The sequence below is a fragment of the Camarhynchus parvulus genome, chromosome 1A (assembly GCF_901933205.1).
Source record: "Camarhynchus parvulus chromosome 1A, STF_HiC, whole genome shotgun sequence".
In the NCBI taxonomy this organism is placed as follows: Eukaryota; Metazoa; Chordata; class Aves; order Passeriformes; family Thraupidae; genus Camarhynchus; species Camarhynchus parvulus.
Window position 1 is genome coordinate 20,702,919 of NC_044586.1, and position 72,089 is coordinate 20,775,007.

Below are 72,089 nucleotides of genomic sequence, written 5' to 3' on the forward strand. Positions count from 1 at the left end.
AAAGGGTGTTCAGCCACCAGACATTACTCTGGGCTCTGGGAATTCCTGGGTCACCTGTGTTAATGCAGCTGGTTTGTTAACTGTGCCCAGTGGGGTAGGTTGTTCAGTGCTTCTGCATTGTCCATTCATGTTTGGAATGTATTTTGCATACCATGGATCCTACAGAAAGTACATTTTTAATCCAAATTAGTAAATTGTACCATATTTAAAATTTTTGAATCATAGAATGGGTTGAATTGGAAGGGCCTTAAAGATCACCTCATTCCAACCTTCCAGCTGGAATAAGGGACACCTTCCACTAGACCATGTTGCTCAGAGCCCCATTCAACCTGACCTTGAGGATTTCCAGTGATTGGAATCTTTACCTGTATTTTTAGATGGAAAAAAGTCTGGATTAATTGCATAAATAATTCTTACTCCTTCCAAATCATTGAGAGGAATTGGTCTCTCTACAGCAAAATCACCACTGACTCGACATCTAGTATTATTCCAATTTTGTTCTTACTATCATTTTCTTTACCCTTGTAGCTATGCAGCAGTTCATTTTTATCCCTTTAGATATTCCACAAAGGCAAGTCCTCTTGAAAATTCATGTCCCTACTTGTTTTGAAGAAAATGGGCTGTAATTAAGTGAAGTTGCATTACTTACAAAGTTGTCATTTGCAACACCAAATACATAAAAGCAAGGGAAATGCATCATTAAGGACATAAATCTTCTCTTCTACCCACCTAATAAATAAACAAACATATTATTCTTATCAGGTACAAAGTACAGCACACTTCATCAAACTCCAGAAATGTAAACCCCCACCTGTTCTTTCAACAGCAGCATTACAATGAAGTGCAGAGCTTTCCTTAAAAAAAAAAAAAGTCCTGGAACTCTGGATGCAGATTCTTACAATGGCATAAATCAGCATATTTCTTCTGGCTTCAGAGATTGAGTTGTTTAACATTTGTTGAAAATGTGACACATTATATGTGAAGTTCTTTGTTCTGCTCCATAATTCTCTTTCTCGTTTGGAGCTAATATTCTCCTTTGACTCCTATGTGTTGTGGGCTGGTAGGATCCTATTTCTACATCAAAACTGGTGTCTTCCTAAAGATGTATTCTACATCACACCTGCATTAATTCAGGGCAATTTAGATGGCTGATCTGACTCCAACACCTTACTTGTTCCTTTTCACCTTGCAGTGAGTGAAGGTTTTCGAAGAGCTCAATGTGATCAGAGGGACTGTGGTTAGAAGGCTGCAGGTTGAATCACACTGTCACAAGGTGTAAAGGAGCAGAGAGTTTTGTGGGATGTTTTGCAAGTGTGTCTTCTTTCCTACCTGCAGTCCCTAGGTTTTAGTGACATTCATCTACCACTTTTTGATTCCTCTGTCTTTGTACAAAGGGCCACATCTCTGCTAGAAATCCAGGGCTCATCTACTTTCTGGCCCTGGTGCCAGTAATAACCTGGCTGAAGTTTGACCTCAGAGTCACACTGTGCCTTAGAAACACAAACAACAGGTTGCAGAAATTTATTGTAAAATGGATTTGAGCAGATTTTTCTCTTGTGATCCCAAATTGCTCAGAGGCCATAGTTTTGAGGAGACACTGCTGAATTTGCCCCCACCTCAATATCTGTAGCTTGACCAGAGGACAGAGCAAGCTGGTAAACACGTTGTGGATGGTGGGTGACCTTGGGAAGAGCTTTGGGCTGCTGCTGGACTCACAGTGATGGCATGTCAAGAGGCACAAGAAGCAAAGCTAGTGCAAACAGCTGGTCGCTGTGGAACTTAGTGTGATGGCTGCTTAGGAAAGCAGAAAATGCCTCATTCTTTGCTTCCACAGCTGCAGTCAGGCAGACTGACCCAACAATTTGTTCTCATCACTGCTGCTTGCACTCTTTCCATCCTTCCTCTCTTTTGCCTCTGTGAAATCACTTCCCATGGTGCACTGTCAGCGCTGGACTCATAAGGATACATCTGCAAATTCAGGGATTTCTGCTTTAGGGGACGGACAGGTATTGTTGGTACTGGGACAATACTGGGCCCAGGCCTCTCTGGCTAGCTGACTGTCTTCAGAGACCTTTCCTGGTTGAGGACATGACCCTGGCCAGTTGAGTGAGAGATTTTATAACCACAAAAGAAACAACATTTCCAAAATAAAGTTGATATTCATGCTAAGTTCCTCAGAAATTTCATGGATGAATATCTCACCTTTCTTATGATGTATACAAATTGCTTGGTGGAGCAACATTTGCTATTTGTAAATAGCAAAATATATTCTCAGTCCAGCTCACAGCTAAAGAATTCACATAACAAATTAGAGCAAGTGAAAGAGCATGAAGACATAGTTAAAAAAACCCCACTGACTATGATTTTTAATCTCAGTAACAGACAATTACTATATTTCTTAAATTCACCATCATAAAGTTTAGTTACTGGCAAGACTGAGCTAAAACTCCCAATTAAGATAGAACTATAAAATTCAACAGTTAATCATAGAATATTAGAGGAAAGATACTGAGAGGAATAGTCCAAGATGTAAATGTCTTTACTTCTTCCACAGCAGGATGTGGGCTTGCGAACTGGTCAAAGTTCTGTTGGAAAGATTTTGGGGAGACACAGGGCAGCACAAGGCTCTTAATAGATCTCCTTGTAGACTCAAAGATTATTTGAGAGGCTGAGATTCAGCTAATGATTAACTTCTCCTCAAGAATGTGCTACAGGGCTTTGACTGGGATACTCCCAGCAAAATCTCACCGCTACAGCAAATAAATCAAAAGTGTAAGCTGTGCTCTGGACTTGTACACACTGACCATGTTTCAGCTGGTGGTCTCTAATCAAATCTGCATGCAGGCTGGAAATGGACCTAGCCCTTCACTCTTCTATTCCTCTTTGTTTTTCCTGCCTCCTGAAAGCTGTTTGCACACTTTACAAAGCAGGCTGACAGGGCTATTTTTAAATCTGTGTCATTTTGAGTTTCAGGTTTCAAGTGCATCAAAAAGCACAGAAATGGTGGCCTTGTGGTTACAAAAAGATTCTGACAGCTCCTGGGGATTAAATTTGTGGACATTCAGAGAGGTCTGGATGCTCATCATAATGGTGCCTTTTTAATTTTTATATTCATTATAAAAGTAAATTAAAACAAAACAATAGGACAACTGTGTTTGCTGAATGTTGTGGATTTTAATGAGATTTTGAGCAAACAAACTCCACTCCAAGACAGGTGTTAAAGAACAATAGCTGCAAAATCCTATAAAAGAAAGTAAACAACCAGTGTGACTTCAGGTTTCATTTACACATGGGAAAGACAGACTTGCAGAGTGTCATTTAATTGGAATTTTGATTATTAATACAATGTGACATTAACAGCATTATTAGAGGAGACCATGCAGGGTTGAGCTGATTAATAGAGTTGACTGGCCCATTGAGAGCTGAAGGTTGCCTGACAATTCTGCCCATTAATTAGCAAGATGCCACATTTCCTCCCACTGGGCTCTGCTCCATTGAACTCACAAAAGCTTGCAGCTCCTTCTGCAAGTGTTTTCAGATTTTCTTCTAGGAAGTTTTTCTTCTTCCTAAGAGCATCCATGTCAAGTTATATCAAGAGCTATATTGCCACTGCAAAGGCACCAGCAGCGGGACTCAAGGGAATATTGTAACAACCACTTAAGCACATATCCTCAGCGTGTTCTCAGTTCACAGGATCTCATTGTTTTCTCAGCCTGTGCAAACTCTGAGCATCCATTATTAACTCCCACAAAGAATCCCACTGCTGACTCATCCTTTCTTTAAAGAACCAGCTGCTGCACCCATGTCACTTGCAACTTTCTTTTTTTTTTACCCCACAGAAACAGAGGGCGGAAGGCTGCTGTGATTAGGTTGGTCATTTGGAGTTTTAACTTTCTAAGAAGAATATTCCCATCAACAGGATGTCCCAAGAATCAGGAAGCTGCTAAATTTACATAAAACTCCTTTTGATTCAGTTGCTAAATCAAAGATATAAACCCTTATTTATGAAAGTTGCTTGTCATCCAACAGACTAAATCTATCACAGAAAAGCAATGGTGCCTTAGCATCTTCTACAGGGTGATCCCAAGACATACAGGAAAATTATTATTTCCTCTTAGATTGCATAGGAAAGTTCTATAACGATATATAAATTAAAATTGAAACTGCCAGGCGTATTTTCAATGTCTCAACAGCGAAAACTGTCAAAAATAAACAAACAACACAAAGAGACTACAAGAGAAATTAGATTTTCTGGAAGAGGTTTGGAAACTGCTTACTTTATTTTCAAAACCAGCACAACACAAAGACTAGAAAATAATACAGAAAGAAAGAAAAATAATTGGGCTCATATACCTTTTTTGTACATGCACAGGATGAAGTTGTCTTGAAATCTTGCTCTACACATACAGAACAATAAGCAATCTTTTCTATTTTGCAAGGCTGATGCATGCTTACACAAGCTGCAAATCAAACCAAAATTCTCCATAAACATGCTCTGAATGGACATTGATTTCAGCTGCATAAAGCACTGGGATTTACAAAACACAGCTTTTCCTTTCTAGAAAGTTCTTAAATTCCACAAAGCAATCAGCAGAGCTGGTGAGGGGAAATGAAAACCAGTGGGAGGGTTGTGGAGAAGTGTAAGGGACAAGTCTGTCTGTGAAAAGGCAGCTGAAGAAAAGCCGCACAGTCCAAAGAGCATCCTGTATATGATGCCTTCAAAAGTGCCTAAGTGACAGCAGAGATCCAGTGAACCTCCACTGGAACATGTCCATGCAGAACTGGAGCAGGATAATTTCCAGCAGAATGGGTTTTTCCTATTTGTCTGGTCTTCTATCCTAGAGTGAGTACAGGTGTACAAAGCCCGTGCTCCATGTTCAGAGGTATTCAGACCCATGATTGCACTGTCAGGAGCAGCTGCTTTGTCAGCTGCAAACCCAACCTACTGCAAACCAAGTTTGCTGCTCCAAAGAGTGGCACTGATTGCACTGATAAGTGGGACAGTCCCAAACCATCCAGAGCTGCGAGATCCCTGGATGTGCTACAGGGACAGCTCCAGCTGCGATGTGAGAGCCCTACAATAAGAAGTCTGGGTGTAGCCCCTACCCTACTCCTGTGCTAAGCAAAGACTCAGAGTTGCAATCTCAAACCATCTTGAACCATTACTTTCTGAATAAGGAAACCACTCTGAATAAGGCTCCTATCCTCCAGAAAATCTGATGGCATTTCGACTCCTGACTCACTTAATGCTTCATTTCCTAAGGTGTTTTAGGTGCTCACAGGTGAAGGTAGGCACTTACTTAGAGTTTTGTAAAGCATCTAAAGAGACTAAGGGTGATCGCAGTGGGGTGTAAGCACTTCATTCGCACTTCATTTGAGAGCACCATTGGGCAACAGTGTGTATTTTTAGGTACATAAATACTGTGGGAATTTGAGTTTGGAGTGCAGTGGAGTACATGGTTGATGGGAGATCATGTCATCTGTAAGTAATTCACTGCATTTTCCTTTGTTCATAATCCTCATGCAACTGGGAAAGAAATGCTGGTAACTGGCCCCTACAACTTTCACAGACCAATCTACTGTATATGCCTGATTACTCCTTCATTTCTTTCTTTTACCATCTAGCAAATGAAATCCACAAAAATTGAAGGAATTTCAGCACATTTTAATTTTTCACAAGCCTTTAAACACAGGCCTCTCAATTTTAAAAGCTTGTTTGCCTTCAAAAATACGGAGCTTTTTTGTAGTAAGTTTCTTCACTAGTGCTTTCAAAGCTCTCTGTGAGTTTAACAGCTCGTTGCTATTTTATATATGGGGAAACTGAGGCAAAGGCTTGATAGGAATGTGTACATTTGTTCATCAGACCAAACTTGAGAAAGATGCTCAGGATTTCCAGTCCAGTGTCCTGGGCTAAATTTTACTTACCTTAATTTCAGTAAATTCATCACATAGTCTGACAGATGTAGTACATGACACAAATAAACAGGTTTTTAAAAGATTTTTTTAAGAATTTGTTGCTTAGGTTTCTACCTCAATAAGACACACTTGTGAGCATGCTAAAGACAAAGCCACAGTTAAAAAAAAAGTTAACCACAGTGAGGAAAGGCAACTTTACGAGAAAGAGAAGACCAGCAGCAGCTTCAACATATACAGACTGAAGTCCCTGATGAGGTGTCCTGCAGCTACTGGTGTCTTTATTCCAAGCCAGGTGGAATTTGAAAGCCAAAGGAATACCAAGACACACTGTGAAAGCAGCTCGTAGCTGCTGAGGATATTTTATAGGTAGACAGGTTATGTACTGCATAAGGAATGGATTGCAGAAAGGAATATATCAGAGAATTTCTTGTTTGTTTCTTTGTTTATGGCTGGGTGTTTTTAAGTTAAGACAACTTTTGAAAGTTAACTGATAACTGAAAAGCAGACTCTTGTAGGGAGCCATAAGGATAAATTTTCTTTATGGCAATGATAATTCTCTGGTAGAGCAGGGAAAACCCTCTTAGATTTTAATTGAAAGTGAATTCTAGAATATATCTCATGTCTTAGCTTCTCTAACCCTTCAAAGAGACAATATGAACTTCAAGCTGATGATCCCTTCCTCCTGTGTGAACAGAGAAATTAATGAGAAAACAAATGTGATTTCCATCATTTTTAGTGCACTACAAAGTAATGATTTATAGAGAAATGAAAGATGAGATGTCTATTGCCTAGATTACTGGAATCCTGAAATAGCTGAGATGAGAACAAGTGCAGCAATTTTCCACTGATAAGCTAGAGATGAAAACAAAGGTCTTGGGTTCAGGTCTCTTTGTGGGCTCCTGAGTTCCACCCAGCCAGTGGACAACATAAAACTGAAGAAGGTATTGTGAAGATGTACACCATACTCGGTGTAGATTGATTTGTGGAGTCATAAATGAGGGAACAAGCAACAACATGGAAGGTAGCAACTAAAGCCATATGGTTCTTCTCTTCTTTGGGTTGTTTTTACTCCTAGTTTGCTCTTGGGATAAGACTGAAGGCTCATATCAGGATATGCCTTCAAGTGTGTGCCTACACAATAATTCTGCATACATGTTTCCAGTTCTGACCAGCTTTAGTAAGTCTAGAGGTAATAAAGAACCAGTTCCATACCTGCTTTTGAAAGTACACTTGATTGCAGCAGACCTTGGAAGCTCTTTTCTGCAGGAAGACTTGGGGGTCAGGCATAACCTGGCTTCAGAAGTGCTGTAGGACAGATCTAAATGTCCCAAGAGCAAAACCTCAATTGCAGCGCATGGTTTTGTCACTATAAGTTATAAAAACAAAGGTAAAAAATAGGTGGCGATAAATTCTGTCCTTTCAGAATGATGGCTTTTCCCTTGTCCTTGCTAAAGAGGTTTTGCTGAAGAGGGTCCTGTCCAAAGAGGTCTCTTGTACTTCCCTGCCACTCTAATAAAGGCAGAGCTTGTCTGTCCTTCTCAGACCTCCTCTCTAGAATTCTTCAAAACCCACCTGAGCAAAGAGAAACCCTCCCTTATCAAAGTGAGTAGAAAATAACAAGATAGCAAAACAAATTGCTGATCCTAACTCGCTCCTCAGAATGTATGGAAGGCTACTCCTTATTTCTAGCTCCTGTCCCTTTCTTATAATGCTTGTGATCACTGATTTATTTGACAGCTTTTTTTACATGGATCACAATAGATGCTACAATGAAAGGTGTCTGTGGCTTGTTTAAGGATCTGGATATCACTGCTAAAGAGCCAGGAACTGTGGTAATAGTATCTTTAGAACAGACTTGGTCACCAAGCATTGTGCTTATTTGGATGGTATCAGCTAAATTGTGCTTGTGGCTATTACCAAGGGTGACTGAATCCGAAAGCCAGAAAGGCTTTATTCAATGTGGTATTTTCTGTTTTTGAAAAACTCATTTTTCACTATTCTGTATGAGACCACAATTTCCAACCCAGTACTTCACTGGTTTGGGCAGTGCAGGGGCCCTCTCTCCAGTCAACTGATGCCATCGAGGCAGATGGAGGAAGCAGTGGCAGTTTTCCTTAAAACTCTTCATGACCTTCTCCATGGAATACTAAGTGACGAAAAGTCTTCTCTTCTCACTCCCAGCTACCATAACTGCTCTTTCAAGGGGTGTTCATGAACTTTTCCTCTCCCTTCCTCTCCTGAGTCACTTTGGGCCTGCAGTTTAGTCTTCTATGGAGAAACATTGAGTATTTAAAAAAGAAAAAAAAAAAATATATATATATTTGCAAGGTGTGTTTGCTGCACAGTAAATTGTCTGTAACCTTGGCCCAGGAATTTATTACTTGATTGAATACCTTCACCAAGAGTAGTGGTGAAAACTGTGAGAGAGCTGCTTTGGTGGGTGGCTGGCATACAGCCAGGTTCAACCCACTACAGGACTGTTAAATCTCTTCTGAAAGGGAGGAGAAAGCTGTGCTGTATATTTGCAGATGAAGTACAAAGACTTGGACTGAATGACCTCCTGTGCAGGCAAAGCCCACAGTAAAAAACTACTGCAAGAAATCCTCCAGGAAATTCTGAACCACCTAATTAATTTGAACCTGGCACCAAGGATGTGTTGAGCATTTTCCCAGCTTTCCATTGTGTCAGTGGGGATTTGCCTTCCCCAGAACAGGGAGCACATTAGAGAGAGGATGGCTGAACCTGCATGGGTGCCCATCTTCTCAAAAAGCCCTGTAGATTTTAATTTGAGACAACATATCTCTTTCAATTCCTGTGCTAGGGGAAAAATACCTCATATGCACCTTGTCTTCCAAGATGACCATTCTCTTCACAGATCTTTCTCCTTTTTGATTGTGCTGTCACAAGGGACATAATATATTCTCACTTCATCACATTCTCTGCAACAGTAATACTGAAACTCAGGGATGGATTATTGTCTACCTCATGTTGATCCTGCTACTCCTGAGACACTAATCCTATGGATGAGCATCTCAGTTATCTTTTCTTTAATCAAATACTGCTATTTTTAGCATGGACACCTTATAACGAAGGCAATGATAGTAGCATTTTAAAATTTTTTGAAACAGCACTGGTGAAGGTTTAGAGATTTAAGCTTTACTGCTGATAAAGAATCAAGTGCAATTGTGATAAGGAAGAAACAAGGGAAAAAAATCAGGGAAGAGTTTATGACTGATTGTAGAGAAAAACAATACAGGCAGAAGAATCCTTAGGGGGTGTGGGGTTGAGTGGTTGTTTTTCTGGAGGGGATATTGCTATTTAGACCCTGTAAAATTTGTAATCTCTTTTAAGTATAGAACAATGTAATGGGTTGTGGGGAAGACTAGAAAGAAGGAAAGCAGATGGTTGTTGGAGAGACAGTCTGGGAAAAGAGGGAGAAATTAAAAGAGAAAAGTGATAATAAAAGTAATAAAGGGACAGTACTTTTTCCCTAAAATGCATGAAAACATGCATATTTTATACCTTTGTGTCTATGCATGGGCCTGTGTTTGGAGCAAAAAAGTGCATGTACGTTTTCTGACACATCTGGAATGCCTTCAATTATCTGTGCCAGTAGGCAAAATAGAGAGTATGAGGTTTATTTAAATTAAAGAAATATGAAGTTTGATGAATTAAATATGAAAATAAATAATACACATTGTGCAGTAGCCCTTGAATTTGCTTTGAAGTGAAATGCAACTTATTTTGCATCCATTTATTTTTTCCCGCTAGAGCTGCAGGTTTTTTATTCTTCATAACACAGAACCCATTGCAGAAATCGTCAGGAGATAGATATGAGGCCTTTAAGTGAGAAGAAAATTAGGAAACTGTAATCCTGCTATCTCAATCTGTGACTGATTGCTACTAGTACCTTAATTCCACATAAATTTTTCAGCAATCGAATAGACTGAAAGATAGCCATATCAGTGCCACAGTCAAGCTAAATGCTAAGAGGCAATTGATGTTTCTGGACTGTGACATTTGTATCAAAGTCAGCACTTCAGGATGACTGTTGATGGAAGAGGTGACACTGCATTTAGCAATGCATGTCTTTCTCCTCCTGTAGTCATCAGCTTGCTTTAGTTTTAGTTGTGTCTGTTATTGGTCTCGGAGCTGTGTTCTGCAAGGTGGACAGATTGCAAGGCAAGGGCAAGGAATTATAGCTGTCAGCAGCATCTAAATAAATGTCTGTTGGTAGAATTGTCCATTGGATTTCTGATGTCTGGTTTTCTACTGAAGTGCCTTAGCAAACTGGGGTTCTTATGAATGCACCTGTTTTTTCCCATGGCTCTGAAAATGGGCACATGAGCAGTGAATACTGAAGTGAAGCACTCCCTTACATTTTTAACCTGCTATGATCATTCTCTTTCACACAAATCCCAAGAAAAAGTTGCCTGTTAGCATCTTGATTTGACATCATCAAAGTGGTGCAGACAAAGATTTTGGTATTTGTTTTTTACTTCAATATTCCTTTGACTCAGACACAGGTCAAAGCTCTCCATTTTTTTTTTTGCAGTTCAGAATGTGTCGGTAAAAGAAAAGAAACCCACAGGCTGCAGGTTTTCTTCAAGTAAATCAAAAGCACTAGTAATTGCCTTTCATATTTTATTTCAGAAAAACAGTATATTCATGACTCAGTATGGTGCTGTAGACAAATTAATATTAAGGGAAACATAGAGGAAGCTACAAGAACACTGAGAGAAGAAAGCATCTGGGAAGAGCTTTTTCTTTCTCTAATGAAGAGAAAAAGATGGTAATGCCTTTAGATGAGGTTCCTAAACAGATGTGTGCAGAGCTGTACGCAAACTACTTCAAAGTAGGACACAGATGTTGTCTGAATAATTTTCCCAACACTTTTCAATATACGTGCATGGCGAGCGAGGAGTTGCTGTAGTTATCACTGCCAGGGGTGATGCCAGAAATGTTCAGTCTGGAAATTTCTGACTCCAAACTGAGACTGATATCCAGGAATTAGGGGAATACTACTACTCTTTAAGGTAACATTGTGCCTGTTACCTTTTGGTATATCTTATATTCATACAAGGTAACTGATTAAATACTGACCAAGCCAGAAACCTTGGAGGGACTGAGCTGTATCTCCACTCTTAACATGAAGGCTTATCAGAGCAAGTAATTCTACTCAAATTTGGATTAAATTTCTCTGCATCAGCATTTCAACTATGTATTTTTACAGACATGAACCATCTAGCTGAAAGTCATTTATTCTGTATAGTGTGTCTTCCAAAAGAAGACACTTGAAGCTTTAGTAATTGTTTCCCAGTTGCTCCAAGGGATATATTGTGTGGAGTCAGGATGCATGTGTATATAGTGATTACAAAGATGCTTTGAGCAGGATAAGCTGCACAGAACCACAACTAGATGCAAATATCAATTATGCTTTTTTCCTGCCCTCCCCCAATGTTTCTCTATACACTTCCATCTCATAACTGCAATATTTGCTATTCATATCTGCAAAAAAAGACATCCAAACAAATATTCTTACCTCAGCAAAGACTCACAGAGTACACTAAGTCCATGAAAAAATAAAGCAGTCTTGGGTATGGGAAGTCAAGTACAGTATGCCATTTTCTACATATGCAAAAAAAGTCTTTGTTCCACATTGTGCGTCTTTGTTCACGGGCATTTTAATTGTCCCCCAGTCACCCTGGCTTCTCTTGCAAGAGGTCCTCCTCCCTAAATCATTCAGTCTCCTGAGTGCTCAACATAGGTACTGTGTTACCTGAGCCATTGATTCTCTTTGCACTTAATATCTCTAATGAAGCGGGAAGTCAGTCTCTTGTCCCAAGTAACAAGTGGAAGGAAAAAAGGAGATGGTCTCAAGTTGCACCAGCGGAGGTTTAGATTGGCTATTAGGAAAAATTTCTTCAACAAAATGATTGTCTGTGGCATTCACATTCTCTGAACAGAGAGAGACATAATTTTCTCTCATAGGATTTTTCCTGGAGAAGTGGAGAGAGGAGAAGAAGAGAAAACAATTCTTATCTCTGCTTGCTGCTCCTGTTGTTTTTGCACATGTGGAATGTGTTAGGAAGATTGTTTACCTGAAATGATTTGTAAATTGGATTCTGCTGAGGATTGTTTTGATTCCTTGGCCAATTGGGTCAAAGTTGTGTCCTGGCTGTCTGGAGACAGTCACGGGTTTTTCTTTAGGATGTATCTTTTGTATAGTATAGTATAGTATCTCTTAAATATAGTATAGTATCGTGTAATATAATATCGTTTTAATAAGCAATTGTTCAGCCTTCTGAATCATGGAGTCAGATGTTAATAATTCCCTGCATCGGGGGCAGCCCTGAATACTTTAATTTTCAAGTGTTGGAACAGGTTGTCCAGGGAAGTGGTCAAGTCACCATCACTAGAGGTATTTAGAAGGCATGAAGATTCAGTTTAGTGATGGATTTAATAGTACTGGGATAACAGTTTGACTTAAAGATCTTACAGATCCTTTCCAATCTAAATGATTCTATGATTCTACCTAGAAACTTGTGCATCTGCATCATAGCTTCTGGATGACCAAACTCTTGTCTTCAAACCTACATCATCTTAACTACAATAGACAGATTATTCATACATCCTTCAGTAAATTGTTCCATTGATCACAGTGATCTGAAGGTATTCCTGATTTCCAATGTATATTTTTCTAGCTTTAGTCAGTATCATGGTTTTGATGCCTAGAGAGGCTACCTGGAACAGAGGCTAGACAGTGTTAAAGGAATAAAGAGGGTATTTATTAAAGGCCTTCAAAGGATACACCTTGGGCAGTACAAGAGCCCAGGCATGGCTCTACCCAAGATGTACTTCAGACAGATGCAAGATGGACAATTGGTCACGTGTTTTCACACTTTTATAAGTTTTGGTCTATTTTCATATTGGGGGTTAATTGTCCAATTACAGCTTCAGATTATAAAGTCCCATTCTCTCAGATTGCTTTCTTCAATACACTGTTTACACATATTGGGCTCAAAGCTGCAATGGCGTCCTTGGTTCTCAGGCTGGAAAAGGATTGTTTTGTCTAAATTGAGAAACAGTTTATAGGAAGTTCAGAGTTACACACTAAGACAGTACAGAATCTGAAAAATATGAAAGCTAAATATGAAAGCTAAAACTTAAGTTCAACCCCAGCCAGCAACCAAACCCCAAGCAGCTGGTCTCACACTCACCCCAGTGGAATGGTGGAGAGAATCAAAGAGAGAAAACTCATGGGTTGAGATAAAGACTATTTAATAGGTAAAGCAAAAGCTGCACATGCAAGTGAAGCAAAGCGAAGCAAAGCAAAGCAAAGCGAGGAATTCATTCACCACTTCCCATGGGCAGGCAGGTGTTCGGCCACTCCCAGGAAAGCAGGGCTCCAGAACACATAATGGTGACTTGTGAAGACAAACACAAAAATCACTCCAAATATCCCCTTCTTCCTTCTTCTTCCCTCAGGTCTACATGCTGACTATGATGCCACATGTATGGAATATCCCTTTGGTCAGTTGGGGTTAGCTGTTCTTGATGTGTTCCAGTTGTGTTCCAGTTCTTGTGCACCTTCAGCCTCCTCCTCACTGGTGGGGTGAAGCAGAAAAGGCCTTGACTCTGGTAAGCGCTGCTCAGCAGTAACTAAAACATCCCTGAATTATCATCACCATTTTCAGCACAAATCCAAAACACAGCACCATGAACAGCTAGTGTGAAGAAAATTAATTCTAAACCAGCACTAACAGGTATTTGGATATATGACTTAGTGTCAGAACTTTTCCCCATTCTCCCAGTAGGTAGTTTTAGGTCATGATATAGCAACTCTTCTGATGGCCCAGGTACAATGAACATATTTAAGTCTTTTACTAGAAGGCAACATATTCTCTCATTGAAAGAGACTCACATTTTTTCTTTGAATCTCTTTCAATTTGTCAACAGATAGTCACAGAGTGTTCTTGAATAGTGGAAGTGACAGGCTGTGATTGCTAACTCTTTGGTTGTGTTGCATGTGCCTGAAGCTTCAGTATGTCTGTTTTGGCAGACAAATTGTTTCATCCTTCCTTTTATCATGCTGATGACTGATAAGAAATAATGCATTTGGTTTAGTGGCAGCTGTTTGCTCTTTCGATGAGCAAGGCTACTAAATTTAGCACCTTTTGGCACAGTCTGGATTTGTCCTCATCCAGTCTAAGATAAATGAAATAGAACTGGTGATTTCAGTCTTGGATTTCTTTGACCTACAAACCTCCCACTATTGCAGTCATATCTCAAAAGAAGTTAATATCTTTTTGGTAAAATGGTAGTCTGACCTCTTTAAAAGAAGTGTTAAGGCTTAATTTTACCATTTCTTTATTGCATTCCACTTAGAAAATGCTAACTGAGAAGGGCAGAAATGAAATTGAGTAAGAATATATACCTTATTTGTTAGTGGAAAAAATAAGTGGTTTAAAGTGGTTTAAACTCTCAAACTTTTTCAACTCTGAAACAGCAATTGACTGCTTCTTTCCACACCCAAGGTTCCTGAACACACACATACACACACCCACGTGGATTGTGTGCCCAATTTGAAGCATCTCTACCACTTCAGCCAAGAGATGAGGTACTCAACCTTCCTAGGGGACTGCGTCCAGCATCCACAGCCCTTGCAAAGGATCTGGGTCTAGTCAGACCAACCATGCCTGGAAAATAACAGCACAGGCCAAGGCTTACCAGGGAATATCCTGCATTTATCCATTTATTTTCATAGCCATGCTCTAGATCTTGAATATTTCTGGGCATACTTAGAACACTAGATGTAGCCCTAATATAACAGCAAGTAGAATTTCTTAAACGAAGTTGAGGTTCAAGTAGAAAAAAAAAAAAAGAGGGAATGTTGACACCTCTTGCACTCTGAAGCATGCAATTTCTCCTTTGGGAAGTAGGGCATAAAAGCATTGAGTACTTTCATTCCACCTATGGAAGATTAAGGTATTAGGTGACTCAAAGCTGCGCTGGGGTAAGGTCCATGTGGCCCATGAAAGGCTTCAAGGTTCTTAGCACATTTTCTTTACCCTTTCTTACTCCTTCCATGCAAATGAAATTAATTTATTTGGAGAATGAAGAAACACAACTAATCATCAGCTATTAAAAATGGATTAACATAGGCATGCTCTCTTCTGAGGGTTAAAAACGGACATTTTATTTTCATGCTCTGAAGTCCTCCAGAGCATGAAAAGAAAATGTCAAGACTTGAAATTTTATCTCAGCTCCAGTTGCGGGAAGGAAGCACCAATATTTCAAGGTGCTTTGCAGAACTTCTAGGTAACAGGGAAACACCTGACACTTTAATTTTGATGCTTTAATATTATGCTCTTGAAAGAATCAACTCTACTCACAAATCTTCAGAAGGAGACTCCCTTTATCCTTGTGAGATCTTTGATCAATCATGAAATACTGAAGAGCAACACCATCAGAATAATTCTTGCTGGATGTCTAATTCCAGGCTCCATTGAAATTAATATAAATTCATGTCTCCCCTCTAAAGTGGCTTTCAAGTTCATTGGCAAAGACAGATGAAACTTGCATTGCTTATGTTTATATGGCATTGTATAGGATAAAGTTTCACACATCTGAACACGAGATCTTCATTTGGGAAAGAATGGGATGTGTTCCATTCCAAATTATTCCTCTTTAGTGCAAGTCTTGACTTTTATAGAAGACCACTTTGATTTGCTGAGTATATAAATCATTTTAAGTTGTTCTCTGAGCTGTTTTGGTTATCTCGTTCCATTTCCATTTAGTGTGAGATCAAGATAACGATCTTTTTATTTTGTGAAGGCCACTGAGCAATTGTTAAAGAGAAATGGTCTTTTGTTTGCCATCAGACTGACCAAGCTGACAATCAAAGCTTACACTATGAAAGCAAAAGACTTTATGGACACATTGCTATTCAGTCCTCTCCTCATGGTCCCAGGAAGCCTTTTAGCTGGATTTCAGAGTGACCAAGTGAGCTGATTTTTTGATTTTTTTTTTCCTTTCCCTGTGGGTAAGGAAAGACAATCATGTGTTTGGTAACCTGATAGTTTCATCAGAGTCCTGGGTTCAGATTAAATTGTATTTCAAATTTGTTACAACTTGAGTCAGGAGGTCTCCTCTTGCTTGTGTTGCAGTTCCTTCTTCTGTAAGTTGGGCAGGTAAGAGAGTGCTTATCAAACTAAACAGTATGTAGGGAGAATTAAAGTTAGCGAGTTAGTGTACATTGTTTTGGTATTTCACTTTTTGAGGCTACTGTTATTATTTTTACATATCCACAGCATATTGGGTGTGCAATGTGCCTCATAAAACTGTCACATTTCTGGGCAACAAAACTTCCAGAGAAAAATTAGAAGTGATGACTTTGTTTTCACTCGGTACAAAGAAGGAAAGCACTGTAAGACTTATTGAACAAAGACAATATGGGAGCTGTCTTCATGAATACAGAGCATTTTGAAAGTGCTTTCTTTTACCCTTTCCCTCTCAACTCAGTAAAGAACTTTAGGAAAAAGTGTAACATATTTTGAATATGTGACAGTAGTTGTTTTCAAGCTTACACCTTTAGGGGGGCTATTAGAAAGTATGTGGCTACACAGATTTATCTAACTTGTTCTGGGCTTTACATTCCTTACTTTGGTGGGTCATGTGTGCTGTCAATAACCTCAGTTGTGAAAATGGGCTTTTGTCTGGAAAGTGAAATAATTTCTTTGACCCAATACAGTTATTTTATGCTTGACCATCACTCAGTCAGTTCTACCAGCATGGAGTTACTGTGATTATGCTTGTCATTGAAGGTAAGTGGAATAGGGTGAATCATGCCAGAGGGAAAGTGGGGCTCTAAGAGGAGAGGGTACAGTCAGAAGATGACACATTTCCAATATTTAAAAACATCCCAGATTATCTGAAAGTTAAAACTAATTTCTCTGCTTGACATATTTGAACACCAAAACTTGGAAGAGATTTTTATCTCTGAAGTGCATTTTGGAATCACTGGATCATCACGATTAACTGACAAGGGGTGAAGAAGTGGGGGAGTTGATTAGGGAGGTTACCCAGTGAGAAGGAAGGGAAGCCAGAAAGAAGCTGGCTGTTTGGTGAGATGGAGGAGTGTTTCTTATACAGCCAATTTGCAACAATGGATGCCTGTGAGAGATGCAGTAAATGTGCTGTTGTTTTTCTACGCATATGAGACTTATTTCCCTCCTGCTGTCTTTGGAAACAGTTTTGTAGGCAGGAATAAGGCAAAAACACTCTGTACCTTACTTCAGCACATGAAGCTGATTTTCTCCTTGATGGCATTGAAAGTTCATTATGAATTCAGCTTTCTACTCTCAGAGCATGCATAAGTGAAATGACAAATTCACCACAACCACTGGATATGAATAAGGTCTGGATAATGCTATACAATCCCTCTGGTCCTGCAGTTGGCATAAGAGGGACTTCACTGCATGCTACCATTAGAGAAAATTAAACTTCTAAACCCAAGGTGGGCCAGCTAAGATTTTTACCATTTTATCAGCCTTCTTCTTGTTTCTTTTTGTAGCCTTGCATGTTGGAAGGTGTATAAGTAACTACTGGTAGAAGTATGGACCAGAAAACAAATTACTTAGGGTGGAAATAAAATAGAGAAGGCAGTTTTCAATACTTGCTAGCTACTTTGGGCATTTTTTTTGGGGGGGGGAGAAAACCATGAAAACAGAATGTAGCTGTAGATTTCAATTTTGGAGTGAATGTTTAGAACTTGTACCTCCTGGGGTTTTTTGTCTATTTTTGCCAAGGATCGCTTTTGTGATGTGTGGGCTATATTTTTAGTTTTAAACTCCCAAGTGATGAATTGAATGGTCACAGTCCTTGCCTCTGCCCTCAGCTCTCCAGGTGCCTGCTCCTTGAAATGCTGGAAGACTTGTTGTTAGCAGGCAGAGACAAATGCCCTACAAGGACCACAGCAAATGAGCACTGTAGCATATATGGATCATCTGTGTAGTTAACACTTGCTAGAGGAACAGATCAGAGATGAATGACTTAACAGGAGGTTGGAAAACCTACTGTTGAGTATAAAGTACAGTTCTTTCAGCTTCTTCTACACCTTTTAAGAAAAAAAGGCCAATGTTTTAAAGTTATTCTTTCAATTTGTGATCAGTTACAGAAGAAGCTGGGAGAGGCCAGCATACTGCGAGAGAAATTGCGGTGAAGATTTAAGCCTCGTCCTGTATTGAAAGATAAACAGTTAGAACTGATGTTCTAACTGATAGTGAGCGAGAGCCCTTATAAAGCAAAGCCCCCTTTCCATTTTACAGCCTCCTCTGAATTTAACCCTCTTTTGAATACTCTTTGTTCTGTAGCTATAGTTGCCTTGCTGAACTCTACAGTCCAACTCTGAAAATTTTGGGAGGTTTCTTGCATCCCCTGCTGAACTATAAATGAGCTGAAATGTAGGTCAGTCTAATTTAAAATTATGCCTGTATAAAAAGTTGTTGCCTGCTGGATGAAACAACTTAAATGACTGCTTTGGCACACTCCTGGATAGACTCTGAACTGTGCCTCTAATACCACATGTTGTTTGAGGTTTTATGTTAATCTTCATATATTTAGCATGATGGCTAATGCTTTCTCCAAGGGTCAGCACTAAAGAACTTTAATGCTTCCAAGTCCAATCTTATAGAAGAGCATTGTTATCTTGAAAGAAAACATTGCAGGACCATAATGAAATAACTTGTGGTGTAACATTCTTTTCTATTTAAGTTTAGATTTTTGTGGGAGAAGATACTTGAAAACACTACCTTCCACCAGCTTCCCATAGCCCCAACAGAATAAATCATTCAAACATGCAGCAAATAGGAAGAACTAAAAATCTATTATTTTATCAAAGTATCTTTTTTCCCATTTCTCTCAGACAATGGTGTTAGAAAGAGATGACAGAAAGGGAAGGCTGTATCTTAACCTGAGGCTGTATTTATGCTTATTCATGTGCTGTTTGCCACAAAAATGGTGCCCCAAATTTCAAACAGCTACATCCCCACTGAGAAAAACAGAATTTACTCCATCATTTGCTTCTATGAACAATTTATATTAGCAAAAGCATGCTCTTTTTTTTCTCTTGTTCATACCCTCTATTCTTTTCCTGTCTCTCCCAAACATAGCTTCTGAAATGCTAACTCATATTCCCCAGCATGAGTCTATCTTTCCTTTCTTACACTGCCTGGGAGTACTTTGAACTAGTCTGGGCAGGACCTGGAGCAACCTGATCAAAGATGGTCCTGCTTTAAGTACAGACTGGAACCAGATGACCTCTGGCAGTCTCTTTGAATGTAAGTTATTCTGTGATCCTAGTAACATAATTAATTAGACTGTGGTTTGGCATTTAGAGTAGCTCAAGTAACGGTCAGCTATGATCAGTGCAGGAAAACCCTGACCCTAGGTCTGCATGACACAGCCCAGCTTCCACCTTCAGACCTGGACCTCACATGTAAATCTTGTACCTTTTGAAAAATCAGCTCTTGAACTGTCTCAGTGAATTCACAAACAAAACCTAGCTCTCAAACACCAGTCCTTGCTGCAACTGGTACCAACCCAGAAAGAGTAACTCCACACTGATTTTCTTCATGTTCTCTTCATCATTGGGCATTGTCAGAAAGAAGACAGAAAGCTTGTGAAAAATGTCCACGCTTTTTGAACCTGCTTGTAAAAAGGTCCACACCAGAAAGGTGCTGCTTTATAATGTGTCATGTTTGTTCTAGCTCCTAACAGCCTTGGAAATAGGCAATCCATTCTATAGATTTCAAGTCTGCATGAGAAATCAGAGTGGGCTGTTGGCAGTGGGATCCAGACCTGCTTACACTGGTAAGCCACAGGCTGCTCATAAGATGAAAGACAAGTCTGATATGGAAGCATTGGTATTGACTTCCACTCCAGGGAGAGAAATCATTGCTGGCCCTCCTGCATCTTTCCCATGTGCCATGAAAAGGAGCAGCATGCTGGCAAACCACTGTTTCTCATACTTTGGAAGAAGAACACACTTCTAAGTCTGTGCTCTGCTTCACACCTTGTTTTCTTTTCCTTAACTTAGTCACATTCTGTTTTACTTCCTGCTGTTACCTAAAGGCCTTCCAGCTGTGGCTGGGACTCAGGTAGCTGCTCTGTGCATAGCAAGATGTACAAGGAGATGTGAAGCATGCAAGAAGTTTTCAGAGAAGGTGTCAGCATATAGGTCTGCCTGAAAGAAAAGCAAAGCTGTTCATTAACTGATGCACAAATCAGGTCTGAGGAGTTTTCTCCAGGAACTGATACTCTTCAGACCAGCAAAGAGAACACAAAACACTCTGGTTAAAAGTGGAGAAAGCTTCTACTCTAAAGCCATGCAAACTGTGACATGCACAGTGCCTTACAGGAAGAGAGGTGTCACTGAAGTGGTCCATTCCAGAAGGAACAAGCTGAAGCAGTGTTGCTCTGAACAGCCTACCTGGAAAAGCCTGCAGCTGGAGTCATCCTCTGAAATGTGACCGAGTTTTACGTTACAGTGCTGGCTGGCACAGGCCAAAATAATGTCAACATGTATTCTGAATTAAAGGACTAGTAATAATGTGCAAGAACTTGCATTTGTGCCCTGACGCAATCAAATAATAGAGCACACAACTTGCAATAAATAGAAATAAACATTCTACTGGGCGCTCTGGCCATATCCAAACAAAGAAACAAATCTGCTGCAGTTAAAATATAATGCTATTTCTAAAGACTTCTTTTGGCTAAGGTTTTTACCCTCAGAAGTCCAAAAAAGAAGGTTACTCCAGCCAGCTCTAATCTCTCCTGTTGCAGGCAGCTCAACCCTGCCTCATAGTTTTTTCCTGAATTACTAATCCTGACAAGATAGTTTTCCTAGGCCTGTTGTCCCCAGCATTTTCTGCATGAATAGCTCATTTGTGCTTGCTGATGTATTTGTTCTATGTTACAAGGGGGGCATTGTGAGAAAAGAGAATATCCATAGATAAAAACATGAACTATAGTGTTTTCTTGGCTTTAATCCAAATGGATAAGGCTATTGGAAACCTTCTCTGAATAATCAGTTACCAGATGACTGTCAGTGCCTGCAGCTAGGTCCCTGCTGGAAAAAATCACAGAGGCAAGTCTCCGGCTTGCTGTGTAAAAGGTATTGAAGACAGTTCGGGCCGAAATCTTCTACTCTCAATGTCTCTAAATACCAGGCACAGGAACTTCACTCTTGCAGTTAAGAAGTGACCAATCTTAGAGGAAAGACAGGATTTCAAGTACTTATTTGCAGCTCCAACCTTGATTCTACTCTTTGGATAGTAGGGAGTTAAATGACATCTTCTCAGACGTGTGAGGGGCAGCTTATCTTGACAGGGTATGTGTGTGATATCTAGGACATGCAGCGTAGTGATCTGAGTTTGCTTTTTAACAGGATGGAGAAAAAGAGAGACAATGGATCATCAAGCGTATCATTTGTTTTATTTTGTTTTCTTTCAAGAGAAAATCTTTGATCATAAAATGGTGATTCCTGCAAGGCAGAAACAGAAAAAAAAGTTGGGCTTTTTTGCCTTTCGATAGGCTGTATTGAACTGGAAAAGTCAAAAAGTTTTGGGATTTGGTCTGGGTTTTGGGTTTCTTTTCTTTTTGTTGAGAAATGTGTTCTGTCACCATTGTAGGAACTGAGCTGCTGAAAAGCAAGTATTAGAAATCAGGGTAATGGGGCATCACCATTTTTGCTGTGCTGGTTGAAGCTCTGAAGAAAGGCTAGAAATGAACACCAATTTATGGAGGAATTTCACTTGACCTCTTTGCTTGAGTACTTTGTGAATTGAGCTCAATTTCCTTCAGCCTTAAATATGTTTTATGACATGGATATTTTTCCCTTTTCCATGGCACAAAATAGTTCTTTCTTACAACAAGTTAATTGCCTAGGATGAGGTCAGTTGAAAAAAAATTCATCCTGAGAACAGGTTGCATTTTCTGTCTTCTTTTCATGTAAGTTTGGTGAATTTTAATTTGTAGCAAGTTGTTGCTGTTGCACAGCAACACTTTCACACACAAAACAGCCACATATTCTACATAAATATAATCCTAATAAACAAGGAGTGAAGCTAACTTATAGGTGACCAAGTTTACTTTGTAGTAGAAGTTGTCTTTCTGGTTGTATTTTGTTGCTGTCTAATTCTTTATTATGCCATGTCAATTACATTTTAAAATCCTTTTATTTAAGTATAGAATGTAACTGTAGACAAAACTTTGATACTCCCTCCTTAAAGGTGCACAGCAGCACCATCCTGGCACTCCAGCAATCATCTCAGAATGTGCTTTGAATCTTGATTAGCATCAGATAATTGGAAATACCAAGGGCAGCTTGTCTGTGACAGGGATGGGTGAGTGTCTTGTAGAGACATTGGGCCATGAGGTCAGTCCACACATGCCTCCAGTTATGTCCCTGATCACTGCAGAGTACTTGCACACTTGATAAAATTATAAGGAATGTCAGAAGCCATCAGGAGATACTTAAATCCTTTGTCTCTTTCTAGAGAACTCATGCATTTGGCTGCCTGACAGTGACCTGAAATCAGAACTGTCACAGTCCATCTGCAGTGCACCAGTGGGATCAAATAATTTCCTAGCCACTGACTCTTCACCAGTGACCTTGTATGGCTTCTACTCAGTAGCAGGAGAGCAGCAGTCCCACCCCTTCCCAAACATGCACTTCTCAGTTTCCTCCTGAGCCTAAGCATGAGATTAGGCTGCATGCCTGGCATCTGCTGTGCTTCTCTTGTTGGCATGGCCCAATGGCTAGAACCTTTATTTATCCTTCTCTTTTTTTCTTTTGTGATTTGTTTTCCTCTGATGCTATACTTATATCTTCCTCAGAGCAATTATGGTCGCTACAAAAGCAGTATCTGTCCCTGTAATATCACAATCCTGTAAAGAATCTGAGCCATGAGCTCCCAGCCTTGCTGTTCCATGGGACTGTCATGTTCCAAATGCAGAATGAAGCATTTTCCTTTACTAAACTTCAGGAAACTTCTGTCTAACCATTCCTCCAGTTTATCAAGAATGACAACTCTGCAGTCCAGTGTTTCAAGTGCTCTACACAATTCACCATCATCTGCAAACTCAGCAAAAATTTATTCTGACCCATTACTGAGGTCATTAATGAAAATACTACAAAGCATCTGCCCTGCTATTGACCCTCACAGCTGGTAACTGGCAGTCAACTAGTTTTCAACAGCTGACACCTAAACTGAACTCAGCAGTCTGGGTAGTTTCTCACACATTTTTTAAGTCATGCATTAAAACCATATTGCTTTATAAAGATGTTATTTCAAACTGTCAAATGTCTCACTAAAGTCAAGGTGAGCAACCAATAATTCACCTCCCTCATCCATAATCAAAAAAAGCAACCAGTTTTGTTGGGACAGTTTGTCCTTGGTAAATCTGTTCTGGCACTTCCCAGGGACCTTGCTGTTCCTATTTCTGGGCATTCCTTTCAGAATGGTTTTCCTCCATAATCTTTCTAGAGACTGAGGACAGACCTGCAGTTCCAGAGTTCCAGGTATCCAAGGTTTTCCTTGCTTAAAAAAAAAAATCTTCTTTCCTTTCTGTAATCTTAAGGGACTTCTTTGATCACTGTGATCTCTCAAAGAGAGAGAGAGTAGCCAGCTCAGCAACCTTGGAAGTACCCCATCAGGATCCACAGGCTGTATATGTTTACTTTGCTTCAGAGGTCCTTACCTCAGTCTTCTCTGCAGTGGATAATGTTATTTCCCCACCTTCCTCCCCAGTCTCCACCCTGGGCACAATTGTCTAGGAAGTCTCAGGGAAAAATCTGTCAGTTAAATGGGGCTCTCCAGATACAATGACCATTTCAATTTCAATTTTAGGCAAGATTTGACCTTCCCTATCCTCCATACATGCTGCTCTTCTGTATTCTTCCTGGATTGTTTGATCCTATTTTCACCTTCTGAATGCTTCCTTTTCTGGTTTGGGCTCAGTCAGAAATTCTCACTACAGCCAAGCCTCCCTCCTGACACACTTGCTCATTTTCCTGTGAATTGGAATGAACCAGTCTTGGGCTTCAAGAAGCTGTCTTGGAAGACCAGCCAACTGTGCCAGGCCTTTGCCTTGGAATGCTGCCTCCCAGGGAATCCTCGTGTCAGTTCCCAGAACAAGCTGAACTTTGCTTTCATGTAGAGCAGGTTGGTGATGTTGCTGCTGGCTCTCATTTATCGGGAACTTGCGTTCTACCATATTATAATCACTGCAGCTTTCATCATAAAACTGCTTTTTTTTCTGATAATTTTTGCTCTACCCATATTTTCTGTTGGCTTGTCCAACACGTCCATAAATGAATTATCCTTACTAGTTCTGGAAATTTCTGGATTGTTTGTGTCCAGCCACGTTCCTCTCCAAGCATGTGCTGGGTCGCTCCCCAACTGGGCAGCCCCTGCCTGCATTGTTCCAAGAGGTTTTTCCTTGCTGGGTGCAGGGCTTTGCAATGGTCCCCACTGGCTTATTCCTCCACCCTGCATTATCCCTTCTGAAAAGCAAATATTTTTGCTTCAGAGGTACATGGAATGCTCTATTAGCCGTGGCTACTGCCTTCCTTCACATGCACACATACCCTGCTGTCAGTCTCCCGGCAAAACAGTTGAAATGGAGATAAGAGTAAAGCAATTCCCTATGTTCTGATTACATATGACCTCATTAGCACATTTCTTCCTGCAAAAGAAAATTCTCTTCAGACAAAGAAATCTTGTTCTGGAACAAATAAGTCGTTATTTTATTTTTTAAAGCAGTGTAGGGAAGGGGATTTAATTTTAGGAATTTTTTACTATTCAGTTTTTTTCTGAGAGAGGAAAAGAAAAGAAAAACAGGAAAATGACAAGAAAAATAGAACAAGAAGAAAAATTGCTGTATTTCAAAGCCAGTGAAAATTAGACTAAGCCAAATGGAAATCATAATTCTTCTATTTCCCTGGTTGCTCAGACATGGGTAATAGGCTTGGCAAAGCATCAAGAAGAACAGGGGCCAAGCTGTGGTGTGTTTAGAAGAATCAAAAGGCTGTTCAGAAGGTTTCAGCGCACCTCAAAGGAGAAAAGTCTGCAGTTTATCTACAGCTTATTCCTTACGAGGAGGATAAAGGTGAGAAAAACACATACAATGCAAATACACTTTTTCAGCTTTGGAAGTGAAGCTAAGGCAATAGGGCAGTCTGGCTAGGTACAATTTGTTTCTTCTGAGATCACATAGTGCTTTAAGCCAGAAGTACATGGCAAAATTAAAAGCATGAGCAGGACAACGAGCTTTAAACACTGTAAAATGTGAGCTCAGGCAGGTGACGGTGAAACACAGAGCATGTAATAGCATGCAAAACAGAAGTCAGAAAACACACTGCGAGCACAGTTCTCTTCCAGAAGGTGCCTGCCAGAAATTATAGTGGCAGAAATTGCCAGGTCTTTCATAGTTCTTGCGTGCTTCCAGCAGAGGAGCTGACAGGTCCAGAAAGTTAACATATTTCACATTCTTTTTGAGAGAAACCCCAGGCTGAGAACTTTGCTGTCAAGAGGATCTGAGTCCCAGGGCCTCATTACTGATGTAGCTTTAGCCGCAGGAGTAGAGGGGGAGTATTTTAGTCATATACCATTCTTCCACTATTTCCAAGGTTATTTCACAATGGAATAGCATTGTATTTGTTCACACTTCTCATGAAAGTGTGCTGCAAATATGAAAGGGCGCAGAAAATATCCAGTGTCAGGAATAAACAAACTTACACGGTGGGAATCTTAAGGAGGTGAGCAACTGTTCACCAGAGAAAGCAAGGGTCTAGAAGTAGCTTTTGACTTGGGAAATCCCTGTATACCTTGCTGCACAAAACAAGCAATACACTGAAGAAGGATAATGGCTTACCCAGTTACTCCTTCCTTCCTTCACATGGCACAGGATGACAGTGAGTCCCTGTGGGTAAGTCAATGACATGTTCCTAGGATCATTGCATAAGGGCATTCATGCATGTAAAGAAGTTCTCATGATGGAGATAAGTAGAAAGTACCCTCTGAAACAGATTAGCTTTGGAGGTTGAAAGTAACCTTGCCATTTTCTAGCAATGAGGTCAGTTAAACATTAAAGTAGCTTACTGAGCAAAAAAGTTGGATTGCCTTTGCTTGGGCTCTTTCAAGTCAGATTTGATACATTTCAGAAAGATGTTCTATTTGTTCAGGGTTTTTTTTCCAAACTGACTTTGAGGGGAGAAAATTAATTTCTGAGTATTTCAGAGGTCAGAATAATTGGTCAAGGGAGTAGCACTTCAGTGCTTAAAGGATGGGAACTTAAGGTCCATGACTGCTCATTTATATTTTTTTTAAAAGCCAGTTTAGTATCATTACTATGGACATAGTCAGGAACTGGTACAGTACAGTTCACACAGTGAGACAGTGACTTCCAGCTGGCCCTGGGCAGAAGATAGAGTTTGGGACACCAGAGCCACACAGACCATATCTGTAATATCCTTTGTCATGCTCTATAACACCACATCCTGGACCCCTTTCTGATCTACTGTTCTCTAATGTCTTCGACCATTTCAGTTTTGAGTTCTCCTCCTCTTCTGACCCTGTATACCTGCGAGACTTTACACAAACTACTTTGTTTAATTCAGGTCCTCTATGGTATTTTAAGAAGGCAGTTCCTGACAACTGTTCTGTCAGAGGGAGGGGAAGCCTTCTGTTTCAAATGCATCACCATTTGAGTATGAAAAAAACCAGTTCTCTTGGTATAAGAAAAATTGCAGGAGTTTGCAAATGAGTTGCTGAAAATTTATGAGGAGGAGAAAAGAGGAGGAAAACATAGATACTGTCTTTCAATTTATGCCTTCCTTCCCTTTCTCTCTTTCCTCCTCTTCTTGCTTTTTCCCCTTTTGGATTATCTGATGTATAAACAGCTTTTACTGTGAACTTTGCTGAGAATATTAATATTATCCTTGGACTTTGCTCAACACATAGCAACCTTCCAAAGGAAAGACTGCAGAACTCGCAGGAAACTGTAGGGGTACTTGGGCTTGCCTTTACATTTGAAGTCCTGACCTTGGTTGTTGTAACATGTCACTTCTGAGTACTTTTATTTAATTAGCAGACAATTCATGTTTGGAAGTGACTTCAGAGGTGAAGTCCCATGCAGAGGGCATTATGCAAGTCTGTTATTACCGTGTGATAAGGGTACCAGAAACTGCAGCAAGGTCTGCAGTGGAGAGGAAAGGTCGCTTTTTCCTTACCAACAGCACAAGAAGCTGCTGCTACCTGGGAATCTGATGAGTCTGCTAAACTGCAAATTGAAGTATAAGAAAAGCCGGCTGAACACCCTGGAGCATTTTTCCTTGTAGCCCCTTCACAAAACTCCAGCAGCTAAAAAGAAGTTTAACTGAACCACATCCCTAAAGAAGTAGAGATTTGCCAGCACTGGAGGGTCTGCTGTGACCCAGCTGCTCCTGGCTATGCAATGGCCTCCAGAGGATCTGCCACTGAATCCTTGGCCATGTTCTTTAACCATAGGCCGAGCTTTTGTGAATTAGCATGAATACTGCTGAAATTCACATTTATTCCATTGCCTCTTCACAGTGTGAGCTCAGTTTGAGGTGAACAGGAAAACCAGCCTCTCAAATAGAAGAAATCTAAACAGAGAAATCCAGGGTCTGTTGTTCTACAGAAGGTACTATTTCTACCTTACCTGTCTCATTTCTTAAATTACACCCAGTCTCCTATGGCATCCACTGCAAAGAAGAATTGCTGGAGTGAAGCCAGGCAGTGCTGGGTTTGGTGCCACTGAGGGCTGGCTCCAGCTGCTGAGCGCTGCCTGCAGCCACACTGCAGAGCACCTGCCTGGAACCCTTCTGCCTGTGCTCCTGCCTGACTGCACTGCAGCATTTCAGACAAGACTCACATTGCACTTTGTCACCCCTGTGACAAGGCATTATCCACTCATACTGAACTTACTTTTGGTCCTTCTGACAATGTTCTATTTGCCTTTTGGACCAGGTAGACTTTCCTGTGTTTCTTCTTTGTCCTGGGGAAAAGCAAACCTCACTTGCCCAATACACCATAGTGTGTATCTGGATAATTTGTCTGCAGACCAGAACAAGACTGCTGTCAGAAATGGGCGACCAGATCAGTGAAATTGGATGACACACAGCCTCATTTCCCACCTCCCCCCATCCAGTTTATTCTGAGCAGATAACCTGCAAGAAAATAGACTTTTACAATTGTTCCTGAATTTCATCTCACTTTTTAATAAGCTGGACTGCAGCTCCATCTCCAGACATTCACCCAGACTTGTCAGCATGGAATACCTTGGCTCAGAGCAGATAATTCTGTGATGAAAGACGTGGTGGAAAAATGCAGAGTGAATCTGAAGGAGGAATAATTTTGGGGAACCAAACTATAATCCCCTTTCTGTATTTCTCACATCCAAATTCCAGATGTGCATAATTTGCGTCAAGAGAAGGAAACAGCCAGAGAAAGGAAGAAATAAATCATTTACAGTAATAAACAGCAATCACTGCACATCTTAAATATACTTCCTCATTCACACACTCACAGAGAGGATTTATTCAAAACCAATTCAAGGCCTAGGACAAATTCTTATTTATCACTCTGAGGGCTTTCCCTGCTTTACCCCCCTTCCCAGGCTGGAACAAAAGTCTGCTTGGTAGGGAACTGCTGTTTACATCCAACCTGTGCTAGGCACATCCTTTAAATCCATGGTTACACTAAGAACCTCCATAGTCTGAAACCCTGAACTCTGTGTTTATCCTAAACACACACATTCGACTATTTGCATGGAGAAATCCTTTGGAAGACAATAGCTGCAGGTAATGTTGAGCTTCAGAATGGATGGGCAAGGGAGAAGCTATACAGTTTAAATGCATGCTGTTTTCTCCTGTAGTTTCTGAGTGCTATAAAAATGTTTGGTGCATACTTGAATGGAAATGTGCAATGCTGTTCTGTAGTATACCTTGAGCTAGAAGAGCTAGAGGGCCATTAGATATGGTAACAGAGTGCTGTATCAGCTGTAGACTTCACTCCAGCTGAATTTCCTAGTACTCTTTGATAGAATCACCACTTCAGATACAATGTACAATTTTCATCTAGAGGTTTTCTTCCACTGCTTTTTTTTTTTTTTACTTTTTTTCTTTGCTTTTCTTCCTTCCCTCTCCCTCATGAAAAAAGACACATTTGTCTCTGTCTAAAATTAAGATATTTTCTGTGTGATTCCTTCCTCTCTCCCTGCTTAAAATCTGCATTCTCAAATTAGGACTGGCATGATTTAATTAAGACAGACATAAGAGAGAGAGAATGCTCCAGAGAAAGGCTAGAGTAGGACTAACTGGAGGAGAACTGTGATTTTTTTTCAATCCTGCTCAGGCATAATCTTAAAGATATGAAGCAGCACACATGCCTACTCAAACAAGTTGTTAGCAAACTAATTGTGCATTACAAGACAGCAGAGCCACACTGTGCTCATTATACTCTGTTTAAAGATGGGTTTAGTGCAGTCAGAAGGCAAATCAAACATGCCTAGACATAAGGTTGGATGGGGAAGATTGCCTCTTTCCTTTTAAGAGGCATAGGAGAAGTCATTTTCTTTAGCATAATCTGTCTTCATGAAAGACTGAATACAGAGCCTAAATGGCCTATCTGCTCAACTCAAAGGGGCCTTTGAATAAGAGACTCCTTTTCTGGGTTCTCAAGAAGAGAAGGTGAAGAGGGACTTGCTCAAGTGATCCATTCCTCTGCCTAGATAGAGTGGCAGGCAACAAATCGCTAAAGGCAGATGGTCATACTGGTAATGGATATTTGCAAAAAAAATACCCAACCCCAACAACTTTGAGGTGAACAGAAGAGTTTATTTGAAGAGTATATCCAGGGAGGTCTTCCATAGTTATTAAACATAGACTCAACATGTATGGGAACTGGAAAACTGGATTGCCCATGCATATGGTTAGAACACATGTATGAATATTTATCCTAAGAGACTCAAAGATAGGTATTTTATCTCAGAATACAAATAGGCCAAATTGATGGAAGACTCAAACCATTTTGTCCACGAACAGCAGACTTCATGTCCAGCCCTGGTGATATAGCTAGTCTGCTCATTTCAAAAGGATAAAATTAATTTTGTAGATTTGCATGACCTTATAGTAAAACTATGTCAGCCATTAACAGGTTTTAGAATTTCTTTGAGGAAAAAGAAAAATTAAAAGAAAAAGTTAATTTAATTTAAAAGTTAAATTTATCATAGCTGTTTTGCAAGCATTTGGTACATAAGATCCAATCTTCCCCATTCTAGGTAGCACAGTGATCCTACATGAGGATGTTCATACTCAAAGAGTTAAGCTTTAGTTTGTTAAATTCAGCCATGAAAGAACTAGGAATTTCAGCATAAACTATATCTAGTTATTTTAGATATCTTCCTTCTATACATTCTTTGGTATATGTGTACTACTTTTGCAGTATACTCTATGGAGGCTACAAAAATCCCAATGAGTATTAATGTAAACTGTATCATAAGGTGTGATTTGTCCCTTAAATGTAGGCATTTAATGCTGTTGTAGCCATTCTATGGCATGAAAAATTTTCTCATTTTTAATCAGAATTTTCTCTATCCTGCTATCTACATCCTCACAACATTGGAATATATGTAGGATTCTTTTACATAAGGTGCTCCATGCAAACACTTACAAAGGCATTTGCATTCTGCTTTCTTTATACTCGTGGACAGAGCATGTGCAACAACTAGACACCTTACACTGTGGTTTTTCTGTCTGTATATGCACTGCTAGGCAGTACAGGACCATGACCACTCCAGACAAACCTTGTCAGAGACAGTCTCTTAGGATAAATATTCATACATGTGTTCTAACCATATGCATGGGCAATCCAGTTTTCCAGTTCCCATACATGTTGAGTCTATGTTTAATAACTATGGAAGACCTCCCTGGATATACTCTTCTGCATTCTGCATTCTGCTCCACTGAACAGCATTCCCAGTCTCTGGTGCTGTCACAAAGGATTGAATAGAGTGCCATTAAAGTACTTTAATTACTTATATATTTCATTAGATAACAAGGAGAAACACGGCACCACTAAGTGTACTATTTGTTCCCTGAGAGCAGGAGGAAAAACCATTCCATAGCAGCCTCCAGAGGCAGAGGAGGCTGCTATGGAGGAGGAGGATTATAAAAACTTGAGAACAGAATTGCTGCCCTACCTGATTCCCAGCCCTCAGCACAAATCTGAGTGTGGATCAAGAGTCAGTCCATTACAATGCTGTTCCGTTGCACAGCCCCTCACAACTGATGGTGGATATCTTGTCAGTACAAATGCTCAGAGAGCCCACATGATTGATGCTCATGGCCTAAAAAGATTCAGTACATTCTTTTAGTCCATTACATCATTATCTTTCAGAAGTTCCCACCAGATTAAAAATTTCAGTCAGAAAATAGGCTATGTCCTGTTCTTTCCTCTTCCCCCCAGAAGATTCTGTGGCATAACCATCTAACAAAGCTGCACTAAACAAAAAGCCGAGGGAAAGAACCAACAAACAAACAAACAAACCAGCCCCCAAAAAGGGACCCAGTCTGTTGTTCATTCTTCTCTAGTCTCCTTGCTGGCAGAGAACCATAAGGCTTTCTTTACAGAACAGATTATAGACAAATGTGCAGTGTGAGTAAATATGGAAAGAGCTTGTCATCCTGGTTACCAGCCGTCCTAGAAGTCCTAGCACTTGTATACCAACACATGGTAAGACTATTTTCTTCACAAGACTTGGCTCATCATCACCATGATCCTGTCAACAGAAACCCCATCTGTGTAATTTCAACAAACTCCTGGAGACTGTCTCTGGCGCATGGCTGCTCGTCCAGCTAGAGATTTTATTTTTACTGATGATCTCTGGGACCTCCAAGGCCTAGATAAAACTGCAGTGGCAGCTCACTTTGAACATGCACATCTCCAGCTCCCTACAGCAGACTTGAGCCTGGAAGACAATGCCCCCAGTGTCAGATACCTTTATTGCAGTCCCAAGGTACAGTAAGCAAAGCCCAGTTTCTCTCCCCATCCCTTATTATGTTCTCTTTCCAGAGAGTGCTGCTCAAAACTTTCCAGCTGAGGTTCTTCACCTCTGTAGAAACAAGTGCCCCAGCTCACTTGAGAGAGTTAGCCTGTATCAGCTCAGGCTGGAAGGGCAGCTTTTAGTGGGCCCTAGAGATGCCAACAACCATATTCTGGGTACACCGCATACAGCATGATTAGAGCAATCTCTTTGATCTTCAAGAGACAGAAGAGCAGCTTGAGTTACTTTATCTGACATGGTATATCTGCTCCAGCAATTTGATAGTTAATCACTTTTCGGCAACATGAGTTTAAATAGTTTGCACTGAAACACAGTCTTTTCATGGGACTGTGACTCCTGGTTTGGTTTTGGTTTTTTTCATAAAGCATGGTAGTGAAAAAAAATATGTCAAAATAATAGGCTGTTGAAAAAGCTGAAAACCAGCCAATCTATATTTAGATTTCATATTACCTAAGGGCACTTTGTATTCTGAGTTATCATGTGCTAGTATCTGGTTTCTTAAAATCTAAGCATTACAATTTTGAGACATTGAGCAAACGTATCAAAGAATTCAGAGTCATTAGGTCCTGCAGATGTTTTTAATGAGAGACAGGGTTTATAGGACAAGAAGCTTAACACAGTATGGGAGTCTTGACATAAATATTTCTTTAAAATATTGTGTGTATCCAGTAAGGGAAAGATTTTTCCTGAATGGTTGTGAGGGAGATTGTGACTAGATGAGCTTTAAGGTCCCTTCCAATCCCAACCATTCTATGACACTATGATTAACTCAGTCAAACAGCCAGGACACAATGGCTTTGTGTTCTGTGCTAGACATGTGGGTGCAGTGGCACTATGCACAGATGGGACAAAAAGTGTTTGAAGAGGACATAGGGAAACTCAGCAGCAATTGAATGAGGAAACAGCCAAAATGCAAGTGCGAATTCTTCTTGGTGCCATTTCAAATGCTTCTTTCTTCTCAGGGAAGGAGGAGGCTGTGCAGAATCCTCCAAGCTCAGCAGATAAATTAATTTTTCCTCATGAAATTTGGGGGGAATGAGGCTGCCACTGACTCCCATCCTCAGCTATGGGGTGTAATTGTGCCCAAGGCCAGGCAGCTGCTGCCTCCTGCCTCTAAATGGAAAGGAAGCAGTGCTCGTATTTTTAAGGAGGATTTTGACTGAAGCAAATTAGAGCAGTTGCAAAATATACAAATAGAGTTAAATGAGAAGGCTCTTGATTCTCTTCTTCACATTGGAAGGAGAAGGAAACGCTGAGAGTCAGCCAGGCAGCTGCAGCTCAGTCTTGCTTTGAAAATACTTACTAAGGCAGGAGAAATTGGAATTAGCTGGAGACAGGAAGGTTAAAAGCCTTGAGAAGACCAGGCACTAATTACCTTTTGGGGAAAGGGAGGATCCATGTCCCATTTCTTCTCAGTTTCAGTCATCCACAGGGACTGACTGCCCATCCCTTTCTTCTGCTCCGAGGTTTAACCAAGTAGTGCCATTAGGGTACCGTGCTTGTCCTTACTGACCAGGTTAGCAGTCACCACGAACAAATGCCTATCCCTAAAAGTGCCACACAGCTCAGTAATGCTCTGTTTAAGCTATTTTTACAAAATGTGTATGTAAAAATACTAATATTTTGTAATCTTATAAAATTTCTTCACTATGTCGCCTTGTGCTGTGTGTCCATGCTAAAGAGACTTCAAAGCAGTCTGGGAATGGGATATTGGGATATCCAATATAATATATAATATATAATGGGATATCCAATGTTTTCTTCACTCCATGGCTCATTTGTCATGCCTGGTGGATCTGCCTTCCACTCAGGATGGACTCTGCCTCTTCCTGCTCTCTTCAATTCTTCACTAAGACAAACAGAGAAATGCATCCCTGAGGCCATGGTGAACCATTTTATAACACTGACCCTAAACCAGAAGTGTCCTCAGCTGGTGAAAGACTTCATTTAAGAGAATTGATAGGGAAACTATGTCTGCTATGGCTTAGTAAAAAGTAAACCAATAATCATTTAATATCCGGTGATATGTAAGTTTAACTGTACAACCTTTTCTTCTCTTATTTATCAGTACTGTTGAATGAGCAATCAGATTTATCATTGAAGTCCTATATTAAGTTAACACAATGCAAACTCTTTAGTAAATGGTTTTAAATAAAATATTAGTACCTTCCAGCAAAGAACCTGCCCTGATAATTACAGATATTGGCCTATTGGCACATAAGCTATTTGCACCAACAGATGCCATTTATTTATTCAAATCCAAGAAACACAGCCATTTCAAAATAGGAAAAGAGTAGAAAAAATAATTGGTTTTGAATTTTCTTGGTTATTACCCAACAACTCTGGAGACTGGTTTGTTATTTTAAGAAACAGTGAGGCGGATTTGGGGTACCTAAACTATTATGAAAATTTGTTCTAAATCCTAATATTGCTAGAAGTCCCTCTCTTTGTGAAAAAAAAAAGTGGAAGTCCTTCTGATAATCTTTTAATACAAGGTTGTTTCTCACTGCACTGAAAAATAAATAAATATGGAGGTCTACATAACTTCTTCCCTTTGTACATTGATATCCGATATTTCCTGAAGGTGAGGGCTATCTCATTTCTGTACTGGCAAATCAATATCTCTCCCTCCTTCACTCTTTAATTCTGTGGCTTTTTGGTTGACCTCTTATTTTTAGTCACAAAGGCTACAAATAGCAAAAGGTTGAGACAAAGTTCAAAAAGACACTGCAATGCCCCGTGTTTGGGACCAGAGCCTGCAGCTTCTCTGTAACTCCTCTCTCTCAGGCTCCTGGAGGGGCTGCTGGATCAATGCCCTTACTGCCAGGCCGTGACTTCCTTCTCTATTCTGGGCTTTGAAAGCTCTGAGGGGAATGTGAACAGACTGCCAAAATTCCCTGCAGAGGCTGGGGTTACGTATAAAGTGGCTTCACAGTTTTAGTTCTCTTTCCAGCATGTGCTACATCCTGGTGGATTTGTGACATCTCCTGCCAGATCAGCATTCACACTCCTTTCCATTTTCTGGGAAGCACCAACCTGTCAGCCTCATCACTGTGCCTGGGGAGATCACAGAGCACACCCACCTAGAAGCTCTGCTAAGGCACATGGGGAACAGGGAGGTGATTCAGGACAGCCAGCTGGTTTCTCCAAGAGCAAGCCTTGCCTGACCAGCCTAATGGCCTTCAGTGGCAGAGTGGCTCAGTCAGTGGGCAAGGGCTACAGATGTCACCCATCTGCACTGCTCTATGGCCCTTTATACAGTCCCCCTTCAATCTGGTCCTTCTGTCCAAGGTAAGGAGAGACACGGATTTGATGGATGGACTGTTGGGTGAATAAGGAATTGGCTAGATGCTCACATTCAAAGGGAATTGGTCAAGCATCCTGGTCGCCAGAGTTTCCTCCTGCAGCATTCCTCTGTTTTTCCATAGTAGTGTTAAAAAATATTTACCATGACTTCATGTTTTTCTACCCTGCAAACGGAAACAACTTCAGGTCACAGGAAGTAGTCCTTTGACTACCATAATCCACTATATATTTGGCAACACCTTGATTCCTTCTCATAACTTATTGGATAGAAAAAAATTCTTTTGCCTCCAGCCATCCTGAACACGCCAGTCTTTTTGCAGGCACAGCAGCTTTTCAAATTGTCATCACAACATTTACAGAGGAAGCTGCCACAGCCCCTCATTCATTTCTTTATTTGCCTTCGGACCTTTTCCCACTCCATTTCCATGAATTCCTCTTCCCTCTTCCTGTTTTTCCTCTCCAAATGACACTAGTCTCTCTCTGTGCCTTATTATGCTCAAGCTACAACTGTTGCAAAAGCTTTTTCCCCTTGTATCTCCTACCATCTGGAACAGTCCTCTTTTCCTGTTGTTTCTTTCTGCCTCACCACTTCTCCATTTATTTTCAAATCTCATCTGAAAACATCTCTGCTCCCATGCCTGTGCCTCCTAATTTCTCTCTCCCTCTGCTATTATGTATTATTTAACTTTGATAAGTACCTTGGGATACCATTTGTGAGAACCAAATTTTGCTAAATAAAGCTGTAGTCTACAATCAGCAGAGCTTACCCAAATTATTTGCTTTTCCACTTGGTCTTCAGTAAACAGTAGATCCCCCTATGATGATAACAAACAGCATTATGCTGATGACCACCCAGTAATTGAAAAGAGGAGAGATGCAGAGCTGTCTTCCAGGTTTGTGAGGAGCAGAGATGCTGCTCTCAGACAGAGCCCTTGGGTGGATCACAACTCAGCAGGAGGAGTAGGAGCAACCCCTGGGAATCCTGGGGAAAGGCAAGGGAGCAGTGCAAAATGTTGTGAGATTGCAAAGCTTATTAATTATCAAGAGTCACTGATTATCTCTGCTTTCCTCAGATCTCATGTACATGTGTAAACACCCAAGGCAGACACCTGGCACAAGGTGCAGATCTAAGACACAAATGGCTGCAACAAAATTATCTGAGCATTGCTGCAAATCAGTTCAAGGGAAGCCGACTGAGGGAAAAAAGCAGAGCTATAACCTGCTCAGCTCAGAATTGCAGAGCCTGGAGAGGTGCACAAAGGGCAGCTTGATGCAGTTATGTGGATGGTGGGGATCATTCCCTTCTGTGTATTGACTCTCCTTATCTGCTTTCCTTTAGCTATGAACTATTAAAACAACAACAAACATAATAATGATGATGATGATGATGGTGATGATGATGATGATAATAATAATAATAGTGATAATAATAATAATAGTAATAATAATAATATAACAACAACATATATTTTGGGATACTCGGACACTTCATAAGATAGATGTTATTTGTCAGTGGCTTTCTCTCACCTGTCCTGGATCCTGAAGGAATGTCTCCTGCATCCCTTGTGTTCTGCAGCCACTGTGGCTTACTGATTTAGTAAAAGATAGCCTACCCAGGGGATCTGCAGAGCGAGACATTCATATAAACTGATTAGAAACTACATCTAAATAATAACAACTCCTTTGAGAAAATAAAAAAAATGTTCCTGAAAAAAATGAAGAGTAAAAGTGGCTAAATTTATTGAATAAACAATTCACTATGAATTATTCACTCAGCTTTAGCACATACAGCTATCAAATCAAAATACTCCCCAATTTAACATATAATGCAAACCAATAACAAATAAAGTCAGCAGTGGAGGAATGTTCTCCAGCAGTGTAAGATTGCTATGTAGTTTAGCCACACAAGGATGGCCATGTACTAATACGCAAACATGTGAAGCCTAATTCATTTAAAGGTCAGAAATGAAATCTTGCAATTTCAATGAGTATCAGTTCAGAGAAGTTCTGGCCATTTCCTGCACTTCGTGTCACCACATTCCGATTTATTGCTTTGACTTTGTTTCAGAATTATTTTTTTAAATTGCATTTAATTTCTGCAATTTATTCTCCAGTCTCTTTGTTTCACTTGGTTTCCAGATTTCACTATTTCAATGAGTATAATTTTTGCAAGTTTCAGTCCTTGTCACTGCACCTGATGTCATCCCAGTCCATTTCGTTCTATTCACTCCACTTCCAAATTTCCTTTTTTTTTTAGATTGCATTTTTATTTTATCATAGCTCCTTTCTAGAATGTTTATTACACTTTGTTTTCTGATTTCAAGATTTCATTTCCTTTCCTGAAATGAAATCTTGCAATTTCAATGAGGATTAATTCAGCAAGGTTTGGTCCATCTCTCTGCGCTTCATGTAATCCCACTCCATTTCATTATTTTCACTTCTATTTGAATTTTTTTTCATTGCATTTCATTTAATTAATTTCTTCTCCTGTCCCTGCACTTTGTTTCCTGACCTCAAAATGTCAGTGAGTATAATTTTGGCAAATTTCAGTCCTTTTCACTGCACTCTATGTAATCCCAATCCATTCCCTCGTATTCACTCCATTTCTGAATTTTCTCTTTTTTTTTTCAATTGCATTTGATTTTATAATATCACCTTTCCAGAGTGTTTGTTACCACCTTTCCAGAGTGTTTGTTACTCTTTGTTCTCTGATTTCAAGATTTATTTTCCTTTCCTGAAATGAGGATCAATTGGGCAAGCTTTGCTCCATTCCCCTGCACTTCACATCATCCCATTCACTTTTATTGTTTTCACTTAGTTCCGAATTTTCACCTTTTTTTCGTAACATTTCATTTCTTCAATTTCTTCTCCTGTCTCTTTGTTTACCTTTCTTCCCTGATTTTGGGATTTCAATGGGAATCATTTTGTCAAAATTCAGTCCTTTTCACTGCACCTCATTTCATCTCAATACATTTTGTTGCAGTCACTCCATTTAGCAGATTTTATTTTCAACTGCATTTGATTTGATCATATCTCCTTTCAAGAGTGTGTCAGACTTCTTTCTCTTATTTCAGTATTTTATTTCCTGTCATGAAAGGAAATTCTGCCCAGACAGAACCCTAGCCCCTAACCCTAAAAAGGCATCATAAGTGGTGGTGCCCAGGTGTGGTTAGGGATGCCACTGGGGGCAGCGTGTGGAGTGACGTGAGGCGAGGGGACAGTCTGAGGAGGGGGTGGCAGTGTAAGGAGGTTGGTGCTCCTGGCCCATGACCCTCTATCCCTAAAACACCAGCTCTGTAACGCTGACCCTGTAACCCTGAAATGGCATCACTAGGGGTGGTGCTGAGGGTGGGCAGCCAGAGGGAGGGTCTGTGCCAGGGGGGATGGTGTGAGTGGAGGAGGCTCATTTCAGGAGTCTGAGGATGAGGGGCGGCAGCGTGAGGAGGGTGGTGGTGTTAACCTCTGACCCTTGAGCTTTAATCCTTGACACATGACCCTGACCCAGACCTTTGACCCCTGGCCTTTGACCACAGACCCTTGACCCCAATGTCTGATCTCTTGACCTTCAACCTTTGAACTGTGAGCCTTTGACCTTGTGAGCCAGTGACCTTGGACACAGGAACTTCACCTCTGTTGTCTGACCCTTTGACCTCTGACTTCTTGACATTTAACATAATGACCTTTGATCCCATGACCTCTGACCATGTGACCTTTGACCTTCTGACCCATGGCATGTGGGGTTTGACATCTGCCCTCTGTGACCTTTGACCTCCTGACCTCTTAAGCCTTTGACCTAATGGCCTTTATATTCAACCCTATGTCCCTTTGACCTTTGACCTTCAATCCCATAACCTTTGATCTCTGACCCCCATGACCTTTGGTCCCATGACCCTGGGCTTTGACCTCTGACCCTGTAACTTTTTACCTTTGTCTTTTGACCATGTGACCCTTGACCTTCGATCCACACACTTGGAACTCCCTGACCTTTGCTCTTTGGCCCAAATATCATTGACCTTTGACCTATGAGCACTGTGACCTAACCCTAAGCCTAACCCTAATCCTAAGCAGAGCAGTAAAATCAGCTTTTTGCTTAGATGGCCAGTACATGGATTGTGCCAAGAGGAAAGGTGGGGAGGAAGCAATAATTGGGCAGTGGGGTGTTCTTTTTTTCTAAATGAAACGGACTGAAACCTGCTAAAATGATACTTGCTGGAATCTCAAAATCAGGGAACAAAGTGAAATGAAGAGACAGGCAAAAAAAATTATTAACTGTAATTGCAAAAAAAAAAAAAAAAAAAAAAAAATTCTGAAACAAAGTGAAAACCATAAAATGGCACAGGATGACATGAAGTGCAGGGAAATGGACCAAAGCTTGCCAAATTGGTACTCATTGAAATCACAAGATTTCACTTCCATTCATGAAATGAAGAATTTGCTTTCATGAAAGTAAATGAAATCTTGAAATCAGAGAACAGTATCAGTTTGACAAGGTTTGGGCTATTTCCCTGCACTTCATATCATCCCATGCCATTTTATTGTTTTCACTTCATTTCAGAATGGGGGTTTTTTAGTGACATTTTATTTCATCAATTTCTTCTCCTATCTCTTCATTTTACTTCATTCCCTGATTCCAAGATTTCACTGAGTATAATTTTGGTCCTTTTAACTTCACCTCATTTCAACCCAATCCATGTCGTTGCATTCACTTCATTTCCAAAGTTTTTGGTTTTTTTCCCCCTGCATTTAATTTCATCATGTCTCCTTTCCAGAGTGTTTGTTAGACTTTTTTCTCCAATTTCAAGATTTCATTTCTTTTCATAAGAGGAACCTATTTACAAGCATCAGCCATTCAAAGTACTGCAATTTACATAGAGACAGTGCAGTTACTTTTCAGTGTATCGAAAATTCTATTTGTTTTGGTCAGGCATGTTGCCCACTGCCTGCCTTCAATTCACCCTGCCAGATACACAGAATCAACTCTCTCATCCATTTAATCAGCAACGAATCTCCTCCATACTACAGGGGAGCCTACATGTCACCCCAGGTTTCACCTTCAGTCTTAGATGACAGAAGCTGGTCTGACCAAAAAGGGCCATGAGATAAAGGGCCATGAGATAGATAAAATGTAGATGTTCTAGGCTGAGGCTTTGACATACTTTTATTGAACTCTTACAGTGGCATTGACTTGTTTCAAAGTAAATTCCCTTCAGCTAGCTTTAAATCTTGTTTAAAACAAGTCTCTCTTTGGGTAGTCAGTGGCCATCAGTCCCATCACCTTCTTGACCCCAAGCATGGCAGATGAGCAGTTGGGTGACCTGAGGGCTGCCCTCTTTTAGTCCGGTTCTACCAGATGAAAAGATAAAAAACATTATTGTTCAGAGGGAAAGCCAAAGCAGTTCCTAAATAAAACTAACTTGACCGTCTTTTTTTTTGTGTGTGCTGGAATCTGGAGATGATGTGAGAGAGAGCAGAGCTGTTCTGGAACAGCCAGGTTAGCAGATCTTTGTACTCAAACTGTGGTGTTTCTCACTTAGCCTGGTTTCACTGTATCCAGAGCTAACAAATGCCAATCCTGAAGAAATTTATTCCCTATAAAAATTTCAGCCTTCAGCTTCCAATTTTATTTAGCTCAAAATGTGGTAATTGCCAGCTCATAAACAGGAAGTATACCCTCCAGTACCAATCTACTTAATAGAAGTTTATTGGATAACATTGACCATAATGATAACTAAAACAAATATACAGCCCCATTAAATGAGGTTTAGTCTTCAACAGCCACGACTCTATCTAGCAGCTTTAGTCTAAGTTTTATCCCCCCTATTCAGTACTTTACAGTCTTTAGTTCTTTCCTGCTTTTTCTCCAGATTCTGGTGCTTCCTGTGTTGATGTTACAACAGCACTTCAGCTGTCTGGAAATACAGCACTAATAAAAAGTGCCTTGAATAAAGGGAACATAAGGTCTCACATCATCATTCTGGTTTCTTGCCTTGATCTCTCTGAGCACTTCATATTCCCCTTGCTGGGTTTGCTTTTGCTTAGCAATCATCCTTCTCTTCAGAAATAAAAAAAAACTTTTCTTGTTGATAGACACAAAAAGTTATAGCTATAAAATCCAGTTTGGACCACCTACTCTTAAAGAGAGCATCAAAGCAGTGACGAGGGAAAGAGACCTTGGGAACAAAGATCAATTCCTTGTTAGTGCAGCTTTGTGTGCAACCAGAGTAACTAGGTGCTTAAATACTTCTGAGGATCACAGCCTTAGCGGTTTTCTACTCAGTTCCTCATTTTTAAAACACAAATTATTTCCCCACTTCCATAAGAGAATTGTGAGGATAAATACATTGAGATCATGAGATATTCGGATATCACAGTTAAGAGGGTCAAGTGATTGTTATGTGTGTTTTCTTTGTTTTCTTATACTGTTTTGGGTTTTTTTCAGTGGTTAATACCATATCTTCAGCCAAGCTATGTTAAAGGAAAATATATTTCTATTTCTATGAAAGCTTCATCCTCATTTTTTCATTGCTGTTTCACAACTTAAAATATATTTTTGAATCCAATAGTGTTCTCATTATTGTACCTAGATGTTTTCATAAGTCATATGGGTAACCACTTCTGTCCTTAATTTCATCAGTTGTCATTAATATCTTGTGACAATGAGACCTGTCAATCACTTTGTTTTTTTGCAGAAAAAAGATCTAGCCGTTTTACATATTTTACCTTCCATATTTGCAAACTATCCTTTTATCTTTGTGCATAGACCTACCTTCATATCTTCTTTAATTGGCATCTTGGTATTTTCTTTAATCTAGTCCAATCCACTTTGAGAAAACGGCCTTTCCTTTGTTTAACTTACATTTGCTTGTCTAATTTTATTTACAAATATGATGTTACCGTGACTTCTGCGCAAAGCTCTATTCTTATTCTGTATGCTCTGAGGAGCTCTAGTCTTCCACTTGCTCATAAACACCATTAGTTTCTGAGACAAGAAATTCCTCAGGTCTCTATACATCATTTTATGCAGAGCTACTAGAACTAAACCACCTCCAGCCAGGATTCACCATTTGTGCAAAGAGCACTGTAATAGCTCCCATAACACTTCCTAGCCCATGCTTCACACCCCCTCATGTCCAGCTCATCTTTTATAAATCACTGCTCTGTGAGGAACAGAATTCTTCACTGGATCATCCACACATACACTTAAATGCTCTCAGTTAGGTGGTTCTACTTTATGTATCCAGCAACCTCTTCTGACTACCTGTGGGTTATCTGGCTCTAATGCTGAGTGAACATATCCTCTCCTCTGCAGTTTCCATCTGCATCAGGGAAGGGTGAGCAGGAGATCCTTGCTCAGAATGCACGTGTGCTCTTTTCTCCTTCTGCAGAATTTTGGCAAGAGGCAGTCACTGCTGGAGATTGTTGGCTGTATATTTTGGAGCCAGAAATTCAACTAGTTCCATTGTTTGCACTAAGACCACCAAAGCAAGAAAAAAAACAAAAAACAAAAAAAAAAAAAAACAAAACCACCCAACAACAAAAACCTGAACTTCTGCTCAACAAGAGCATTAACAGTCAAAAAATAGAGTTCATTAAAGTGAAGTAATATCCTAAATAAAGCTAATGTACTCTCTCCTGTTCCAATAAGCTTCATGAATAATGGATAAACAAAGCTTCATCTGCTTTAATTAATCTGGTTTCAACATTAATTTGACCCAACACAAAATTAGCAGTCAATTTAGAGCTTTGGTTAGTGAACAGGTTCAGGTTATATAAAGAGAGTGTGTTAGCAGAAAGCATGTGAACAGCAAAGGGCAGTATTTTATTCCCTGAAGTAAAAGGCCTGGTTAATTAATACACAGCTAAGGTGGGGAATGCATTTCCCTTGCCAAAAGCTACTTTACTCTGAGGTTTTATTTGCAAATTCAGACAGGCACAGAACTTCTTACCTGTTCCAGAAAATTCCTGAATTTCCTTTAATGGGTATCTATCCTCTTTTTGAGAGTCTTGCACAGATGCAGAAGTGATGCTGCTGCCTTTTTTTAACACAGTCTCTTCTTCTGCCATCAGAGAATGTGGCTTGGGTCAGCCTTGGAGCTCTGCTCAGTCTCCACACCGCTCAGCAAAATTCCTATGGCTGTCGTCCCCAGCAGCTGGGGGATTCTCTGGTAGAAAGATGGCTCAGCTTTTTCCCCAGCAGTGTCTATGGCATGGATGATTTAAGATTCTAAATCCCCTAATTTTTTTCATGTGTTTAAAGGATTCCCCAACCAAAGGGGACTCACAGTTCACATTTAGATTAGCTTTGCCCCACAACACATGTATAGAACTGCTTCTGTAGAATAAGATTCTGTAGAATTAGGAGTTAGAAAAATTAATTTCTAGCTGCTTGTGTCATGTTACAACTGTCAGGTGTGAAGTTATGTTTTGCTTTGTGGTTTTATGCAGAGTAGCAGTTACTATTTGAGCTGTTGCTGTAAGGTGTCCTTGAGGTAAAGGGACTGACTGCATTCTTTGCATGCCTTCTTCATGCAATCAATCTCAATCTTTGATGATAAGGTCTGGAGAAAAGCTGAAATTCACAGAAATTAATTGCTTTAGATTATTGGTGTCATAACTAATCACATATAAATTACTTGCTATTGCAGATCTAAAATAAATACTTGAAGGTGATGAGCGCTTGTTTACACTGATGCTTTTGAGAAAGAATTTAAATGAGTGAAATAGTATTATACTGGGACCAGAGGTCTGCAGTAATAAGTTCATGCTTCTTCAAAATTATTTTTCTGTAATAGCATATGATTGTCTTACAAGGAAACAAAAGATAAAATTTTCAATTTTTAAGAATAATTGTCACACAGTGTCATGTTTTGCACATGACCCTTCTTGGTTCAAGTGCAGCAGGCGATGACAGTGCAGAACAGAGCAATAGCATTGCAATCTGAAGAGGTGTCTAGCTCCAGTGCTCCTGAAAAGTCCCTCTATAATGGGCAATTCCATAGGCCTTACTGTCAACTCAGCTAAGCAGCCTTGAACCACTGTCTCACAGATGGGGAGGCTGAACTTATAATTAGATTTTGCTGAAAACAGATCATGAAGAAAAATAAATCACCTGCAAGAGACCTTGTGCTTGGTGGAAACATCCTGAATGCATTTGAAGCAGCATCCGAGCCTCGGATGGGCTTGCTGGATGAAGAAAAAAGCAATAGGACTGGAGGAAAGCTATTAAACTGTGCAAAGTGACAATGTTTAAGGGATCCATTTCCCTCTTGATTCATTGCTGCCACCAAAAAAAATGAGATTGAAAGAGAAAGAAAAACTGATGGTTTCTCCTCCATAGATTTATGGAGCAGAAGATTCGCAATTCTGATGTGCTACTCTACACAGACACGCGTGAGCGCGCGCACACACACACACACACACACACATTTTCTTCTAGTAGAAATGATACTCTACACTACATAATGCTTGCTTGCTAATTTGTGTGTTTTCAGATGGTCCCTGCAGACCTTCCTCCTGAAGAGCAAATCCAGCATGTACATGAGTATGGCTGAGGGGCACAGGGTATATTGGAAAGGAAAGAGGAGAAGTTAGAAAGGATTCTTTTCTGAACATCAGGTTGTATTTGGGGAGAGCCAGCTCCCAGTAAGTGTAAATTAAATGGGCTGCTCTGTCATACCACAGCAATCAGAAGGCTATTGCAATAGCCAATGATCAGCAAGGCACAGAGGAACAGTATTCCTGTATCTAATGGAAAGCAGCATCATGCCTCTTATCCCAGATCTGTCCCACAAAAACATCCCCCATCCCTGGAGAAGAACCAGCACAGCAAATGAAACAATGTAAGTGCTTGGAGGGGCTATTCTGCAAGGATGGCCTTATGCAAAATATCCTTCAGCCTTGCTTAGAAAATGTCCAAGATTCACAGGACACCAGTCAGACAGGATTTAACCCTATTGACAGAAATCATCCATGTCTACTCCTAAGAAGGAGAAGGCAATGGTACATCTAAGGATTCAGCTGATGTTTGCTAATGGTCTCACCAGACCTGGTCTAAAGAGATCTTCAGGGCCTGTTCATTCTACCACTGTTTAATAATGTAGGTTCTTTAGCCTTTTGTTAGAAAGCTGTGGGGCCAATGCCCCATCCTGGACTTCCTTGGAGCTCACAGAGTTCAGTAAACAATCACCTAGGAAACACTTTCAAAACTTCTACTTTTTCTTGGAGTGAGTGTCAAGGGTAAAGGAGGAGATTGTGTTGATATATTATTTGAGAGGTTTGGAGCTACCTGGAAAAATCAACAACCTCTTTCAAAGTCCAAAGTACTTTCAAATCTGCATACTTATGATGAGTTCCCTGTAAACACCTCACTTTCAAACAGGTAATTTTGATCCATTTTTGATGATGTATTCAAACTGTGGCTCACGTGAGTCTTTACTACTGTGACATTCGACTTCTTCACCTCGTCATTATCCCTGAAAAGTAGTCATTAATGATTATTGACACTAGTCAGATTGCCTTTCTTTTTAAGTGCCTCATTGGAAGCTTTCAGTCTCCTGAACAAGGTAATAACATCAGATGATCCCTTGCCACGGTCTGTGTGCTGGGTTAGCCTGCAGCTAATAAAAGATAAGCTGAGCTTTGCCTCAGTATGTGAAGGCTGAGAGATCAGACATTAATTCACATTTGCCACAGGGGCAGGACTATGCATGAACAATTCCCTTGACTCAACTAGTGAGCCCCACAGCCACATTTAAAAATTTAGAAAAGGACCACAGCACAGCACATTCAGAAAAGGCATTTGCTGTAAGCCTCCCCAGACAGAACCCCTTATCTTGTGTTTCAGACCTCGATCATGTATAACTGTCCTAAATCTTTGCTGTTCACTTACCTATGCCTAACTTGTACCTCTGTGTCACAATCTTCCTCTGGGTGCTTATGCTTTTTGCCAGTCTGTTTAGGGCACTCCCTCTAAAAGTATCTGAATGAATTGGAAGCAGTCTTTGGTGGGTTTTTTTCAGGATAATCCTTCTCCTAATGGCAAGTGCAGTTTCTCCTAGGCTTATCAAAGTTTTATTTGCAAATGTTAAATGGCACTGATATGAACTCTATACATTAGGTAAAACTCACAAGAAAGGGAGCAGTCTTAGGGTTTGAGGTTATATCTTTTTTTCCTGGGGAATATTGGGTAGATAAGGAAAAAGGGCTTGGGTAAAGGGCTAGGTTTGAAGAACTAGGCCAAGGCTTTTTGGTGCCAAGGGGGACATTCCACTTCATGTTCCACAAACAGAGAGGATTCTGCTGAGGGAGTCACTCAAACTGTTCAGAAACTCCACAATGGACTGTAGAAAAAAAAAATCCTGATGTTCTATCAACCAAAACTGATAACTTTTGTTGTGCTTTTTATTAGCCTATTTAAGAAAAATCCCATGAAAGTAAGGTGGCAAAGCAATAAAGATGCAGAAAAGCTAAGTAAATAGGAAACTGAAAACTAAAATGCACAAAAGGTTAGTGCATTAGATAAGGTATTATGCATCATTTTTCCTTTTACCACACTTAAGGACATGTCAAATGTTTATGCAGTTCTGCAGACAACTCCAGCTGAACAGTCTGGCAACTTCTCCTTGTCTAGGACAGACAGAGTTTCAAAAGTAGTACGTTCTTGGACTTATGCCACCTTACTCTGATTCCTCCTGGGAGAACAAAGCAGGTGACTGACAAGGATGATAAGACCTTGATATTAAATTCTTGCAATTTCCAGACTTTTCCTAATACAGCACTGGGTTTGTTCTCCTATTGAGCTTCTGTGTCAGTCTCTGGGTCTTAACACTGTTACAAATAATTTGCCAGGCTTTTTGAATTTTTTGATGCTATCACTGAGACAAAAGTCACAGGATATCATCTAGTCCTAACTGGTGAAGATGGGGGAAGAGCTGTACATGCTAATACATCAGCAGATCCAGTGCATTGTATCTCTGGGCAAGAACCTCCAGCAAATGAACAGCTCTTATGCTCTGCTGAATTACATCAGCAATGCTTTCTTGTTCATGACCTGAAAATTTCTCCCAGCATAGAAACAAGGACAAAATTAGAATGCCACATGCAGTTGTTGTTTAGGCATTCACTTATTGTAGTTAATGCAGTTGTTATTAATGGACATTTCCCAGGGTGTCCTAATATACATCTCCCATTCTGTAGCTTGTTATACTGGTTGGATGTGGTGTTGTTTCAGATCCAAGGCCTGAAGTCCATAACCTGCAATAAAGTATCACCCACTGTATTCCTCTGGGCCTAGCACTATAATTTTTGGTTTAGGACTGAAGATGCTAAGACTTTTCTCCTCACTAGCTCCTGTTGACTGCAATTTCTGTGATTCTCTCCTTATTTCTCCTGCTTGGTATTGTCTTATGAATCCATGTGTACTGAGTCTGGCTGGGATGGGGTAAAATTTCTTCATAGCAAGCTGTACAGTGCTGAATTTTGGATTTGTGATTAAAAACTTGCTGATAACACACCAGCCTTCATCTATTTTTGCAGTGTTTGCACAATGACAAGAATGCATCTTTTTCCCACTCTGCCTCCTTTGGAGAGTAGGCTAGCTAGTTAATAAATTGTGGGGGGACAGAGGCAGGACATCTGACCAAGACTGACTAAGGAGATACTCCATGCAACATCATGCCATACTCAGCAATCAAAACTCAAAGAGAGAAGTGAGAAAAGGAAAATACTTTTATGGCACTTGTCCTCCAAAATAACCACTGGCATTCAAAGTCCCTGCTTTCCAGGAGGCAGCTGAACATCTGGCTGCTGCTGAGAGAGAAGCAGAGGACAAATTCCTCCTTTGCTTTGCTAGCACGTGCAACTTTGCTTCACCTACTAAACTATTTTTATCTTGATCCACAAGTCTCCTCAGCTCCTTTCTGTCTTCTCTCCATCCCACAGAAGACAGGAGGGAGGGAGTGGCTGTAGGAGCTTGGCTGCTGCCCAGAGTCCACCCACACCCCATGCAAATACCAGGTATCCACAGGGAACAGCAAATTAGTTGCTCAAAGGCCACTGGCCATGGCTGTTGATTGCAGTGAGCTGTCATAAGTTCAAGCTGATATGGCCATCCCTTGACCCCCCTTTGTATTTTACACCTAAGATGATTTTTATTTCACATTTATGTGTCCTGTCAGGTACATGAGTCCATGACTAATGAACACAGGGAGGGAGTTCAAGCCCCTAGAATTATTTAAAATAAGAGTTTTACTTCTGTTAAACCAAATATCTATTCATGGGTACAACCTGATTCTGGTAGTCCAAACCATTTACTCCTAAATGTTTCTCATATTTAACTGACACTGACCATGTAAATTGCTTTTAGTCACTGCTGACACCAGGTTTTACTGATACTTGTTGTGAAACAGTTGATGTAGAACATGTGACAATTCTTCTTGTGGTTCTACTATGCTGATGTTTTTGATGCATTGTCCCAGGTGCTAAACATGGTCAAATGATCAGCAAAATTCAAATGCAGGGATTTCCCTTCTCTGAATAGGCAGTACCCACACAAAAATTCAAGTGAGGGAATGAATGAATGAATGAATGAATGAATGAATGAATGAATGAATGAATGAATGAATGAATGAATGAATGAATGAATGAGTGAAATACCATACTGAGGGCTTAGAAAAGCAGCTCTTTCCTTTTAATATCAAATCTGGAATTTAGCAAGTTGATTACATGCTTCTGCCTTTTCAATTTTGAGTATGCATTAACTAAGGCCATTTCCTTGGAGGGCCCTGGAAGTCAATACATGGGACACTGATTTTTTTTCTCTGTAAATGGCCATGAATCCCTCTCTTAGGGACATTATCTTTCCTGGTCTCCTCAATCAGCTGCACGTCCCCCAGGTTTTCTGCATAATTTGATGTTTTGACTAAACCAAAAAAGCATGTTTGCAGCTGCCTGTGATAAAAACTACACCACAGTAGACCCAACTACAAATTTCCTTGATCTACTGATGTCCCTCCATTTTTCTGGGGCCATTCTGGTTGCTTTTTAAGTGTGGGGTCAATCACCAGTCTTCAGTGCTATGTGAAAACACACTTTCCATGTGTGTTTGCAGATGGATGATTGCTTCTGTTCCAGTAGGTCCTAATGATTTCCACCATGGACAGTGTCTTTGTTATAGAGGTGCTACATGAAGCAGATGTATGTTGTGACCTGGAGAACTCCTCCAGCCTTTGAGGTCACAGTCCAAGAGAAGCTTTTGTTATTCTAGAGGCATTTCAGTCTCCTAATCATGAAAGGGTACCTAAGGCCTTCCTAGGCTATAAGCTTCAAAGTTCTCTTCCCAAGAGAGACCATGAGTATTTTCAGAACTGTTATCTTGGTGCTCACTTACCAAAATGGTTTCTTAGCTTATTTTCAAATACCTTGTTAGTTTGTTTTGTTTTGTTTTGTTTTGTTTTGGGGGTTTTCTTTGAACTAAGAGTAGGCAAGCTTATTATTCTTCTGTTCACCTGAGAACTTACCACGATTAAGGCTACCTCCTCTTCTGGTATCTCCCCATCATACATATGTGCTTACCTTCACAAGTTTGTTCCTGCCTGCCTGCCTGCCTTCAATGAGTTTAGCCCTGCAAACTGCTGGATGGGAAAGGCCAGTGCTTGTTTCAAGCTGCCTGGCACCAGCTTGGCAGGGCCAGGCTCCAGCTGGCTCTTGCAGTTCCCTCCACTCCGTGTTTTGGAACATGAGAGCATCTGACTCACACCAATTACACCGAAGACAAATAGCCAGAGGCAGTGCTTTCTTACATGGTTCTTTCAGAGCAGACATAATAGGCTATCAGCTGACAGCCTCTCTAGGAATTTTCCAAGGGGGCTTTACATTTTACTGGGATGACATTCAGGACACTTGAATGCAGGGATCTTCATTCATTTCATATCTCCTTGGGACACATATTATGCTGTTTGGTGATAGATGAGTGAAACTACAGTGGCTAAAAAGGGAAGATTTCCCCTACAACTCTCTTTCTAAAATATGTCATTCTAAATAAGTAATACAGACACATTGATCCTTTTGGAGCCTTGCTCCAGTACTAAAACTGTTTTTGATTGAATTTGTCTTCAGTGACTCATGGCTTGATCATTTCCTATTTTGCATATTTTCCAGACCTCATTGAGGAATTTCAAACAATATAACCCACTGGGTGTTGTGGACTTTCTCATAGGAGAGACAGAGAGTCATTTAGAAAAAGCTTTGGACAATATATCTCAAATGCAGAATTGTGACAAAGTTCCTAATTAGTCAAGTGTAATTTTGCCCAGAATGTATCTTTGTAAGAATCTATCCCAAAGAAGAGCAGAAATCTTTTAAATTCAAAGCAGATGGATTTTATTAGACTATTAGAGAGATGGAGCACCTCTCCTATGAGAAAAGGCTGAGAGAGTTGGGGTTGTTCAGCCTGGAGAAGAGAAAGTTTTGAGGAGACCTTATTATGACCTTCTAGTACTTGAAAGGGGCCTAAAAGAAAGATGGGGATAAACTTCTTAGGAAGCCTGTTGTGACAGGACAAGGGCTAACAGTTTTAAACTGAAGGAGAGTTATTTAGATTAGATATAAGAAAGAAATGTTTTTAAAATGAGGGTGGTAAAGCCCTGTCACAAGTTTCCCAGAGAGCTGGGAGATGCTCTGTCTGTGGAAACATTCAGTCAGGTTGGACGGGGCTGAGTAACCTGATCTACTTGAAGATATTCCTGCTCATTATAGGGGGAATTAGACTAGATGGTCTTTCAAAGGTTTCTTCCAACTTAAACCATTATATGATTAACGAATCCTATACCTGTTTGTTTGTTTGTTTGTTTGCTTGTTTGTTTGTTTTCTACCTGACTTTGTTTGTTTGTTTTGTTTTGTTTGTTTTCAATTTTTCTTGAGAGTTATCTACCAAGTTTGGATTATTACATCTTCTTAGAACAAGAGAGGACTGTTGTACAACTCTTACAGATACCAATTTCTCTTCTTAAATTTGTCCTTCAGCAAAAGCATTTTTTTAGATTACTATTATTTTAATTCCAACCCTTGTGGTAGGAATTTTCCTCAAATAAATCTTTGTAGTCCAAGGCTTGTGCTCCTAGTCTGCTCTCTGGAGACTGTGTTTCCTAGTAACCAACATCCCCGTACTGGGAGTTCTTGCACATTTTTCACTATATCTTGAGAAGGGAAAAAATCGGTTTTATTCAATAAATAGATTTTGACAGCAAAAGTGACCTAGGCATCAAATAAGCAAGCTAGGAAAAAGTGTGCATACTATTTCTATAAAGCCAAAACAAGGAGGGTTACATGGGGTAGTTTGTTGAGGAAAAACTAAAAGAAATGTCAATTACGTATTGATAAATATTATAACAGAGTAGTTTTCAAAATGGACAAGATACCAGGACTCTGGCTTACAACCAGAACCCTGTTATAGTATTAGTAGAAACATATTGTTTAAGGCAGTTTTGAAGGGAAATGTGAAATGTACTTCAGAGGAAGAAGAAAACATTTTCTTAAAGTCTGAGAGTTGTTTCTCCTCTCTACCCCCTAAATATTTCTGGAAGACAAAGAACGCAAACTTCAAAAGCAATTTTACATTTGACATAAGACATTGGCTCATGGCTTTCCTTTTTTATCTCTTGGGTATTGTGTCTGTTTTGGTAAGCAGCTAGACATTCTGCTAAGAATTATAGACCCTATTCCTTCTAGTGGAAATAGAGGCAACTATGTCTAGGTTTCCATGTTGTGACAAGATCTAGGATGATCATGCAAGAATATTAAACCACTGCATTTATTCCAGCTTAAGAGACTTAGCAGGTAATTTTGAGGTATGTCAAATCATTAACTATGCCCTCCACCAGAGTGTTCTGGTTTTAGCTCAGATAGAATTACTTTTCTTCCCAGTAGCTGTCACAATTCTGTGTTCTGGATTTCAGATGAGAATAATGTTGCTAACACACCAATGTTTTAGCTGTTGCTAAGCAATATTTACTCTAACTCAAGGACTTTTCAGCTTCCAACAGCACCTCACCAGTGAGTGGGCTGGAGCACACAAGAAGCTGGGAGGAGATACAGCCAGTACAGTTGACCCTAACTGGCCCAAAAGATATTCCATACCCTATGACATCTGGATATAAGCTACGGGGGAAGCTGGCTGTTGACTGCTACTCAAGAACAGTCTGGGCATAGGTTAGTAGATGGTGAATAATTGCATTATACATCACATTTTTATATTAAAAAAATATAAATATATATAATTATTATTATCATTGTCATCATCATCATCATAATTTCCTTTTTTACTCTATTAAGCTGCCTTTATTTTAACCCACAACTTTTACTTTTTCCCAATTCTGTCCCTCATTCCACAGGGCTGGGACAGGGAGTGAATAAGTGGCTGTGTGATGTTTAGCTACCTGCCAGGTTAAACCACAACACAGAAAAAGCCATGGAAGTGTAGGTTTTGGAAATACCTCCATTGTTTGTTTTTACAATATCTAGTTGGACAGAACTGTAGCCACAACATGAGCTCCTACACTTACTATTATCTACAAACTCTGATAGTAGCAATGTTATAGCTGTTTACAATTCCTTTGACAGTCTACTTTAAATGTGGACCAATAAGTTTTGTTATAAAAGTTATATTTCAAAACATATTTTCCCTTTTAAACTGAAGTGTGAGTCTCTGCAATAAATGTACTTTTCAGTTCTTCAATTGAATTGCTCTTTATTATTGCTTGCACATATGTTAAAACTATGATCAAAATGTAAGCAGTAAATCTTACACTAGAGTCTCTTAACTTTGGAATTGTTTTCTAGCTATAAGGAACGACCCTTGAGAGGAGGAGAAGTTTAATTTAATCTACCTTTGGATAACACTCTACTGCTACATGTAATACAGATAGATCACCAAAAAAAACTCTGAGTGCTTTATAGAGACAAAAAAAATCATTTACATCCAATTCAGTTAATTCTCCAGCAGGGATTCTCAGCCTGTTTTTTATTATGTTCCTGTTTTGCCGATGGATGATTGCTTCTGTTCCAGTGGATCCTAATGATTTTCACCATAGACAGTGTCTTTGTTATACAGGTGCTACATGAAGCAGATATATTTTTTTTAAATTAGTTCTTTGAAGGCAGAAGCTGAATTCCAAGTTGAATGCAAGGCTCTTCAGCCCACTTAATGTCTTCAGCAAGGTAGGACCAGACCTGTCGTGCAATCTAACTCATACTTGTCTTCAACCAAACCGACGTGCCCTCACTTTCCCTTCCAGCTGGTAATAAGCAAAATGCAGGGATATTGCCAGTTCCACCTGCTCCCTCCAGGGCTTCCAAATGCTGTGCTGTAAGCTCCTCACCTAGATTGACTTCCCAGTTTCTTTGTCACAAGTTTAGGTCCACGAGGAGATGAACCACTCCAAGTATTCTTGCTTGCTTTTTGTAAAGTTTTTATGGTGCTTTTGGAAAGCTCATGCACAGAACTGATTCCAATTGATTTGAAAAAGAGCAAATGCTGCAGGTGAATGGAAAGGTTAATGGCAAATGACAACATATTGATTTAAATAGTGTGGCTGTGTGTTGCACTCTTACATGCCTTCAATTTCCAGCAGGTATGAGGAGCAGAGAGGCTATCTCCATTTTGCACAGCATATTCATGAAATATGCAGCAATTTTTGTAACACAAAATCATATCTCATATGCCAGTGTTGGAAAATACCTGTGCAAACACTGGGAAGCACAAATGGAAATGCTCTGTCGCAGGACAGAACTGGCAGTCCCCTGTAAGATGCTGCTGAGAGCATAATGGGTATACTGGCTCCTGTTCTGGACTTCTTTTTGTGAGGTGCATGCAGACAAGTTGCTTCGGAGTCTGCTTCCATAGGGATGCTCTGGGACTTTCTTATTACATGAGTTAATCACAATTATGTAAAGGTATGAATTATAAAGTTGATTAGTTTCATCTGTCTTCAAACTCTCCTCCCCTTAAAAAATAACATGCCAAAGGCCTGAGGGACGTGATAACTATCTACAAGCTTATTATGACTGCTATTTTTACAACTTCCTTCATAATGGGGCTGTAGCCTATAACTGAAGTTGCTGCGTAGTATAAGCAAACAAAAAAATTGCTTTCCCTATATTCACAGCTATCAAATACTAGCATAAGAGGAATTATGAATTAAATCTATCATATTCAAGAAGAGTGTGATTAGATTAAATGGGGCTGGATGATTTCCAAAATGATATATTAAATATAATGATAAAGGACAGTTCCCTCAGCAGTGAGCTCAATTACTCTCCCCACCCCAGGAAATGTGGAACCAAATGCTGGAGATGGCTGTTGGGAGTTTCCAGGAGGTTTTGGAAGTAGGATATATGGATAAATAGAAAACCATAGAGTACATACACAATAATAAAGTTTTGAGAGCTTTGGCAACTCTCAAAACTTTAGGGTCCTTCAAAGGATAGTGCTTCCTTTAGAGTCACAGGTATGGCTACTCCTGCTGAGTGTATCCCTGGGCTGAATAGTACTACAGAGCCCATTTTTCCTGCTCATTTATGCCAGACACTATGGATTCACCTAACTGAAAGGCCTCCTATGGAGTCCTAAAAAGCAGAAGTCAGAGAAACGCTTTTGCTTCCCAGGGACATTTCTAGCTTACAGCAAAGAATGCCTCAGACTTTCAATAGGACACTTGGGTGCCTTAGCAGGTAGCAAACTGCCTTCTGCTTGGGGCTCAGAGCAGAGGCAGAGCTGTGTCTTGGTGGCCTGAACAGTCTGCTTTGTTCTGCAGCCAGTTCTGTGTGCAAAGAGCTGTCATGCTTGAGCACAGCCACTGCCATCTCCTGGGTGTGTATGGCTCATTTGATGGTCTGGTGATCACTGATCACTGATTAGAAAAATTGGCCAGAGCAAATATTCAAGGGGGAAGGCCAAAAATGTTTCACACACAGCTTATGTATGCCTGTGCTTGGAGACATCATTGTGAGACAGGGTGAGAGGTCAAAGCCATAGGACTAGGCAAGTCTCCAGGTTATCCAGGTATTAAGTCTTTTTTCCTGTATTTCTAAAGGTTGGTGGGTATTGATTGTGACAGCATAATGTGTTACGGGTATGTGAATTGCTTTTGGGTAAAAGCCAGGGGGGAGCAGCAGAAGATTATCTTAGATTTTGGCATCAGAAGCAACATTTTCAGCATTTTGCAATCCACTCCACTTTTCATTACACTCTCTGACCTTCCTAAATCTACTGGGTAGACTTTGGATCCACACATTGAACATGGAGGCTCTCTTCAAGTGATGAGAAGTGCACTGGCAGATCCAGTCGGTCATCTGGAATCATAGTTGCCAATGCAATGTGCTAAGCTCTGTTTAGCACTGGAGAAGAATAAAACAGAAAATGAGGATGTGAGAATGTCAGTCTCCTGCTGCCATGTGTATATTCACTGCACAGGTGGAGCTCAGGAGCTCAGACCTTCAAATGTGACATGTCTAATTCCCCTGTGTGCATCAAACACTGAACATCTCAAAGTGATGGCACCCAGCATTCCAGACCACTTCTAAAAATACCAGCTCTGTAACTTCCCTGTGCCTCAGTTTGCCCAGATGAGAAAGGGGCAGATGATGTGTGAATGATTAAGTTTAATGTATTCATTTTTTAAGTGCTTGGAGAACTGCAGAAAAAAGACCTTTTATTCTGTGAAAGTTCCGAATGATAGAATTAGAGAGAAAGCTATTTGATCTCCTAATCTCCTACTTAGGTATGAAATATCTTCTTGCAATTCCTGCAGCAATTCCATTGACACTTGGTTAGCTAGAAGGTACTTCCTAGAAAGGCTTTTGAGTGTGATTTAAAGTCTGCAGATCATCACAGGCTCCACTATATTTTTTTATAAATACTTTAGGGTTAAGCAGTTAATTAGTTAAGTGGAAAGTGGTTAAGGGTTAATTACCTCCCTTTCATAATTCCTTAAAAATGTCTTCTTTCCAGCCTGATCTTTATTTCACCTCAGAAGTAAATTATCATGTGTTAATTCCTAAAGTTTTTTTCTAAAAACTGTATGGATTTCAAAAGAGGCTATTTCTAGGTGATGAGAAATAGATCACTTAAACAGGAAATAGGGGATTTTAATGTGCTAAAGTTCAAACATACATTATAGTACATGATAAAAATATGCCTGTTGCTTATGCTAGCTACTATACAATATGGTGAAATACTAATTAGTAAGTTGCCCATACACCTACATAAGCCTACAACACTCTATAATCAACACCTCTCAAGCCACCAAACAGATCAATCATTTTAGTCCTTACCATAAGCAAATTCTTCTGCTTCACCAGCCTTGAACACTCTGAGAAAACCTATCACAGTCTGACATATCTTGATGTACCCTGGGATGTGTTTCTTTCAAAATATGTTCTACATACTTAATAAACAATGTATAATGCCCACAGTAGAGATTCAGCAGTGCATTTCCATCACAGCAAAAAACAAGAAGCAAGGGAAAGGCTGTGTGGGAGGTGTAAATAATGAGTGGTGGAGAATTATACAGCACTTGAAGACTGATCTGAACCTGTTAACTCTTTCTTTCAGATTTCTTCATATTTTGTTTTTGTGAGGTTTTTCTACTGTTACAAAAAATGTGTAACTGTAGTCCTGAATTTTTTTAAATTTGTTTGCCACTTTTTTTTAACACCAGTATTTTTTACTTTTGGCCTTTTCATTTCAGCATCTTTTTAGTGGTGTTTAGCATACACATCTAAATGAACAGCTGGAAACTATTTGCAAGTGGCATACTCTTCTCCATGGCATCAAGCTATGAATCACTGGCTCCCTCATGAGTAGTTACTGAGCAGGTTCATCAATGGTGTAAATGTGTTATTTGCCTGTGTGACTGCTTACCAGTGACAGCAGCAGATTCTGAGTAAGCCCTCTGTAAAGATCAATGAATCAGGAGCAGAGTTAAGAGGATTTAGCTTGAGTCCTGGCAGACCAATGAGAAATAATTCAAAAAGCACTGACTCGCTTTTTCCTGAATCAAACAATGTTTTTCTTCCTATAGGCTTGAAAAAGGACAATCAATAGATCTGGTTTTGAGATGTTTTTATGCTACCTGCACAGCAACTTCTCACCAAGTTTCATGCAGAAATCGCAAATTATCTGGGCTGGAAAGCAGCAAGTGGATACAACCATGTTGAAAATAAGATGGTAGTTTGGAACACTGAGTATCACTATCAGCTTGGAGCAGTGAACAAGTCTGATGGTAATTCTTCACTACAGTCAATTTTTAAGTAAAAGTCAAATATTCTTCCTCGGTTCAAGCTGGAATCTTTCAAAGTAGTTCCACATCTCTAATCTGATGTCAGACTTAGTGACTTCCTAATGGTCCTATATGGATGTGTGATTTATGAACACGTTCTCTACTGGTATTGTCCTGATATTGCTGTTCCCTGTATAAAAAATACCACATTTTTTCATCTTTCAGGTGAAATATAAGTTCATGTTCACTAAGATTAAAGCAGAGATCAAAAAAAAGGAATGAAATATATATCATTATTATGCATGACTTTAATTACATTCCCAGACCCATTCCGACAAATCATGTTTGGCTTCACAATTCAAGGTGCTCTTTGCAAAGGAGAAGTGTTCTTGGGTGACCCTTCCAACGCATGAAGACAAAAAGGAGCTTTTTGCTGGGATCCTTATGATGAGCTGTGACTGACAGGACTGAACGAAGGTCTAAAAACAGAAGTGCCAGTGAAAGGGTGTACCTTGACAGAGGGTCAGTGGCCATTATCTCATTAGTTGGCACGCTGTCCTGCTAGGCCTCTGTGGGAAAGGCTCATCTGGTTTCTGCTTGGAGGTTGTCATTGCTATTTGCCTTTCACTTCCTTTATAGACACCACATGGTCCATAATTTTCAGTACACGATTTGGAAAAAATCATGGATGATACCATTGCGAGATCTCACACAGGAGAAAAATGGTGTGATGTGTAGGGCTGAAGTAATAAAAGCAGGAAAAGAAGGAGAAACAGTAGAAGAAAAACATTTAGTTCCTTGCAGTCTAAGTTAACAAAAGCACCAATTTGTCTGGGGTTTGATGCCATTTAATATCAATATTAAAATTTCCAATGAAATGCTAATATTTCCCTTCCATCTCTTCCTAGCATATCCTCCTCAGTAAATCAAGTTTTGTTAAGTAGCAAATATGATTTGAACAAAAGCTCTCAGAGACAGGATTTATATAGAGTAAAGTTGACTCAATTTCTCAGTAATGGAGATGAAAAAGCACTTCGCTGTCTTTTTGAAACATGATAATGATGCTTCTTTGTCTTTCCCCCTGCATAAAAGCATTTAAAGCTATAAATACTGGGAATCTGTAATGGAAGCAGGATAAAAAGCTTCTTGAAAGATTTTTTTCATGGGACACAGGAGAACACAGGGATTTCTTTCTTTTGGGGAGCCTGAGTTCAAATCCACAGGTCATGCTTGAGAATGGTGCTTACCACCCACTCAACTTTTGCTTGTTCAGAGCAATGAGTAGCCCAAATGGTACAACTTTCTGCTTTTTCTGAGAATTTTTTCCTAGTGTAAGGAGGGACTTGCAGGCCTCTTAATGGACAAGTCCAGCACAAGTCAGATGTGTTTCCTTGTGGGAAACAACCAGTCTTTGGACAGCATTAGTGTCAAGGGAAGAGATTTTTCCACTCTGTTTAGCATTTGTGAGAGAATTAAGAAAATTCCAATTAGATACTGGGAAAAAGAAACTCCTAATGGAATGATAGTGGTCAAATGTGGGGACAGTGGCCTAGAAGATACTGGGGTGACTGAGCAGTTGTGGAACAGAGACTGAGCAGAGACACCCTAATGACACCCTGGTAGAAGTTCCCCACTCACTACCTTGCAGGCTTTCACAGAGTGTAGCTGGGCACATTTTTATCTCCAAGGCTGGAAAGTCCAGGTAAATTAGTCATAGGGTTTGTTGACTCAATTCGAAACTGTGGGACAAGTGTAATCTTGCTCAACACTTGCTTTCTAGAGGTCTTTTCTTCAGAAGGAACTTTTTTGATGTTTTGCCTTTTGCTTTTCCTTCCTGTTTTCCCTCCAAAAATCAATGCTAAGTTTTATGATGTCCCATCAGATCAGTAAAATAAAAGAAGCATGTAGGGATATTCATGAGTCTTGATACAACTGATTTTTTTTCCTCACCTTGATGGGCTAAAACCCAGTGAGAAAGGCTGCTGAACCCTCTTTCCTCTTTCCACCTCTTTGTAGGGAAAAGTCAGGACTGGTGCTCACACTGTTTGCCTAGAGATCAGCTCCCATGCTCAGCCTCCCTCCTAATTTACTTGCCATTTCTGCACTGTGCCACCACAGTGATGGGGGTCTTGGCTTCCAGAGGGCTTGCATCAATCTTTATTCTGAGGATCTGCTAAAAGCTGACCCAGAGATGAAATAACCATTAAGAGGCCATCGACCACATTTTAGGAATTCACTAAATGTTGCGAATAAAGATATAGATTTTATTGTCAGACTGCACAAACAGGGCCCTCATTGAGATATTGGAATTGATGCTGGCTAAATCTGAAATGGCTGGAAAAATAAGGAAACGTGGAAAGCATCTGTTGTTTGTTTCGAGATGTGAGAGGAGACCCCGGTGATAAATCATGTGTTGAAACAAATCAGAGTTAACAAAAGCCAGCAAATTGGCTCTGATTTGCCTTCCATGGGAGGATATAGATCTGTGATTCTTAAGGGGCCCAGAGGGTCTTTCACTTTATTCCTTATTTCCACCCTAGGTGCTTTGTCCTGAGGGACGTATTTTACATGGGACAGTTGCACATAAAAGGTGGGGAAAAACATTGTGTGCAATAAATTAACATAATAAAGAGGAGAGAGTGGATAAAAGATAACCTGTTAAAGCTGAAATAAACAAGAAGCATATGTAAGACATAACATCACACACTGAACTTCAACAGCTCACACAAGGGAAGTCTTGCAAGTGACTGTCAAAAGCAGGCTGTCTGTGACCCACCAGAATGAGAGGAGCAAACATCTGTGATCTCAAGATGCCTTGAAGCAAGGTTAATACCAAGAAATATGGCCTGGTGGAATGTCTAGTTTCAGCTAGCTGTGATGTAGATAGGTTAATTTAAACTAGAATAGCCACAGAAACAGATTGCTAAAATACAAGGGGAACACTGAAGCTTTTTCCTGCATAAGCCAGGAATCAAGCTTGGTTTATTTAGCTCTTCTTTAGGGATGATAGAGAACAGTGATTGCTGCCTAGCAATACATCATGTGGATAAACACTGTAGGAAGGGAGACTTCTGTCTGCCAAATCCAAAGGATATCAATACAAGACCAAATGGCTTTAGAGGATGGTCCTTGTCAACAATGGGATGGAGGAAAGGAAAAAACATCATCCCTTGCTTGGTGCTTGATCATTCAATCTATAAAAAGAAAAGATGGCCTGCTTGCAAATGATGGATGCAGAGCAGATTAAATAATTCAGATGGCTTTCTGTCCAGCTTCCTCTCTGCTAAGAAAATCGAAGACAAACAGATGAGGCTCCCTCTGCTCCCCATGCAACATCAGTTAATTCCTTCATCTCTCCCAACAACAGAGCAAACCACATGTGCTCACTGCCTTTCTTCAAGGCCTCCGAATTTTGTTTTCTCAAAAAGCCTCTTGTTGGCTTTCTGATACAAACTGTTGTGTCCTGGAGAGCTGAAGAAGAGTCAAAGATCAAATGAGGTCCCATGTGTGTAATACAGTTCCCTGGGATCAGTGTTCTTTGTTGCAAGGAGTATGTAGCAGAGATGTGTCTGCACCAACTTTAAAAAAATGACAGTGAATAAGAGTACCATGTAAAGGCAATGTAGCATGATTTGCAGAGCCAACTCCTGCATATGTTTGTAAGTACTCCAGTATCTTCCAAAAGGGAAAATATTGGTGAACATCAAGAATGCAAGTTCAGCATAGGTATTTCATAGGCGACAAGAAAACATCTTAAAAGAATGCAGCCATCCCAATCTAATACACTCTAAAATTATTTAACTATCAATTCTAAGACCAGAGAGAGTCACAACATAAAAACTCAGTTACCAGGCCAACAATTGCAAGCCCTAATTGCAATCTAATTTAAACCATTTAAGAGGATATTTACTTTATCATTCTCAATACAATAAGGAATAGATACTTGACCAATTCTTTAGCCAAAATGAAGATATCTTTTTAATAAGTGTTAGGCTGTTTTCTCCTCTTCTTTATTTCTCATCCATGTAAATCTAATTCTGCTGCCATTTTTAATGTAACTCCTGACTTGGACAAAAAAAAAACAACATATAAAATTTACAAAACAACATAAAAAAATACCACATCTACCTGCAATATTTATTGGGTTTCCTGCCTCTGGATGGGGTGATCTGACATTTTGATGAATGGATGAAAAAGTAGCCTATTTTCACTAGTTCACTGATATTTGCCTCTGGTGAAACTCTGTGAACTAACACTCTATCACTGCACCTGGAAAATCACAACCAAATTTCTGTCTTCAGTGAGAGCCAACCTTGAGAAACCGATTTTTCTATCTAGGATAGAAATGGTTTCCTAATGGACTGATTTCCATCAGGACTTTGATTTCCATTCCTAAGCTTGTGGCTTGTATAACGAGCAGCATTTGACATACAAGAGTAATGAGGTAATTGTGTTGTATGGACATGCCAGAAGAGCATGGTCCCCTGCCTCAAAGGATATGCTGTGAATGTATGATAAGAAACAACAGGATTTTCACTTCTGAGGCACAGTTAACATTCTCTTTTCCCTACTCATTTGTCAAAAAATAAGAATGGACCATAAGTATTCCAGAAGGATAGCTTTGTATGCTCAGTAATCATGAAAGGATAACTATTATGTTTCCCAAAAATGACCTGTGAACTTATGGAGCACTATATAATCTTATTCTAAAAATCTCAAAAATCTTTAGAGTCCCAAGACCCATGATTGTCCTGCCCTCTCATATTACAGCCCAGTTGATGTGGATACTCAGGTGAAGAAAAAGCATAACTACGAGTTGTTATCCTTAAAGGAACAAGGAACTAAGTGGGTCTCTTTTACTGAACTCTCCCTTTTCACTCTGTCTGAACATGGAACTTGCTGGACTGCACTTCTTGAGTTCTAACTGTTCTTCCCTACATTAGAGACTGAAACTAGGCTTCATGGCTGGGTACTTCCAAAAAGAGAAGATTTTTATGTGCCCTGCCATTGTAAGAATGCTGAGAAGGAAACCATCTTTTACAGGGATTATTTCAGGTTGATAGCAGCAGGGTCAAGGGCTGTGATTGGGAAGACTAGTTTCTGCAATGTCAATTCAGATAGATTACTACAACGCTTCTGACATAGTAAAAGGATGTAGTCTGCATAGTGCAGAGTGTTATCTGAGTGGCTTTCAACAGGGTAAGAAAAACTGAATTTCACAGTCGTTGAAGACTTGTGATCTTCATTCTTCAGCATAGAGAGGGAAGACAGGAAGAAGGATTGTTAAGGAAGAGAGAGCCCTGGAGATCTGGAATTCCTCCTGACACCAGCACCAGCGACTGTTGCTCAATTTGCTGGAGCAGAAGGTTCTGCCCATCATTATTGACCCTCCCCAGAATGGCCCACATTGCCCTTGGGGAATCTCTGGAAGAAATCAGTAGAAGAAGAGCTTTTGTCAAATATCAGTCAGATGTGAAAGCAGTAGAAATCTTCAGACATGTTACCGTCCATTATATTTTGTGTGAATGGACAACTGAGCAGAGAAAAGAGCAATGGCTACCAGAAAGCTTCAGACTATCCACTGCTGGGACCAAAGCTACCTGCACAAGGAAGAAATGTGAAATCTGCTGAAATCTGTTACTAAGCCTGATATGTGACACAGCTGAGAATCCAAGTAGAATTCCACAGGCTTGTAAGAAATGTGGCATCTTTCATTCTGGTGCTGATAAAGGTATTTGGTTTTGTCTTTACCAAGGCAGATATTCTATCAGACTCAGGAGCTGGGCTTTTCAGAAGCACCATTCACTCTTGTATTATTTCCATTAAAATAGAAAGCACAGATTTAAATTATTCCAGCTGTTCTTTACCTATACAATACCAGGCAGACAAAAATTATAAGGCACACCATCCTTTTCTTGGCACAAACCAGCTCTTAAATGAGGTGGTGAAAAAAAAGAAGGCGAGGCGAGGTGAGAAAAGAGAGAGAAGAGAAGAGAAGAGAAGAGAAGAGAAGAGAAGAGAAGAGAAGAGAAGAGAAGAGAAGAGAAGAGAAGAGAAGAGAAGAGAAGAGAAGAGAAGAGAAGAGAAGAGAAGAGAAGAGAAGAGAAGAGAAGAGAAGAGAAGAGAAGAGAAGAGAAGAGAAGAGAAGAGAAGAGAAGAGAAGAGAAGAGAAGAGAAGAGAAGAGAAGAGAAGCGATCATCAAAATTGTGGCTGCCCTGCATATCCACACACATCTGCAAGTTGATCTTTTATTCCTGTTCTCACTAGGACCTTTCTTTTCATCCAATGCAGCCCCCAGACACCTTCATAATTTCACTTCAATTTATTATGTTTGGTTTTTATTTTAAAAAAATTGTAAGAAGCAAATTCATAAGAAACAGCAATTAAATTAGCTTGTAAAGCCCCAGAAATGCCCAAAGCTTGCAGGCATCCTCCAGCAAATATACAATCACTAACTCTCACTTTATGTCATATTTAAGCTGCAGGTCTTCATGCCTGCTCAAGCTCTTCTCACCTCCAGTATAGTGTGCAAAGGCAAATGTACACACAAGCAAGCTGTGCAAACCTTGTCAGCATATGCATCAGTGCTCTCAACCCTCACAGGCACAAGGTGTCCTTTGTATCCTGTGCAACCTGCTTTTCAAAGCCTCATCATTTATCCTGTAAATCTGTCACTGGTGCTTGCTCCAGAACATGCTCCCATCTGTATCCCCTTCTCTGTCAAGCACACATTTTTGAAAGTGTTTGCCTTATTCTGGAATAACAATTGGCTTGAACAGAAAATTAAAATTTACTTGCAGATATTTTCCAGGCTTAAAAACAGTACACAGGGCCCTACCCATGTCTAGCAATGAGGTTTTGTGGCCTGTTATTGACCTGGAGTTTCTGGTGAGGCGTGGGATAGTTTATGGACTTTTTTGGTATTAGTGAAATGTTTATCAGTTTTAGCCTAAGGGATTTCTAATGAAAAATTCATGCCTAAGTGCATTCCTTCTGATTTTCTGTCTTTGCATTCTTTTAGAGGGCACATTTAGTGCTTGTTTTTGGAATCCCATATAATATCTATCCATCAAATGGTCGTTACCCTTGCCTGCTCACTACCTTTTCCCATTGAGTTCATGCTCTTGCAGCATGCACGACTGGATTTTTCCCTGTACTTATGCATTAACGGTGCAGTCATCTTCAGGCTATTGGATTTCAACATTTGAATAATATAAATTATTTATAAGTTTTAATTAAAAATGAATGCTTTGTGTGCTGTCCTGGATGCTTGCTTACAATCCTAGAGATTTGAAATGTGAAATATATAAGTTTGAATTTTCTTAAATTTCTAAATATGCAGACTAGGTGGTGGACATGCTGACTTTGACTTAGGGAACACGGATCAGTCCAGTCTGATCTCCCTTTAAGAGAAGAATTGAAAGATTTTAAATGGATTTAGACACAATCTCAAAATTGTTAGGACCTTTGAGGAATAGTCTAAAAGTGTCATGGGAAGGCTGGGAATCTTGGTGTCAATGACTGAATGCAGCACAGAGGTGGGTACAACTGATGTGTCATGAATATTTCCACCAGAAAAAAAAAAGGAAAACAAAAACCAAAACAGAAAGGAGAGAGAAATGAGAGTTTTCCTAAGAATGACAGACTTCTGTCATCCTTTGGGGAGCAAGAGCTGGGATTGGGAATTGACAGTGCAAAATTTGTCTGCTCTGTGGGAAGCTCTTAGGGAGGGACAGAACTGTTTACAATGTTAAATTGAAATGTTCTCCAAAAACTTGCTCTGCCTGTGTGGCGCTCAAAGCTTTCTTCTTCTCCTATAAGACACAGGATGTTTTTTGCTCATCTGAGGGCTTTCTGAAACAGATGGTAAGTCCCAATGTGCCATGTAAAATTAGAGAGGAAAACTGTCTCTAGAAGAGAATGTGCAGAGAAGGGAGAAAGGTCTTTATTAGTGATCTTGTCCTTCTCCCTTTTACTGTAAACCTGTGTAGGCTTCTGGGGAGGACAAGGAGTCACACAGCTCTGCATTTCTGATGAGATGAAGGGCAGGGAAGCAGTCTGACTCTGGGATCCAGGAATAAGTTGTACCCAAACTGCTGGTACTGGCTTGGTGAACCAGGGCAGCTCTACTCACAGGAAAAGCATGGGCTTTGCTGGACACTGCTGCGAGGGTGGGGTATTTTTGAGGTTTTGCTGATGCACAGAGTTGTATGTATGTGACTGTGCAGAGGTTGGGAATATCACTTGGAGAGAGCAGCCAGAGCTCCAGGACAGGCCAGTATAGGCACAGTGTACAGGATGTATCTTCACGCAAGGACAAAAGCTTCAATCTTCTACTTCCCTTTAAAACTCTGATGTGACTAGGCTTTACTCCTTCAAGACCAAGAAAGCATTATTGGCTGTGCCACACAGTCCTTGCTGGCCTCCATAGCCTGCCAATGATGCTTTGACTGGCTAAGGTAAACTTTGCTGGCCAAATGACTGTTTTGCTGCTCGGGTTGGTCAGTGCTTGTCCTTAAGCCTTTTGACATGTTCTGGCCAGGATGAAATGGTTCTCTGCAGAGATATGGATTTTTTTTCTGCTGTATGGGCTATCCTTTCAGAGCAGATGGGAAAGGCATATACAGCATTATATCTGCAGTGTTTTAAAGAAGCTGCAAGAGAGGGAAATCAGCATCAAGCCTGGTTATAAACAACATCTGGAGAATAAATCTCCATTAAACAAGGTTGAGGAGGAGGGGAAACTAAGGGGGCAGCTAAGTCAAATAGCAGAAAAGAGCTCACTTTAAATGCTCTCCTGGACAGGCTCATATAGACTAATTAGCTACCTCATGAGCTGGCTAAAATGCAAGAGCTGGCACTTTTCTGTTAAGCATAATCATAGAAATGTATTTTCCTGACCCTATTTTCATTATATCATCACTTAATTCTGCAAGTCTGGTTTTACCTCAGGCTATATTCTCCTGCTCTCAGCCTTAAACCTAGCTGAGGGATAAGGGTGCCTAAATAATCTCTGTGTGCCAGGCACAATCCTCCACTGGATATGAAATGTTAAATTCAGAAAGCAGCCCGGGGCAGGGAATCGCCAGGATATTGCTGGGAGAGGCAGTAAAAGCACCAAATCATACCAGATATATCTGGTAGCTTTCTATCATCATGAGGCTTTTTGGAAAGTGGCAAGCTGTTGCAGGAAGGAATTCAGGCAGCCACCATGAGCTCTCTACAGAGGATAAACCAGACCTGCTAGCATGGAGAAATGCCTTCACTCCTGCACATCCTTGCTGCATACAGAAAAGCAGTTAGCACAGGGAATTTGTCTTAATGCAGTTTTACACTTGAGTGTCCAATTTTGCTCAGGGAGGAGGTGCCTGGGGATTTCCAATACATCTGTTCTAAGAGGGAGGGCAGAGGGAAATCACTTTAATTAAAGTAACAGGACTACACTTTGAACCTTTACAATCTGATCAAACTGGAACAGAAGGAGGAAAGTGGGGGGAGACACAATGGAAAGGATTTATAAAATATAAATCATAAAGCAGAGAGGAGAGAACATAACAAATGGCAGGCCAGGTGCATCTTTCCTAAGATGGAGCTGAATTTAGCCCAAATCCCTCATGCTTTTTTTCCCCTTGGCCATCTGAACAGATGTCTGTAGCCTTCAGACAAATTATAAAATATGGAGGGAGGAATTCTGCTCGGTGCTGTTGCCTTGCATAAAAGTCCCAGCTGCTGGTTTTTACTGTATTTACATCCACTGCTCAGGAACTAGAGGGAAAGAATACAGTGAGCAGCTGGGATTTGTAGGGGACAGTGGGCTCTTCCATCAACACATTTATTCTTCTTTTGCCTTCCTGTTGACCTCCCAGTGAGCTATCAGCTTTACTTCCCTTCCTGTTGTTTTAAATATAGGCAGCAGGGAAATAAAATGCTCTTTTTCTTATGAGTGTTCATTTTCCTACTCCCTGTGTTTACCACCCTAGGAGGAAAGTTAGATTGCAACTCACTAAAAGACTTGCAAACAGAGTGAATTTCATGCAACACCTTTGGCTGATGCCTTCTCTAGGCTGCCCTTAGATGAATTCCTGCTCATCACTTCCATTTTAGCCTCTTAACCTTCTTTTCAGTGTGGCCTGCCTTTTCTGAAGACCAGGCATGGAGATTTATGTGGAAACTGGGATTACCAAGGCCATAACACATAACCTAGCAATGCCATTAAGGATCTAAATCCCTTTGTAAAGCTGAACTTCATTGAGTCTCTTTGTTTCCTTGCTGTCCCTACTTCCTCATGCCATTGTCAACTTCACAGTTTATGGCTGGAAGGACAAAGCACTCAGGTCCAAGGGGGCAGGATGATACAGTGTCATCAAGAGGGGACCACAGGGTTCACTGTTGCAGGATGAGTGAGGGATGAACTGTGGCTTTGCAGAGCACCTGGGCACATTTTACTCACTGGGAAAAGAAAGACCATCACATTCTGCAAGTGCAGTTTAGTTCAGACATAAACTAAAGGTGTAAACTTAAAAGCTACAGCTTCAGTCATCTACACACATTCCTAACCCAGTTAAGAGCTCTGCCTAAAAGCAAAATTCTCATGCACTTCATCCCTGTTCAAAAGCACAGGGAAACCACTAAAACCACCAAGCAAGCTGTACAATGACATGTTCATGTCTTGCAGCCTTAGAACAGGAAAGACAATATCTGCACCTTTAACTTGCTACAGACTTAGCAGGAGTATTCTGTTCAGGTTTTGAGAGCAACATATCATGGCAACACATGTGGGAGCCCTTCCTGCTTGCATTTCTGGAAGCCCTTATTTCAGTCCCTGGTCACCATAATGTTATCCCTTGCACACACACACACACACTCAACAGGCTCCATATTTTTGAGTTCTGATTTACAAGAAGATATAACAATTCTCTCAGCCTGGTATCTGTGTCTGGCAGGCCATCTGGTGAGCAGGTTGCAAGAAGAATCTTTTCCATTTAACTACTTCCTAATTCTTCAAATTAGATTTTTCCCCCTATTTCACCTTGATGAAAAAATAATCTTGAGCTCCTCATGATGTTGATCTCAAGTGAGCTCTAGTCTATTCATTTCTGCTGTGAAGGATTTATTAAACAGAATGTAAAGGGGAGAACATAATAATGAAGCTTTAATTGTCAAACTCTTTACCTTGTTGCCCTCCTGCACCCCAATGAAAACCAAGAAGCAGCTGATATTAGAAATACTAATTATTTTATAGATAATTAGCTGCAATTAGTCATAAATGCACCTGATCTCACTTAATAAAGGCAAGAGGGGGCAGTGGGAGGGTGTGGGGAGAAGAAAGAACCCTTTTTAAAATGTTGAGATATGCAAAAGCAACAAGAGTAAGAAAATAAACCTACAAATTAGAAGATTTGCCAGTGTCAGTCGTAGAAAGTAATAAGGCTGCAGAAGAGACAGAATTCTAAAAAAGTGATTAAATAGTTGAAACTTCAGCTTTATATAGTGAACTAAAAGAGGCTGCATTTTGGTCTGGTTTCCTATCAGAAGTTTACATCCTTGGGCTTTGTGAATACAATCTCCTCCTCCACTCTCCAACAAACAGAGTGCTGAATTTTAACCCATTCCTTCTGACAGAGGTGACATCAAGTTTCACTGAAATAGCCTGCTCATACACAAGTGCATCTCCCTTGAAGTCAGAGGCAGAGACCCATCTGTGAATGAAAACCCAGGCAATCCACATGGAGATGAGTCTTTGTTGGACACCTGGCAAAAAGTCTCAGGCAGACTTTGTACCTCCTTTAACTCCATAGTCAGTGACCAAGATATCCTTACAGACATGATGCTCAACTTGCACCAGAGCTCCCAGAATCCCTCATTCTCTTTTCTCACTGAAGTTATCAGTGAGGAAAGAAGCAGCAGCCCTCCTCCCTTTGCTCTGTGACATGCAGTGTGACCAGGAGGGGTTGGTGGCTCATCAAAGGCCACGTTCACCCCTATGGGTGCTGTAGTGCTGCTGCCAGGGCAGGGGGCATGGCAGAAGGCTCATGGGGAGCAGACAGGAGGCACATACTCTGTGTGGCTCCCCAGACATGGCCCAGCTCTGTGACTCTGCTGTTACTGCAGCAATTCCCACATCTTCTCCCTTCCATACTTGGATGTATCTTTATAAGGACAGCTCTGCAGCTTTTCTTTTGAGCTTCTCACCCTTCAAAGGAAGACAAAAGAAACTAGAAATTTTTATGGTATCTGATAACAGACCATCACCCAGGGGGATTGAATTACCAGTGCTATTTCTTACAGTGAGATCAACAAGCTACTCTGTATATGCTTTAGACAATACTTTATGGCCTTTTAATTCAATGTGTTCACAGATCTCTCTCAGCATCACCTATGGCACAAATTCTTTTTCTCCAATCTTCTGTAAGCTGCCATAATTAGATGGATTAGGGAGTAAACAGTCCATCACTGACCTTCTTGAATGTAGTAGATGAAACTCTGCTATAGAGCATCACATCCCATTAAAAGCCTGCCTCACTGAACACAAGCTATTTCACAGTGACGGAGGTCTTAATAACCATGCCTAAAGGGAAGTTATTATTGGAAAGAAATATCAGGCATATAAGCCATGGCAAATGCATGGATGATGTTAGGGCTGGAAACTCACATCATCAGGTTGTGATCCATGCCAGCAGGCAGCAGAGCAAATATGCTGCTGAACTGCTGTGCATAATCTCAGAGTTCAGCATGTGTACCCCATGTACACCCCTGACTTATGTCTTGCACACATGCAGAAAAAAACTGAATTTCACTTCTGCCTGTCATGCCTTTTGCCCTGTACCCTTTCTTATTTATGAGTTTTAACCCACAGTGTGCCACACTGCCAAAGTCTGTACAGTACACAGCATTGCCTTACATTCCTTTCTATTCCTTAGGCAGATGCTTTTGACAAGCCCACATCCTGGTTTCTTTTCTTTGTACTCTTTTTTTTTTTTTTTTTTTATTTCTAACATCAATGTGAGGCTTAGTTCAATAGCACAACCTTGAAAAATTATCTAATTGCTTCTCTGATGCAGTTCACAAACAAAGCATTCTTTAGAAAGGTGATATGGGCAGATTGAGTTACACCAGGAGAGGTTGCAAAGATAACCCCCCAAAAAAACACAAATTCCCTCTGCTATTTTTCATAGGACCCTCCTGGTTCAAGTGCTTATTATTTTACTACTTTATTCACAAAAATACCAAATGTTTTCTGAATGTTAGCATGGATGATTATCATTTGACTCCCACAGTCAGACAGCAAAATATTTTGTTGCTTCTTTCTTGCAAGTACTGACTTATGGGACTTTTGAGGAAATGTATTGCTTTTGACAAAACTTCCTTTTTGAAAGATTTACATCCAGGATTAAAGTTATATTCATAGGTGGGTGAGACTATCCAAATGCAGATCAGTTCAATAACCCTATTAGTTCATCATTCATTTAGGATGTAAATGCTACAAAATCCACCAGCTACAAAATTCTGGCAAACCAAGATGGACAGGGACCTGAAATCCTCTACAAGAAATGGAGGCTGTAGATAATCCAGGATGTAAATTCATCAATTCCTCTTTCTTCACTTAGCCTCTTGTTCCTAACTCACATTAAAAAAAAAAAAATATATATATATATATAAATATATAAACAGAGGGTAAAAATTCTCTATTACTCCCTAAAGATTGCTTACCTTAAAATCCAAAGGATGACATTATTTCTCTTCTCTTTCAGGCAATTTCAAAGCCTGTTTCCCACTCACTGAGCAGGTGCAGGAGGAGTCAGAAGACCACTCAGCTTTATACAGCATTTTCCTCTATTGCAAACAGTAGCCATAGAACCTTGAGTTCCCTATCTTTTTGCTAAGTTCTTAGAAAAGCAGCAAGAGACTCTGTTCCAAAGAATTTGGCATATTTGGTGAATACCCTGAATCAGCTGTCATGGCCACAAATCTGCAAATACTACAAAATTCGAGTCCCAGCCTCAGACACGTAAAATGGAGCTGGGTGTTGCTCCAAATGGTTTGACAGGGAGACTGAAACATCATGCTGCCCTCAGGGAGTTTCTTGCTCAGTACGGCTGACCATGGCCAGCCAACATTCCACATGCAGCATCACAGAATGGTTAGGGTTGGAAGGGACATTAAAGATCACCTTGTTCCAACGCCTGCTGCCAAGAGCAGGGACACCTCCCACTAGGCCAGATTGTTCAGACCCCCATCCAACCTGGCCTTGAACACTTCCAGGGATGGGGAATCTACAACTTCTCTGGGAAACTTCTTTCAGTGCCTCACTACCTTCTGAGTAAAGGTGATGAACAATTTAGACTCAAATATGTTGGTGTTGTTTATCTACTGTTAATGAATAACAAGCACAGCTCTAGAATAAAGGCTAACTTTCACAAAAACCTGAAGTTCATAAATTC